The sequence below is a fragment of the Ammospiza caudacuta genome, chromosome 9 (assembly GCF_027887145.1).
Source record: "Ammospiza caudacuta isolate bAmmCau1 chromosome 9, bAmmCau1.pri, whole genome shotgun sequence".
In the NCBI taxonomy this organism is placed as follows: domain Eukaryota; kingdom Metazoa; phylum Chordata; class Aves; order Passeriformes; family Passerellidae; genus Ammospiza; species Ammospiza caudacuta.
In genome coordinates this window covers 20,307,818-20,371,377 of record NC_080601.1, presented here as the reverse complement: position 1 = coordinate 20,371,377, position 63,560 = coordinate 20,307,818, and the positions used below count along the sequence as shown (strand labels likewise).

General features: G+C 45.3%; 3 protein-coding genes across 3 annotated transcripts; 1 reads left to right on the top strand and 2 right to left on the bottom strand.

The window, feature by feature from the left end:
- Nucleotides 1-4,228: 4,228 nt before the first annotated feature.
- Nucleotides 4,229-39,088, bottom strand: SEC31B (SEC31 homolog B, COPII coat complex component). Its single transcript, XM_058810785.1, has 27 exons — nt 39,045-39,088; nt 34,622-34,710; nt 32,507-32,630; nt 31,523-31,718; nt 30,661-30,756; nt 29,437-29,577; nt 28,809-28,951; nt 28,473-28,572; nt 26,395-26,556; nt 24,434-24,586; nt 23,463-23,693; nt 21,966-22,040; nt 21,349-21,429; nt 20,309-20,417; nt 19,746-19,924; nt 18,970-19,096; nt 17,752-17,897; nt 16,185-16,358; nt 15,382-15,564; nt 14,458-14,674; nt 13,765-14,088; nt 12,701-12,739; nt 9,909-9,964; nt 8,535-8,681; nt 7,998-8,114; nt 6,539-6,610; nt 4,229-5,999 (listed from the first exon to the last, which is right to left on the bottom strand). Exons 2-27 carry the CDS (start codon nt 34,698-34,700, stop codon nt 5,820-5,822), a joined length of 3,651 nt encoding a protein of 1,216 aa, XP_058666768.1. The 5' UTR covers nt 34,701-34,710; nt 39,045-39,088; the 3' UTR covers nt 4,229-5,819.
- A 2,042-nt stretch (nt 39,089-41,130) lies between these two features.
- NDUFB8 (NADH:ubiquinone oxidoreductase subunit B8) lies at nt 41,131-43,765 on the bottom strand. The gene is made up of 5 exons (XM_058810734.1): nt 43,654-43,765; nt 43,358-43,484; nt 42,670-42,769; nt 42,054-42,209; nt 41,131-41,355 (listed from the first exon to the last, which is right to left on the bottom strand). Exons 1-5 carry the CDS (start codon nt 43,751-43,753, stop codon nt 41,263-41,265), a joined length of 576 nt encoding a protein of 191 aa, XP_058666717.1. The 5' UTR covers nt 43,754-43,765; the 3' UTR covers nt 41,131-41,262.
- Nucleotides 43,766-43,900: 135 nt separating this feature from the next.
- On the top strand, nt 43,901-56,580 carry HIF1AN (hypoxia inducible factor 1 subunit alpha inhibitor). The gene is made up of 9 exons (XM_058810971.1): nt 43,901-43,969; nt 45,551-46,039; nt 46,986-47,236; nt 48,458-48,606; nt 51,512-51,657; nt 52,143-52,249; nt 52,640-52,703; nt 52,931-53,041; nt 54,179-56,580. Exons 1-9 carry the CDS (start codon nt 43,901-43,903, stop codon nt 54,221-54,223), a joined length of 1,431 nt encoding a protein of 476 aa, XP_058666954.1. The 3' UTR covers nt 54,224-56,580.
- Nucleotides 56,581-63,560: the final 6,980 nt, after the last annotated feature.

Below are 63,560 nucleotides of genomic sequence, written 5' to 3'. Positions count from 1 at the left end.
AAGATCAAAACTGCTGCTTGACCTGCCCATTACAGCTGTCCAAAACAGGGGTCCCATCACTTGATTTTTACATGCTTTCTCTGTGTCTTCCAACTCTCCAGGTCTGGTCTCCCTTTTTAGGCCAGCATTTCTATCAAAGCCCCTGGCTGATGCCATAAAGATGTCCTCACACTTCTCCACTACCTCCTTCCTCCCAAGTTGCTCCCAGAGAGGAGCTGCCAAGCTGAGCCTCCTCCCCATGTCCTGGTGTACTTGCCAAGCACTCTTACCCTGTCAGCTAACTAACTAAATACTTCTTCCTAGTCTGAGAAAATAATGTCAGTTACTATTTAATGGTGGTGTAAATAGGAAAGTGAAGCACTTTGAAGTTTAATTTATTGCACAGTTACTGTGATGTATACATAACAGTTTTTCCTCTACCACTTATTGTATATATTCTATAGGCTAAGCAAGCAGCAGGAAGATTTGGTTGATGCATCTCTGTTCCCTTGCTGAGGCTAGGGGAGGGAGGTAAGAAGCTGCCAGCTGCAGGGCTTGAGGAACCTCACTGCACCATCACAGCAATCTTCCCCTGTGCTGCAATAAGATCATCTACTTTGCTGTTTGAAGTGTCCTTAGACAAGAAGCCAGCAGAGCTGTTACTGGCCATTAGACCCATCTTGTAGCCAATATTTGTAAACCAATAGACAATGCAATAAATCATTAGCCAAGTGCTTGCAAAATGCTGTTGTGTCTAAGTGGCTGGGTGTTCTTTTGTCCCATTTTGCATGTGTATGTAGAAATTTAATTGTCCTAGAGATTAAAACACACTGCTTACCCATCTGAGCCCAGGAAGACCTAACCAGTTCCAGCCAGCACAACCTCAGCCCCTACCACAAGGGGAAAGGAAGTGCTCTCTCCTGAGCTTGCTTGAGGATGCATCCAACTGCAATGCAACTGCCAGGAAGAAATGGAGTGGGAGGGGGGTAGGCAGGGCCCAGTTGCCCACTACACAGCTGATATATACAAGACACTCAGCAGCCTGTATTTGTCTCTCCATTATCAATTATTCCCTTGATTCTAGGACTACCTCACAGGGAGCAGGAATTTGGACCTAGGATCTCATCAGAGCAAGAGCATTCCTGTGAAGCAAGAATCTGGCCTAAGATTGCAAGAAACCTTGGCCCATTCTCAGGGAAAACTGAAACACTTCCCTTCACACACAAACCACCACTGTTTGCACAGAAGTTCTAACTAGCACAGTGACCCTGCCCAAGGTCTCTTGCATCCCCAGCAGCAGTTGCCCTATGTCCCTGGGGTTGGCCAGGAAAGGAAGGAGGAAGCAAGAGCCTCTCGACCACCAGGGAAAGCTCCAGCATAGGCCTCCCTTTTCCTTCTGGCTCCCCCCGTTCCACAGTCAGCTGTAGAAGCTGTAGAAGCTGCTTCCCTCTTCCTCCCACTTGTACTCCATCTTTCCGGCTGACACGGCTGCCCGCGCAGGCCGTGGCACAGCCCCGGCTGTGGCGGCTGCTGGCGCAGGGGACATGCGGGGCACCTCAGCGACAGCCGCACCGCCACACGCTGCTTCCGCCGGGGAAACGGCGACACCGCAGCTGCAGAATGTGCTGACCTCAGCAGCGGGTCCCCCCTCCCGGCGCACGGAGCCCTCAGCGGTAAAGGCCCTGCTGCCATTGTGGGCAGGATTGGATGCTTCCATGTATTCATTTCGATTTAATGAAGGCGCATTCCTCAGAGGAGAAATATTTACATTCAGCTTCCCAGGTGGTCACCTTCGCCCAGATGACACACAAACAGGCAGCCCCCCGCTCCCTTTTCCAATCCCAGCCTCTTTAGAGGGCTCGGGAGGAGGGGAGACAGCGAAGGGGGGGCTGCTGGGCGAGCAGAATAGAGAAGGGAACAAAATGCTAATAAATCAGCCAGCCAGCCCTTTTCCCCTCCCCTCAGTGGAGTCAATGGAAAGTGTCATTTCACATGCTAATCCCCCTCCGATCTCTTTACAACACCTTTTCCGAAAAGTGTTTGGGAAAAGTCCTTGTGGCCCGTTTACAGCTCCCCGCCGCTTCAGATTCCTTCTTGTCTAAGGCCGCGGCCCCGGTGTGGGTCTCTCCCTCCAGCAGGGCTCCTTACAAAAAACATCTCAACAAAGACTTTGGAGTTCATCAGCCTCCCACTGAAATTCACAGCTGCTGAACAAACTAATCCCCTCTCTTGGCCTTTCTTCCTTTCAATGGGTTCTTGGCTTCAAAGACACTTTGGGAAAGGACTTTGTGGGGACTCACACTGCTCCCTCAATAGAAGTTAGTGCAAGCATTATCTTCAGAGCAAGTGGCTTTACAAACAAATACTGCCTAACAATCTCTGCCCCTCCAGCTCCCCCAAACACACACAAGCCTAGCCTGCAGACATGATGTTATCTGCCACAGGATTAGAGCTCTGTTCTCTATGCCCAGGGATCCTTCCCTGCTGCCCCCTTCCCCCCAAATTCTTTGTCAACCCAAAGGCCTTCTCACCCAACTGAAATGCCTTCTCTGGTGCCCGGGTGCTGTGAAGCCATGTGCCCACACTGGAAGGGGCAATGCTCACTGCCTGCAGAGTGGGATATTGCCAGCCAGCAGAGATGGTGCTATAAATGGAGAGCACTTTCCAGCAGGGTTTGAGGGGTAATATACCACACCAGGGCTGCAGAGACAGGGCCTCTGCCACAAGCCTCTCAAGCGAGTCACCTCACTTTCCCCTCTGCTTGCTTTCAAAGCAAAGAGCTTCAGTTATGGTGCTTACAGGGGTAAACATGAAGCAAAACAAGAGCAAGAGAGGGGCAGGTGGGAAGGATGCACATCAAAGGCAGGATAAACGGCCAGTCTTTCCATAAGTAGCAGTAGCTATGCCTGCTCGAGGGACCTAATGTCATATGTATCTGAGAGATATGTGGAAAGTCTGTGCTTATTTCTCAGCAGTAGAAGTGGCCTGAGTTAAAGAGAGCAAAGGGCTGGACCACAAAGAGTACTGTAACTGAATCCAAAAAGGCAGAATCTAAGAAATGCCAGGCTTATTAAGTGATCTCAGAAAGCTGGGACTGCCCTTATACACTCATTAAGCAAATGTATGCCACCTGGGCTACCTGTGTGATAACCCCATTCTGATGCTGCTCCAGTGTTACCTTTGAAAATCAGCTTTGCTTGTCCCTGCTGGGGGACAGCTGTTAGGCCAGGCTGTTTGTTAACTGCTCCAGACCAAAAGCTCTTCAAGACTCCTTCACACTGGCTATTTGCCTCTGCCAGCAGCAGAACTACAAAAGCTTGTTTTCCTTGAATGCATGTGGTGTGTCCTTAACACCCACAACTCTCAGAAACCCCTAGGCCCTTCTCAGCAACAGCCCTTCAAATTTTCACTATTCAAACAATTTTTTCAAGCCTTTGCTTCCTTTGAAGTCCTCCAACCTTGGGCCATGTAATACAGTCCTTCATATTTTAGTGTTGTGACTGGCAGGGTTGTACATACATACTAGCTAACTGAAAGAAAAAAAGAAATCAGAATTTCTTTCTTTTGTAAGAAAGAAGTTTGATTCCTCCACCTTTATCACAATACTATGTTTCAATTCAGAATTGAATTTCTTCTTACCTCCTTAAAAGATTAAATTAAATCAGCCAACAGATTCCTAAGCTATTAACTAATTATAAGAACTGACAATTCAAGGGTATAAATTTCCACACAGGTCCAATCCTTATCCTAGTTCAGGCTGCGTGGCTTCAGTGGTGTAACATTTATTTCCAATGGGAGACAATGCCATCAAGGGCTCTCTGTTTACTTACTCACATACTTCCAACTCTTGATGTCAAGTGCAAAATCTCAAACATTGCTGAGATTCCCCAAGAGAACCTGAGTCTGGGGCCTTCTTGTGTCTGATGCAGATGAACAGTCACAACTGATGCAGCTCATTTGGAGAAGATCTGATCCTGCAGCCTTAGGGACTGCATAAGACCTGAGGTCTCACCACACCAGGATGGATGCCACCCATAGCAGCTGAGCCCGAAATCTGGTTTGCCCCACACAAGTTCTCAACTGCCCCCTCTGTGGGTGGCCATGTAGACTGAGGAAGTCTCATGCAGCCAGAGTAACAAGCCTATGAAAAAAAGCATCACAAAACACAGCTTTTATTTCACTGTTCTGTAATTTCTCAGTGCATCAAACCGCAGCAATAGAAACAACACAGCAGCAACAAGGAGGCACTTTGACCTGGAAAGGAGTGAATGAGACATGTCCTCTTCCTCCCTTCTCTGATTCTCCTCCCTCCTAAGTCTCATGGTAGACTAGGTTGATTCGTGTATGTCACTGAACCGCAGGCCCACGACAGCATTATCACTCAAGCAGCAAGCAGAGCAAATATGGGCTGGCTGCATCCAAATCTTGGGAATAAGCCTTGCTCTCAGCTATGGATCAATGATTATGCTGCCTGGTTAGTAACAAGGATGTTGAGAGAGCAGACAAGGAGGGAGGAAGAGAGGGAAATAAACACACACAAAGATGTGCCCTAAAATCCCATGTACTTTTCCAGATTTCTTCCTTAGAACAGATATGCTTCATTCATCTACTTCCAGAGGAATTGCCACAGTGATGACAAGTCTCAGCACAATCCGTATCCTCAAGTCCTGACAAGTCACCTCCTGCAGCATATTCCTACCACCATAGTGCCAATGGGCCTTTGAGAACCACCTTTGCATCTATCTGTAGGTAGTATGAATGCACCATACCTGTAGCAAGGAGCTGTCTCTCCCAGCTCAAGTCTGGGCTGGTCAGGGTAGCTCAAGGGAGATCTTTATGGGACTTAAACAATCCTTTCTGCTCTTAAAGCCCCTAGGCCATCTGAAAAACCTGAAGTAGGAGGCCTTTAGATATTAGTAGGTGAAAAATCCAGCTGTGCTAAAGTAAAAGAAGTGAAAAAAGCCAGAAGCCAGAAAGGGCAGGTTTTAGCCCCAAGACAGGATTTGACTGGCTCCAGGGAGAAGCACACAGACCATAACCTGCCAACATTCCTGAATGGGAGAGTCACAGGAACTGGAAAGGGAAATTATCCCTGGATCTGAAACTGGGTGGGCTTGAGCCTGCAGATGATGGGGGAAAAAAGATATAAAGGAAGGTGGAGAGAGGGTAAACAGGAGACTTGACTTTTAAAAACAAGAGAGCTGGGTGAAGAAGAGAACCAAAGCTGGCCCAGAGTAGACTAGTAGTTAGTCCCAGCTGTAGCAGGATACGGGTGCAGAGGGGTGAAAGGGTGAGTCAAGGATGAGAATGAAGAGAAAGAAGGAGCCAGGAGAGATTCTTGCTGCAGCCCAACAGAGTGAAGACACACCAGCCTAGGTTCCCAAGGCAGCCCAGCTACCACTCAGGAAGTTTACTCTGCAGCAGGGAATAGAGCTTGAGCCTCTTCTGTGGTGGTGCTGCAGGTACCAGCCCTGTTTGTTTCCTGAAAAATAGAAAGCAATGCCAGCCTAGAAGGGAAAGATTTTCCCCTTTGTGCTGGGGATAGAAGGGAAGAAGAAGGACCTCTGTGCAACCTGGACAGACTGAAACTGAGATCCCTGGCTGAGAAGTGGCCTCAGACTAGTAAGAAAGAAGAGAGAAAAAACAGTCTCCAGGAGCTGCAGGCACCAGTGGGCTGTCTGGATAGTGAATGGGGCCAGGCGTGCAGGCTTAGCACAGTTCCAGGCACTGGCACAGACCTATTTCTCCAGAGTCAGAAGGAGAGTCCACAACCTGCAGCACATCAACAGGTGAGGCAGTCCACCAGCTCCTGGTGTGCACTGTTCCAGCTGCTCCACACTTTACACATTCAGCTTGCCTGCTATGGTCATGAGGACTTTCAGGATGGGCATGAAACCAGACACCTCACTGAAACTGCTGCTGCTCACAACTTGGGTATGAACCAGGAGACCCTGTGGGTAGTTCTTAGCCTCAATGCATCGGGCAATTTCATGGAGGCCCATGAGGATGTTTGGAGAGAGCTGTGGAGAGGGAGAAGAAATGAGTCAGCATGTTCTGCAATATAACACAGGTCTCTCTCCCTCCACACCCTTCATTACTGTTCTCCACTTCATTTTCACCAAACAGCACCTATACAGTCAAGCACTGGCAGGAAGAATAGCTGCTTCTCCCCTTGCTTTCCCAGACTACAACTGCCAGCTGGCATCAGCAACTGGCATCAGCAACTTCAGAGTTTTTTACGCTAGTTACACTATGTTCACACTTAACCACTCCCAATTGCCCCTTCCCATCCAGGATCTATGTGCCAGTATACTTCTCAAAGGGTAAAAGCACCTTTCAGATACTTCCTCAACTTCTCCTTAGACTATGTCTGGGCCAAAGTTAAGAAAGAAGATACAAGGCAGGCTGGATTAATGGTCATTACAAGGTTTGGCACTCCCCTTGTCTTCCCAGAGAATATGTGCCAGTTACACTGGTACAGACACCAAGACCCACAGCCCAGAGCCAAGGTGTGCTCAGGGCCCCAGCAGGACCACAAGGAAAGGTGGCATCTACTCACGGCCTGCTCGCGCAGCTTCTCGTACAAACACTCCAGCCGCTGCAGCGCGTCCTCCAGCTTCCTTCGCGTTTTCTGAAGCAAAACAGGTATTGCTCGTCTGCCAGAGCTCCAAAGGCACCTCTCCAGAGCCAAAGTGCTCTCACTCAGTCCCTCCCTTCCTCTGCCTTTCCATAACACCTTACCATTCAGCTGCATCTCAGCCTCTGACAGCCAGGGTCTGTGACACAAGCCAGCCATGCCATCACTCTGCACACATACATACATGTACATATATACACATTCTCTCCCCAATACAGAAAGATGGACTGCCCCTTTTCCCATCTCCCAGCCTAGGCATTCCTCCCTTCTGCCAGTACTTGCAGACCACAAGATAGACTGATGACTTCCTAAGTGTGAGAAACATCCACTAGTTGACCCATGGCGTGTTCAGACAGCCTCGCCCTGACTGGCCCAAGAGAGAGTTTCTTCCTGGTCTCCTAGGGAAAAAAGGGAATATCCTTCCCACTCTGGGTAACCACCAAGGAAAGTGTGTGAAGTGAGTACTGAAGCTCTGATGAGGCTGACCTCATCAAGCCCATCTTGAGTAATCCACTCACAGCTAACTTATTCCACCAACACAAATGCCTGGCTCTGGGCACTGCTGGAACAGGCCTGGAAGCCACAGGAGTTCACTGCTGTACAGAGCCAGCTATTCAACCACGACCTGAGCTAACTGCTTAAGCCCAAACCAACAGGCCTTTCTGTCCATAGAGGGAATCTTTAGATTATGCTGCAGAAATTGCTATGCTGCACTCACAGAAAGCACAGAGCAAACACACTGAAGATGCTGCTCTAATTGCCTGATTCTGGCATAGCAGTCTGGGCTGAGTGTTCATCATAATACCTATCAAGCAGAGGTATTCTGGAAGGCTTCTTAGTGGCCCCAAGCCCTGGGAAGACTTAGCAACCTAACACAATGTGCAAACACTGCTTTTCTGCTTCCAGACAGTCTGGCCTGACACATTGACCCAATGTGACAGGTGCCAATAGCCTTTCAGGAACCAGGGTGGAGAAATTACATTTACTTGGACACAAAGATTGTTTGGCTTTCTCTTCCACCTGGGATATGTCAGCCTTTCCCTCTAAGGTCTATAGATAGCTGGTAATACCAGCTCTGCAGGAACTGTCTGCAGATCAAACCAGTGAATTAGCTGGGTAAATTCTTCTACTTTCCTTAAAAGAAAGAGCCAGGAGGACAGAATCATTGCTGCAAGAAGGCAATGAGAAGCAGGGGATAAAAGAGAATGCATCTCAGTTCTCAAAGATGAACAAATCTGCAGCCTAAAGGAAGGCGGCAAATGGAAATTAACTTGGTTATAGGGACAAGACCTTTCCTTTCTTTAGCCAAACAAAAGAAGGAAGCACCAGTCAAACATCTCTAAGGGAAAAAAAGTCCAATATCAGAGAAGGGAGGACTTACTGGATCAGTGGCAACAGCCGAGCAGCGTTGTACCAACCCTTCAAACGTAGCCTTCAAAGCCTGGTGCTCAGGGGGCAGCTCCTTCCTCTCAATGCTTTCCCTAGGTAGCTGGTGATACTGACAGAAAAAAAATGCAGCTGAATGAATGCAACAGGAACGTGAAAGGCTGGAGCAGGTAGATTCCCCTCTTCAAACTAGAGAACAGAAAGAATTTCACCCCTTCACAAACCTAGAGAATATCTGGAAGCACAGAGTTAGGTTATCTTCAGACCGTGATACAGTTCCAGGCCTCTCTGGATTCCCAACTCCCAGCAGGCTGACAGCCCTCCCTGGTCTCCCTCGCTCTCTCCCACCCATACCCAGGTGTCATTTTTCCAACCTGGCAATTCCTCTAATGCTCAGCAGAGATGCCTTGTAGGGGCTAGGGAGCAGCATAAGCCCTCTGCAGCTGCCAAGTAGTAAGAACCTCAAAAGCTGAGTTGTTTTTCTACTTGACAAGATGCTGGTGGCTGGGGAATGCCCCACTTTCCCTGGTACCTGTAGGCTGCCTTCCTTGGGTGCTCCTGGGGGTGACTGGCCAGATTCTTGCAACCTGGGTAGCTGAGGATGGATCCCTTGGGGTTCAGCAGGCACGCCCATTACTGGAGCTGTGATGGGGGCCAGAGGAGTAAATTTCTCAGGCAACTGTCAGCAAAGAAAGGAAAGAAAAAAAAATTAAGAAAATCAAGTCCAAGGAAGAAGGGTTGGCTGCTCCTCCACAGAAAAATTCAACATCCTTTCTAATTTGAAGAGTCTCCAGTTCTCAAGATGATGAAAGAACATATCCTTGTTCTTTCAGCCCCCTGACTCAGAGAATAGGGCCCTTCCTCTTCCATCCTAGATGAACAGTCAAAGCAGCAGCAAGAAAACCCCTCTGGAATTGCTCAATCAAACAGATCCGTTACCCCTGAGAGCACTGCTCCTCAGAAAGCCGCTTGGTCTCTGCAACGGCACGAGCCCTGAATGTAGAGATTAGCAGCAGTAAAGTGTCCAACTGAGCAAGTATTGGGGAAAATCCCACAACATGGGGGGAGATTCCTCTTGCAAACACTTCATCATGCCCCTGCTAAGCCAGAGAGTCATGACAGATTCTCTCCAACAGGGCTAGATCAAAAGGAGATGGCTTTAACAAGAGGCTAATCCTGTTGTAGTGAGCACAGCCTGAAGCAGGTTCCCAGCTATGCTGCCAGAAAAAAAGGGCGAGAAGTCTGTTCCAAGCTAAAGAAGAGGGGTGGGGGGTGGGAAGGATGCCAAAGATGCTTCTCATCACACCTGCCAGCAGGCACCAGTGATAGAAACACTGGGTACTGAGAGCATTTGTTGCAGAAGAGCTCAGCTCACAGGCCCTCCAGTGCAATCAAGGCACAGAGCTGCAGGACCAGCACAGCAGGCAGCTGACAGCTACACCTGTCCCAGCTTCTCTCAGCACAAGTGCCTTATCATTTGGTATCAGCATCTGAGGAGAATCACTGTTGTGAGGGAAAATGCTGCCCCTAGCTGTCAGGTGTGAAGAGAATGTGACCTCCTCAGCCGCTATCAAAAAAATTGTGTAGGCAAGGGCATAAGATTAAATCTGTATTTTTAACAACAAATTATTGTAGGCAGCCTGGGAAGTACTGACAGAGGATGCAACATTAGAGCTGATAACCATATTACAAAACAGCCACCCTGCAGAACAGCATGTGACTTTGGATGGCAAAGAGTCAAGATTGCTTGGTCTCCATTCCTAGCCATGAAGGCAGTGCAGATGTAGACAGAGCAACAGGGATAGAGACCTGCGGAGCTTGACAGCGAGCATTTATAGGAATGTATCTGTCACATGGAACTCCCTGGCTAAAAGACAACCAACACATATTGTAGCTGAAAACTTACCTTTTTCTTTTGAAGGCCTCCTCTTCCAGTAGAGGGATCACTCCAAGATTCCTGAGCTGCTAGGACAGAGGACAAGACACAAACCTCAGACTGTGAGAAGCTGGCTGCAGCAACAATGCACAATCTAATGCACAATTTAGAACTTCCTTCAGGAGAAGGTCCTTTGGCTCCAATTCCCTTGTCATTGTACCTTTAGACTGTTTCAGCTGAGGAATTTCAAACCCAGCTCACAGGCCCATGAGATGCTCTTGCTTTCCCTTCTCTTTCTTAGTGTCCTAGTGTGTGCACAGCCTTAATGAGGTGATGTCTGATCAGACTGAACTGGCACATACCCACTCCCACACAGGAAACTTTTTTTCTAACTATCTGAAGCTTTCTGGATTCTGTATAAGCTGCAGAAGTCAGCCTCAGAGTCAGGCCTGAACCTTGGGGGGACCTGCTAAGTGTGCACCTCACATTTCAGGAAGTTCTTGGGGTTCCCCAGAGAATATGGCACTGTGATAGTGCAGCAAGAGCCATGCTACAGGTGAGAGGGCTTGTGACCAGTACTCACAGGAATGCTCATGGTGGCAGTTCAAAGCAATACAGGCTGTTCTGATAAAGGAAGAAAGATTTAGGGGTGGGTTCCCTTCCAAAATCATGTTCAGAACCAAAGCTTAGCAAAATTTGCTGACTGCCAAATAGAAGGGAATAGACTTAACCAGTAAATGCTTTGGGAGCAGAAGGGTGTCTCAGCAGATGCTTCTGTGGTACTCTAACCTCACTCCAGGTAATTTAAAATCCAGCAGACAACATGACATCAAAAGACTTGCATCCACTCTTCATTCTGCAAAGGTCAAATTGCAACTACCTTGTCTGCTACTGTCCTGTAAAGGTACCTGCATCTTTAGACAAAACCCCAGTATTAACAACCTCAAGCCCATGAGAAGGAATAATCTGTGAGAAAACAGAGGAATTCTAAGGGGGCAATATCAGAATTGCTGGAGCTCAGAGCCACACTTAATGAGCTACTGATCCTGAACTGAGCTTTAAAAATCGCAGGGGAAAGATGCAAAGGTGCTTCATTACTTTAATTACCTTTATTATTAAAATCCTGGCAGCCTCTTTTTGCTCTCCCTTTTCCCATGATTTCAAGACTCGCTCTCTGATGAGTTTGGATCAGAAGTTTAATTAAGTTGGCACCTATTTCTAGCTTGGGGATTCTGTGCCCTAGAACTCTGCTGGCCCCCACAGAGTCTGTGGCCCAGCAGTCCTTGGCACTATTCCAACCCAGTGGCACTCTGTATCCTCACTGGAAACAGCTATTTAAATTATACCCTTTAAGCCAGGCATTTAATCATCAGACATGAGAGACAACAGACCCTGGTGCATTTTTCTGGGGTGAAATACTATCTTCCCTATGCTACTTGTGAAATAGGATTTCTCACCATCCCTGAAAGGAGTGCCCCATGGCAGCAGTCTCCAGCAATGCCTGTCCTAGAAAACACAAGACCATCAGAGGCTGGAATCAGGGATTATCCTGGCCAGAAAGGAGATGAGCCAACATGTTGCTGTCCTTCTCCCTGTCCCTGACACTCACAGGAACTTGGGATTTCTGCAAGTGGAGGTGTCTGTTCATTGTGTTAGTAATAATGTTCATGAGCTGTAGATACTATGTTCAGGAATGTCCAGAGCAAACAGTTTTGGCCAGTCAGATTGAGTGATTTTACAGTCCCTTTTCTGATTAGGAGAAATACAAATCAAAACCAGAACAATAATAGCAAGCAAGAAAGCACTCTCAAGGAAGCCAGTTTGCACTGCTGAACCAAGCATGCCATACACTGCCATTAAAACCAGGGGCAAATGCTGCCAAGGAGAAGGGAATTTCTCAGTAGTGAATTCCTGAAGGGCATCTTCAGCCTAAAGAAGTGCTTGAAATCCTTGCTGTGGAATCATCTTCCCTTAACACAGAGAAACTGAGTTGAATTTCCTAAATGAAGCTGTGATGTTTGTGCCTGGTAGACAGATGGTCCTGCCAAAGGGCAGCAATCAGAACAGTGACAGCCCACAGAGACATTACCCCACTGACAATGTAGATTAGAATATGACTACCTTCCAACACCAATGAATATCAAGGAGAGAAATCAGTACAAAGCATCAGTCAGAAAACCCCTTGGGTCCAAATTTTCCCCCACAGTCAAACTAAGTATCAAAGCTAAACCTCACCCTTTAACTAAAGCCAAAAGGGATTTCCAGTTCCCCTTGGAAGAGAGCCCCCAAATTCTGCTTGGGAAGCTCTGCTCCACCACTGCTTCTATTGGGAGTCCACCTCTTCCAAACCACAGGAGGAAAGCACAAACAAAACCATGCACAAGGCTGGGAAAGTAACAGGGAGAGATGAATTACAACCACTGGCCTCTTCCTCACCTAGACAACCAAGACAGGGAAACTGCTTCCCTGTACTGCTGGCCCAGCAACTGCCTGAAAAGACAGAGACTGAAAATGGTCTAATACCTCCAAAACTGGAGGGAAATAGAGAAGGAAGAAGCAGGAGACATTATTTTCTGTATCCAAACTCATGAGTAATAGCACAGTACTTTTATTTCACTTCCAATATCCCCAGCTGTCACTTACTAGTCCTCAGGACAGGTATGTTCCCTACCCCACTTGGACAGCTCCCCAGGCATGCAAGGGAACAACAAACAGCAGTGAGCATGCACACATGCACAAGTGCACACACATCAAAACATGCATTTCACTGGAAGTAGCAACATTGCCTGCCCCACAGGTCTGGAGGTTTCTCTGGGTACTACCTGCATGATCCGTGTGGGGATCTAGCCAAGGGAAGAAACCTGAAAATCAAGGCAGGGCATAATCACCAACAGCTTTAATTCAGTGAGTAATTTCACTGGACTACTATGCCAAAAAGCTTTTCAGGAAGGAATCTGTCCAGCTGTAGCTTAGAGCCTTTGGTGTGTAGTCCCCACAGACTTCACACAGTGGGATTTGCTATCCTTGGATAAACACAGGTCAGCAAAGAATTTCAGGTGGAGGTAAACATCATAGCCTCAGTTCCTTCACTCTCAGCATACATGTGGCTTGGAGAAGCATCTGCTCAAAAATCTATGGATTGTCAGCCTTGTTGTTAGGGATCTCCACAGCCTGGTTAAGCCTGTCCCTTGAGACAGCAAACAGAGAATTAATAAACACCAGATATTCTGGGAAATAGAAGGAATGCCCACGAATGGGGAACTAGGTCCAATAACACTCTTTCTATTCATCATGCTAGCAAGGGCTTCACACGATAGACTGGATTCAAACTATAGACCCAGAGGGGTCTAAAACACTGCAGAGAGGAATCCAGAAGTGATTCCCAGACAAGTCCTTTATGACAACAGAAGGAAAATGGTAGCCCTAGAGCACAGCAGACAGAGGAATTTAGTCCTGAAGCTAACTGAGGAGTATCTCATGGACAGGGAAGCTCTCCCACCATTTCAAATACGCTTCTCATGTAAGTTGCATGAGCAAGGGTGAGATGAGCAAACCTTCCATCAGGCATTCCATGGGAACCACCACCCTTTCCATCACAGCAGATGCCTTTGGAGTAGATGACTACTCAGGGTGCACTGAGGACCTGAAGAGACATCATCTTGCAACCACAACCTGCGAGACAGAACAACTGAGCAGGCTGAAACTGTCAGCACTGTTGTGTTCCACCACCACAGCAAGACTCAGCACTCTCTGCCTGTAAGGTCTGCCTCAACACCACATTCACTCTTTACAGAGACAGACCAGACCTCAGAAGATCCATGTCCATTACACACTGCAAACCCCTCCTGGGCTTGTCCTGGACACACGTCACACAAGCAGTACTTACCTGTGGGAGGAGGAGGAATGGCTGCTGGCAGTGGTTTAGTAGATGGAGCTCCAGGACCTCCCTGAGGATAACCCATGTTCATGGGGCAGTTGAAAGGTGCTGAAGAGAAGTCTAGAGGAGACTGGCTTGCCACAGGGAGAGGACAGGCTGCAGGAAGCTGAGATGATGGGGCTGAGGCTGGAGTGAAGAGGGCAGGTCTGGGTGGTGGAACACCAGGAGATGTCATGGGCATCAACTGTCCTGGCAGAGAGGGCTGACTGGGGAAAGGAGCAGGACCAACAGGTCTGACTCCCATCGGTCCAAATGGCTGAGACTGTGACACAGCTACAGACAACAAAGGGAGTGTATCAGCATCACTTGTTTCATGCGCCAACTACTCATGACACTATCCTTCTTGGTAATAAGCCTTCCCTTCTTCAAGCCATATCCTTTAATATTCCTGCCCCGCTAGCCCAGGCTACATCAGTGAAACTGCCACCAAGCCAGCTGTGGCTTTTCCACCCCTATTAGCACACATGCAGCAACAGTTACTACAACTAGATCTGTCAGAAGCACTGAGAAGCCTCTTAGACAGCTGACTTGTTCTTTGTCAGTACAATAGGCCTGTGAGTAAAAAACTAGAGCGGCCACCCACGTGGAAGGCTTTAGTCTTAGAAAACCTAGAAATAGACACAAGTATCAGACAATGCTTACCTGGTCCTGAGACAGCTGCTGGATTCAAGCCCAAGTTGTACTGTGGGTATGGGTATGTGTCTCTGGAATAGACACTTGTTTGTGGACCTGTGCTGGCCTGGGGAGGGGCAACATGGTGAGGTGTCACAGGCATTGCTGGCACTGGCTGAGGTGTGAAGAGGGAAGGCACTGAAGGCTGAGATGCTGCTGAAGGGGCAAATGATGACGGATAGTTGGGCTGCAATCAAAAACCAAAGAATTTGCAAATGGCCAACAGAGTCATATGCATACACAATACTAGCAGATGCAATTTCTATCTCTGTCACTTCTCAGGCAACAGAAGCTGCTGCTGTGGGTGGTGCCCTGGATGCACTCAATCAAAGGCCTTTCCCACCACGTAACTTGCTCAACATGATGAGCATCACACTCTTTCAGAGTATTCTCCAGCTCTCAAAAGGATTAGTCCTCAGGAGCAAGTTCCCATATAATGACTTCCTGGAAGCACAACCAAGAGGAAATAATGAAGGAACAACAATGGAATAATAGAGATTATTATTTACAAAGCAAAACTTTGTAAACAGTCTTCTTGTGCAAGAGCTGAGATGGAGCTGTGAAGCCATACTACTCTAATTTTACTAAGATATCAGGGTAAAATGAGAATAGCAAAATGGCCCCTTTCACCCTAAGATTTGAGATCTCAGTGGATCACTACACTTGTAACATTCTCCTCCAGGGACTGCATGTAGGACAGGGCTTTGTGAAAAGACTCCAGGCCACTGACTTTTGGTTTACCACACAGCTTGTGTTTGCTCCAGTGAAGGACATCAATGAGGAGTTCCTCAGTATCTGCAGTTTATGTCATCTCATATTACTTCTTGTGCCTTCCACAACCCAGCAGCCTTCCTCCCTCTTCCCAAGCCATGAGCACCTGAGTTTAGGGCCTACCTTCTCTGGATGTCTGGGACCTGCTTTGTGGGCTGCTCCTTCAAGGACGGAACCTGCCTTGGCTGCTGCAGGTTTGATGACCCCTACATTGACACGAGCGTAGGGAAAAGGGGGTGGCTGCTGATCACCCACACTCTCTCCTTGAGCATGAAAGAGCCGGTCTCGGAGCTGTTCAATCAGGAGCTGAAACAAACTCTGCTTTAGAAGAAGCACTTTGAGAGCCCCAGATGGAAAATGCTGGGGAGGCATTTAAAGCAGACCCTGACCTAAAGCGCTATGAATCAAACTGCAAAACTAACCATGTCCCCAACAGCCACCAGGAAAAAAAATCTCAGCAAATGGTAAATGACAATCTGGGACATCACCTGCCATACTATCAGGCAGAGGAAGTCTCCCTAATCCCCCAGTCTTTATAGTATTCCCTCCCCAGCCCCTATCCACATTTAGGCACCAGATGGATTTATTTCAAACTGCCAGGTGACCTCCTCATTCCCTTCCTCTACAAGCTAGTTTCAAGAAGAGAGGCAGCTTCCCTGGCAAGCTGCTTCCCAATGTTGTTCTGCATCAACCATTTTACAGTTCTATAACTCTTTCCTTTTCCTTGAATCAAAGGCACTACAAAGAAAATGCAAATGAAGACAAAACCCATATCCTGGAATACTTTCCCCTCTCACCCTCTATTCTCAAGTTAGCATAACTAAGGTGAAACTTTAAGTCCTGATGCATGACAAAACCCCAGCTCTCTCTCATGCAGTCTTCCCCCCCATACTACTCTTTCCCACAACAGCTTGCTGCTCACTCACCTCTCTAGAGCTGCTGGGTAGGTAATTCATTGCAGCTGCCAAGCATCCTTGTGATGCCAGGAGATTGGCATACTGGGTGATTCGTTCTGCCAAGACAGGGCCTGGTGCTGGTGCTGCAGTGCCTCGGAGCATCTCCATGGACCTGCTCAGCACCATCACCTTCTCTATAAGATCCTGAATAATACGGGGAGAAGGAAGAAATCAGACTACTCAGAATCTGACTGGTTTTACTGGTCCATCTCATGCTGAGACAATACCAGATAGCTCTCCCCACTTTCAGTTGACATCAGGGCCAATGTGGACGGAAGTTACTCCCCTCTGCACCAAATAGTGTCACTGATAACCATTTCCTCAGATGCACTTGGAGAAAAAGAGGAACCAGGAAGCAAATCCTGACATTGCTACTTTAATGGTAAGGGAAAAAAAGAAAATCAGAAGCCACAAGATTGCTCCAATCAAGTGTGATAATTTTACTAGTAGGCTTCTGTTGTTACAGGTGATCAACTTGGAAGAAGAAGGCTTAAAACCATATCAAGAGAAATTCACTAGAAAAAAACTACTACTGCTGGCAAAAGGACCAGAAGGGTTTTAGTTACTCAAAACTCCTTCAACTCCTAGGAATGAAAGCAGTGGTTACAGCTGGAGAATGATACATGCTGATATCTGGCAACCGGGAGGGGACCAGTTTCAGAAATAACCAGGAGTGCTGAAGATGCCTTTTTTTGCTTCTACTCAGTAGTGGGATTACAAAACCAGGGAACTCTGTAGCAGAGGGCATTATCTGCAGATATCCAAGTGGAAGACTTGTCTAGCTCATTCTAGCAAGTGACAGACACAACAGGGCTTAGTCACTTAGCCAGGACTGGTTTATGGGTAACAGATTACTGAGATTAACTCCATTGGTCAGAGCATGGTGCTGGTAATACCAAGGTTGTGGGTTCAATCCCCATATGAGCCATTCACTTAAGAGTTGGACTGCATCATGTGGGTCCCTTCCAACTGGGATTATTCTGTGAAATAATCAACAGGAATGAAGAGAGGTAGGTAACAACATTGACTTAGAAGTCCTGATTTATCTGCAAGGTGTGACTTCCCATTTGTGATCATTCAACTTGCAGTGGGAATATCACGATCCAGACTCCATTTTATTTTGCTAAGGCCGTTCTGATGGTACAGCCAGATAACTGCAGCATTAAGTTATACATGACAAGCACAGCAGCAAATGTATCCCAGGCTACTACCAGTAAAAAAAAGGGTATAGCTCAAACTTCCCTGACCAAAAGGAAGCTCAGAAATTACATCAGTACATAAGAGAGGCAAGTAGGCTGTAACTCCTGTCTATGGCTGGATTTACATGCAGTGTAAACACACAAACCCTGACTGATTCAGAGTGCAAGCCTCCTTTCAAAGTAGGCTCATAACCCAGGCTAGAAGGAGATACCTGGGTGAGTACAAACAGGTCTCCACTGTCTGCTGGAAGCCAGATACCCTGATGGGAAAATGCAGACAGTTCAGGGCTACCAGACCGCCTTAAAGAGGAGTCAAACCAACATCATAGCACCTGTACCTGTAGGGCAAGTGGTGATGAAGTCTCATGGTTTTTTACCCAACATTCCACCAGCCTCTCCACATTGCCTGATGAGATATAGCAGAGGCAGGCATCATTGGACAGGGCTGCATCTCCCTCTGACTCCAGGCGGGCACCCAGCATGTCTAGAGAGAAGAGATGCAGCCAACATTTAACATACGACCCTTTGGAAGAGCTCATTAATCCCAGTGCTTTGAATCTGCACCTAATTAGAATCATAGAATAATTTAGATCAGGAAAGAACATTAAGATTGAGTCTAACTATAAACCTAGCACTGCCAAGTCCCACTAAACCAAGATTTTAAGTGCCACATATACTTATTTTATAAATAACTCCAGGGATGGTGACTCCACCAGTTCCCTGGGCAGCCTGTCCCAATGCTTGACAACCCGTTGAGTGTAGGTGGCTTTCCTAATGCCCAATTTAAACTTCCCCTGGTGCAACTTGAGGCTGTTTCTTCTTCTCCTGTCACTTGCTATTTTGGAGAAGTACAACCTCCTTTTGGGTGGTTGTAGAGAGCAGTAAGGCCACTCCAATCCTCCTTTTCTCCATGCTAAACAACCCCAGTTCTCTCAGCTGCTCCTCATAAGACTTGGTATCTAGACCCTTCACCAGCTCCATTGCGTAACTGTTGGATAACAGAGAAATGGGAAGGAAACCCAAAGACAACCGGTTTAAAAAACCCTACTTCTGTACATCTGCCAATTTTTATGTCTGCCCAAACACATAAAAGAAAGAAATGACAGATGAATTCAGTGAAAAAAATCCAACACTTTTTTTTTTCAATTTCCAAAAGAGGTGTGGGAATTTCCAGGCAATAGTAGGGTGCTGAAACCTGTTTTAGGTGGAATGAAGCCCCACTGGACCTTTTATTGTAAATGAAAAACCCTTCTCTATGGAATAAAAATCACCCTCTTCATGTCTCAGCCAAGGGATAGCAGCTATCTTGGTTTTTTTTCCATACTGCTTCTAGAGGTCACAGGAAATACCCACATACACAACTTTACCCCATGATTCTCAGCTACAGTGTGCCCCTATCGTTCTCCTAACTCAACACCCCACACTTATGTAAGTTCCAGGTAGCTGTAATGAGTAAGAAGTGCTTCCTTTTCTTAACTCTACCCACTTCTTTCTGTAAGCAGTCCAGAGGTACCCTCTGCAAGGGAAACTGTATCAAAACATAGTACACTGCTTACCACAGAGCTGAGTGCAGTCTTCCTGCTTTGAGTATGTTAACAAGATGGCCAGTGCCTCCTTCCAGCTCTGTAGATCACAAGTGCAAACAATATCTTGCCACTTCTGCTGCACAATGCAGGAAAGCAGCTGTAAGGGAAGCAGAAGACCTGTCACTCACTGAAGAAAAAGATAAGCTGACAGTCTAAGTAACAGCTCACTTTCAAACACGCTTTCCACCAAGTAGAGACTACTACACTCACTGTATATTAAGGTCCAACAATCTCAGCATCCCTACCTTAACAGTAATTGGAACCTGATGCCTCTAAGAAAAGTAAAAAAGCCCAACAAAACACTTTAAAGAATATGGAAGCAGCCACACTAGACAAGATTAAAGATCTAACACGTATCTTGTTTCAGAGCAGCTGGTAGCAATGACAGGGAGCACAGTGGTAAGATATCCCAAACTCTGTTACACTTCCCCATTTGTAAATTAATAAGCCAGGAACTTCCTAGTTGAGCTGTTAAGGGGCAGAATGCACCACAGGTTACAAGCATCAGAAGCTGAGACAGAAACCATTATCAAAAAAAAAAAGGAATAGAGAACACAGACATACTATGTAAAATTGCCATAAAACTCCCAAGATATTAGAGTAAATGCAATAGGAGAGGAACAGATTCTGCTGACATTCTACTTCCTTCATTGAAGAGAAAGCATTTCCACATATATTCAGAGAAACATTTGGCAAGCCAGTGCACACCTTCCCCTGCTCAGTGTGTACACAAAGCCATCACTCACCACAGAGAGATTTGTTTTCCGCTTGGCAAAGTAGCGCTTCTGGGTTTCCCTCAGGAGGTTATCCCCACCAGCTATGGCCAAGATGATGGCATCAGCAAAGCGCTCTGCTCGCATGCACAGCTCCACTGCACCCTCAAAATTCCCCAACAAAAGGGCTTGGCTGATGAGTCCATCTGTGTCTACAGAGGTGAGAAGCAGAGTCAACCCAAAGAGTCATCACTCAGATGCACTGATGGTGCTTGTCTTAAAGAGCAGGCAGTAAAAAGCAGTAACAGCTAAAAGCCCACCTAAAAGAAAATTTGGAAACTCAAAAAAACCCACTGAATTGACTCTAGGTCTTCCATCATCTAGAACAATCTTCTAAATTTTTAATGGGTCTCTCATCTGGAAGAAGTATTTCTATACTCAATGTGATATGCTGCGTAACACTTGAAGGGGTCATATGTTTTAAAAGTATCTGTTTGCTGCTGTGAACTAGATTCTTCCTGGTCTCTCTGAATTTTCTGGTTTTCCCTCCTCTCCCCTTTTCCTAAGAGGGCAGAAACACTCTTTATGTAACATACCTTCTGTGACAGGAATCTCCAATGTGCTCATATTCTGTGGGATGAGGTTATCAAAAAAGGCTGAAGAGGAAGAAACAGCAGCTACATCATCGCTGGAATTCATCAAAAGCTGTGCAAAAAGTGCAAGAGCTTATTTAATTCACTGCACACACATATTCTACCCAAAACAGTTTAGTGGATTACAGGGTGGGATAGGGCTGCTCTCCACTTGGCTGTGCATGCTCATATAAATCTAATTTCAATTTGGAAACTCCTGTGTCACTGTGCAATCAATCTGCACAGTTTCACAAGGGAAGCAGCGAGAGCAGTGCTGCAATTGGCAAAGCTTAGGAGATTGATGGTGCAAGACATGCAATGCCAACAGCACTGCTGGGCAGCATTCATCAACTCAAGTGTCAACCCTTGAGCAAGCTGAACTATTTTGGATGGAACAGAGACAAGAACAACAAGTAAAATCTGTAAATAACAGGTTGGATCACAGCCATATGTGGTGCTTTACTGAAATGCAGGACACAATTGCTACTCCTAGAATATCTCAGCCAGTGTTTGAGGCTTGTGAAGGTGATTACTAATCAGAGGATATAAGTTTTAGATACCTCAGAGGAGAAAAGATTACAGTGAACCAGGCCTTGGAAGGCATCTGAAGATGGACATCCCAAAATTATGTGAAAATACATTTCAGAGGATAGAGGTGAAAAAGAAAGAAATACCACAGCAGAAGCTCCACAGAGGAAATCCAGAACAGTAGCCTCAAGTTAAGCTGGGGTGAGGCTAATTCTACCACTGAAGAAATCAACACAGGTGAAGCAAACCTTCTTGCAAGAATAATAGCCAGGAGTCCTTCATTGTTCACTGGTTAGTTTTAAAGCCAGAAGGGAAAATTATTATCATTTAGTCTGACCCTGTGAGGGTTTGATAGGCCTGTGAACTGCCCTCTGCAATGCCAGCACTGAGCCCAACAAGCTGTGGTTGGAATTAGGCCTTCCAGTTCATTCTGCCCTCCTCTGCTCTCCCAAGCTGGCAAGATGTACAGGACATACCTGATCTGGTGCAGAATTTGTATCACCTGCCTCAGGAAGGGGCTGTTTATCTGGGATCCCATTACTCAAACATGAGGCAATCTAGAAAAGTAACAGACACAGAGTAAAGCAAAGTAAGGACCTGGACAACAAAACTACCAAGAGACTGGCAAGCCCCAGACACAATTCCCCCAACTCTTTCACCTGTTTGAAAACTTCCACCTCACCCTATTCCTGGCTGGCTGCCTATCAGTGACTATTTATCCTTTTCAGAGCATTATCCATCAGTACTATGCCAGACTGTCTCCACCTGTCACCTTCTTCCTGGCTGAAGAATCCCCTGAGACGCAGAGAGCTGAATGCTAAAAGAAGCTCTCACAACTGCACAGTTGTTGAACACTCCCCAGTGCACCAACAACTGAAACCAAGATAACTGGGCTCAAGATCCCTTTGGCTGCACAAGTGCTAAGTTTGCTTTTTAGTGGGGTATACTTCATGTGACTTCCAGCAGAAATTTCACACACTTTGGTCATTTGTGCGTTGTGAGATCACTTGCTCAGTTCCAGCAGGACCCCACAACCCTCCTGCAGCAGCTTTAGTCCTGTAAAGGTTTCTATCTATTGGAAATTACCCCTTACCTTTTTTTGCAGATCCTCTTTACTGTAGCCCAGCAGCTTGAGAAGTTTAGTCCTGGACTCTTGCTCCAAATTCACCTGAGTCCCAATGGATATTAAAAAGACAAAAAAAAAAGTAATATCATAGACATCTACACACTGATAATAGTTAGCTGCTTCTGGCAGCAGCAAAGTTCAAAGCTCACTTTATAGATAAAGAATTGAACTATGAAAAGTCCACCTAATAACTATTGTGTAAAGATGTATGGAATTTAAGTTATAACCATGACAAAAGGGCAAAACTCAAGTTTGCCACAGTTACAACTGAGGTACAACTGTGTATCAAGATCACAACTGTATACATACCTAGTATACTTGGTCATTAATTTTCTGGATAATCTAGGAATTGCCAAGCTAATCTCTTCACAAAGAAAACTGATTTGAATCTGGATGAAACTGAAACAAGGTTGTTGCCTGAACTGCTAGCTGGCTGAGTTGCTAGCTAACTCATAAGAATTAGTTAACTGTTACAGAAGCTCCCTGGCTGAGGATTTCAGACACTCCCAAAAATTCCCACAGGCTGCACACAGCCTAATTGACAGGCACTATTTATATGCTTTAATGCATGGTTTACATTCTGCAATGAGAATCTGTCTGTCTCAGTTAACTCCCATGCTGCTTCTTCTACACAAATGATCAGACTGTACATGTGTATGATACTTGTAAACAGTCCATTTCAGAAACTGTTCCTGCAGAAGCAGGAATGGTGCTGCAGGACACTTTTGTACAGAAGCCTAGTTTGTAGTTTAAGACAATCAATTGTAATATATCCTTTATGTGCTGGAGTGGTCTCTCAGGACCACACACCAGATGGATTATAAAAAGGGACTCAAAATGACAGTTTGATGCATCTCATTTAATGCAACCAAAGACATTGTTGCAATGGAGAACACTTTCACCACCTAGATTAACAGCTGGCCATCCTGTTCAAGATTCCCCACTCAAATATAATACTGGGGCAAATATCTCAATATTTTGCCCTCCACACAGTCTGCTACAAGTGTCTGTAAACAAATGCCAAGACTAAGCCCTGCCTCTTCAGAAGGATGACCTTTCCTTATTACCAAACTCTCATCCTACCAAATTGTCTACAAAGGCTAGTGAGTCCTTATGCCACCACAGCTCTCCCCTTTCTTCTGGGTATCTAATTGTCCATTTGGACTTCACCTTGAAAATTAACAATGTACAGCTCCACAGGTTGCAGGCAGATATAGCTTGGCAGTGTGTCGAGTTGAAAAGATCCTGTTTCAGGAAGGCCAAACAAGTCCACTGAAAAGACCATTCCTAATGAAAACCAAGACAACCTCCAAGACCTCAATTTTCTTTAGAAAAATAAGAAGTATATTCATTCAATTCCATTTTATATTTTAAAGAACAGGAATATAAAGGGCTAGAGAGGACCATATTCCACCCCAGGACCACAGAAGAACTGACCTCTGTATTTCACCACAGCCATCCTACCTTCAAGAAGTTCCAAAGGTTCTCATCAAATGGCAGCTTGGCTGTCTGGATCTTGCCCTGGCAGTAATCAAGGAGGTTTCCTGACTGCAAGGCCATCTGCAGTTCTTTGGATCGGAGTAGGAATTCAGTTTCAGTAGTGACTTGACTGATGAATACCTGGTGTGGGTAAGTCTGCTGCATTTGCTGTCCAGGAGCTTTGGTTAGACCAAAGGTAATCAGTTTTCCTCCAAACTGAGAATGACAGAGGGAGATACAGTAAGTATTATTATAAACAAAGGTAAAAGCTACTCAGTTCTTCATTTACCAAGACAGACCCAAGCTCCAGCAGTGATCACAAGGAACCCAAGAGTTTAGTGTGCATGGATGGTGTGAGCACTGAGGGAACTCCCATTACTAGCCCTTCAGCTGAACAGAACACTGATAAACTTGACACTTGTACATATCTGGTCAGGCCTAGCCAACTGCAAGTGCCAAAGAGGCACAGAGGAAAAAGTACCCTTGGACAGAACTCTTAGCTCTTTTGTTACATGGAGAGGCAGACTGCCATGATAAAACCTATCAGGTGAAGAGCAGGCACTAGACAGACAAAGAACAAATCAAACAATAGGCTAAAAGAACAATTCAGCCATCCAATTTAGGAGCAAAGATGCAAGGAAAATTAAATGCCTGGATAGGAAAGAGACAGAGGAGAATGGGAATGCATGCCAGCCTGCAAGGACAGCTTATACAAATTTTTCTTAGATTATATTGACTTCTACTTATAATCTCCCATTCTCTGCTACAGGACTCTTTCTTGTTGAAAATATATCTGAATATTGAGAGTAAACAAACTTCACTTCATGGGACACTACAATGCACCTTAAACAGGCATTAAAACAACTAGCAACAGGTTTCTCCAGTCAAAGCAAAGGATTGTGTCACAAGACAACACATCTATTGCATTTTCAGCTAAGGATGCTCCATTCACTTACTGCAAATGAAACCCCCACAGGTCTGCGAATCCACTTGGGTGGTTTTTTTAATGGTGGAATCAAGGTGGTCTGAGTTACTTGCTCTGGCACCTGCAGAGGAGGAAGGCTCTGTCCTGTGCCAAAGGGATCCAGGTTGTTGAAGGAGGAAGATATCTAGAATCAGATGGAAATGGCAAGAAAATATAATTCAATTCCTCTCTGTATGGAGTAGGCAGGAAAAATGAGGCAAGTACAGCACCTCTTTCTGGAATACCACCGAGTCCCTATGCAAGAGAAATGGCATTCCAAAACAGTTCCAGCAATCGTTTCTCAAGGAAGTTTTACCCTGAGATTTTCAAGTAGTTTTTCCTTAGCAAGATGCAAATTTCCTAAAAAAGCACTGCTAGGCCTAGCACCCAGCTCAAACAGAGGAGTTGCAAAATTACTTGTTTTATGCAAGACAATGACAACATATGGTCAAAAGTTGTCCAACTTATTTCTTGTTTTTCCCACAGAGGAATTCTGACTCCCTTTTTGTTGCTGGAGTCTTTCAATTGGGTTAGTTTCAAGGACTGTCTCAAGCTTTTTTGGCTTCGATGAGACTGATGAAATAAAACTTTTTTGTCTAGACAAGAGAGTGACAAAAGTGGCCCCTGAGCCAGATTTCTTACATTTAGGGAGTCAGTGAACATACATACAATGCTGTTCACAAGCACTTTTCATTTTTAACATTTTATTGTTTGCTAAAGATAATCCTGTTCAAATTTGACTGGACCGTAGGGAATAGCTCTATAATTCAGCTAACCAGCATGCCCAAAAGGAAGCAACCTCAGGCTGATCAAGCTAAGGCTGCCAAATCTTAGAATCACAAGCAATATTTTGTCTTTCTTCAGAGGAAACCAATTCCAAAGAAAGAATAGTTCTTGAGGAGCAGCTTATATCCAACAGATTAAACACCCTAAATCTTAAAGAAATAAATATACATAACCAGGTCTGCAACAGACTTTCTGTCCTGAGACTACTGAATTCATAAGAGAAAGACCTCTTGGTCACAAACTCCCTGTCACCATAACTGTCATTATCTCCTGCTTGTGCTCTTACTTGTCATTCAATTTACTCAGGAATTATTCAACACTACTGTTCCCCAATTTTGAACAGTGGAAGTGTGATACATACACATGAAGAATGCAGAGAAAGAAAATTCTCCATGGGTTAAATAAATCCTTAATCTCCTGCAGCTGTTGCTTGATAAAGTATTTTCTGTCTCTTGCAAATCCTATGAAACTGAACTCAGTCAGCTGTAAATGACTATATAAATAACACTTAAGCCAGTTCATATGTATTCTCTTAAAACCTGTATTGTAAGGTATTTGTTGGCTGGGACAGAGGGAGGGAATTAAAAGACTAGACACCAGATTAAAACTAAAATTTTAGACAGTAGTGACATTTAATCTGTTCAGAATTTGCTCATCTATTCAATGGCTAAGTAATGGGTTTCAGTATCAAAAATATTAACATGCTCAAAGTTGTAGTCAAAAGACTTAAGGAAAATTGATAATAGTGGTTTACAAGCCACTTTATAAAATTACCTTCTAAACTAATGAAGAATAACATATCCTATTAATTAGTATCAATGTATTTAATGCTAACCTAATAACAAGAAAAGCTTGTGTACTGCTTTATTTTTAGGCTAATAGTAATAAAAATAAAATGTGTCTTAACATCACAACTGTGCTTGCTCTTGGTTTTCTTTACACACCTTGTCAGAGGCAATGTGGTCTCTCTTTGGGATCTGGTGGGATCATTAAACCCTCACACAGGCAGCTTCTGGATCCCACACCATACAGCCATAGGTCCAGGTGTGTGGGAAAGACTGTATTGCTTAAAAGTGACCCTGTTACACACGTGTGCTTCCAGCACTCTGAGCAGTCACGAGAGAAACTGCCAGTCTGTCAAGGTCTAACACGGTCACAGGACTTTACCTTGTCAGCCTGTGTCTTCTGCTGAGCTTCTAAGTTCCCACCCATAACAGAATAAATGTTGATCCACCCATCAAAAGTGGCAGCAGAGAAGACTGAAGGATTCCTAGGACACCACTGGACATCAAAGCACCACTGACTCCGAATGGGCAACTCATACACCACCTATGACAGAAAGAGAGAAGATGGAAGCACAACACAAATAGCCTCATGCTTTCCCCAAATTACTTGCCCACAGCAAACCTGTCACTTTATATACATGTCATCATTGCATACAAATCTCTTATTTTTGCTTCTCAAAGGATGCATTTGCAACCAAATTATAGCACTTCGAGTCCAAACAGCTGAAAGTCACAGAAAACTCACGTTAAACTGGATTCTGACTGTAGACCAAAATTCAAAAGTGAGAAGTCACTTTTGCTCTGCTTCCTGAGTACTACTGTATCAGAGTATTATAGCATTGTCACATTTGCTGTTAACCGAGGGAGAGACACCAGAAAACAACACAATAAAACCAGAAGTCAAGAGGCAAGAATGTGTCATGAGCAAGAACACAAACAGAAAGAATAGTGTGAAGTAACAAATGTGACAAGGAAAATAAAGAGCCTAAAGAAAAAAAAAATAGAACAAGAAGAGAGGAATGTGATAGCTGCACATGAACTATGAAGGGCATTGCAGCCAACAAGTTTACGGTTCAGCATTCAAAAAGCCAAAGTTCAATTCACAGACTTCCTGCCTGATGTTGGGCAACTCACTAACACAGCCTTGACTTTAAACCTCCCATTTGTAAAATGAACATATTTCCTTTATGGTGTACAGAAACAAAGCATAGACAATCACAGCTTCATCTTCTGTGGGAACATGATTTGTGTTTTCTGTTTGATATAGAAGCAAATTAATAATTTGCTTATATTAAAATCTAGATTGTCAAACAGAAAAACTAAGAAACAAATCCCAAGAAACCAAACATCCCCCAAATCCAAAGAAACCAATAATTCCATCAAACTTACAAGATCAGCATTCTGTATAACTGTATTAATTCTTAATACTGCAAAACTTCCCAACTTTTTCACTTGAAAATTTGCTGTTCATTGGTACCAAGTCAAAAAGAGCCCCCTAACAGTAGTTTATACACAGAAGTCTAATTTGAACTTGGACTCTGCACATCTATAGCAGCACGCATGCCAGCCACAGTAATTTTGTTTTAAGTTTTCCACTAGAAGACAATTAAAATATTTTTGTAAAAATTAGACACCAGGAACATTTCAGAGTCTGAATCTCTTCTAACCACTAGAGATCTAGACGAAGTGAGCATCAAATCCCGTGAAACTACAAAAACATCATTGCATGCATTTTAGGAAAACACATTCATTTTTTTCCTTGTCTCCAAGGCAAAAGTGGCCAGTGAGTGATACTGTCCCATGAAATTAATCTAGCCTGGGGCTCCCATCTGGACTTTGCTCAGTGTTGTTAGAGCACTTTCCCCATGCTATCATCAAGATCAATGTTCAAAGTTCAGTTATATCCAGGATCTCCTCATTGAATGAATGGGTGTGCATAAAAAAATTTAAACAGCTCCACTTTAATTTAGGTGATACTTAAATATACCAAGTATGGTAATTCTGAGATACGTGACTAGATAAGCACATACATGTGAAACCATTTTGCTATAAATAAAGTTTACTTGCATTGTTTAACTACACTGTTCCCTTCTCAGTGACCCTCTCTAACATATCCTCCTTGGTCTCCTTCAAATTTCCTCCCAAATAAACTTACTACTCTAGGAGAAGGAAAAAGAAACACATGGAAAGAGAGAACATTAAAGTGTTAGCATAGCAAGAGTAATCATAAATAGTTGAAACTAAATTTTAAGTTAAAGTTTTCTTCCCTCTCTGATCTCTGGACAAAGATGTATCTATTTCAATCTGGATACGGACCACACTCATTCACTTCAGAAAGAGTGCATAAGACATGCTTGAGGGAATTACATTGGCACTCCACAAGGATAAAGGGAAGGACACACGCAGAGCAAAGCACACAGTATAAAGCAGACCTGTGTACTGATAGCTGTGGTTACATACCTCCCCCATACTTGGGTTCCAGCACAAGATTCGGTTGTCTTTGGCACTACTCAACAGCAGTTCAGGGTCAGCCTGGCACCAAGAAACAGAGAGAACTCCCCTAAAACAGATCAGAAAGAAATCAGTCATATTTCCTGTACAGTTTGTTCTGCCATCCAGTAACTAAGAAAGCACCATGCACCAGCACCTTGGCTCAGAAATGCAAGTTCTCATCTCTACCTTCAACCAGATTCATCTGGGAAAGAAAGCAGGCCCAGGAGAAAATCATAGTTCCCCTAAGTCCAGTCTCCCAGTTGTCTGCCTTGAAAAGATGCAACACACCATGCAAGTCCTCACCTGGTGTGCCCTTCCAGCTGGCTAAGAGGAGAGGTAGCAAAGCGTAAGTCCCATATTTGGATCACTGGCAAACGGTCATCCTCAGAGGAAAGGACTAGCTGGGTTGCAACTTCTGGATGCCAGGCCATTCCTGAGCAATGCATCTAGGGACAAAAATAGCACAGGCTGAAAATTCAGCAATGCAAGCTGGCAACAGCACAAATGGGCCAAAGCCACGCCATTCTGTACTGAACTCACCTAGAATGCTTGACATAAACCAAGTCTAGTAATGTCTTGCTCCAGGCAGCAAGCATTTCTACCATCTCTTCACAGCAAAAACAACCCCACTAACCACACAGAAGTCAAAGCCCAAAGCTGACCTAGGAAGAAAGCTGAGGCTTCTCATAAATGAGGTGTGAACACAGAAACTGAATGCAAGAGTGCATGAATTTTAAGAACAGCAGAGGCCTTGTTTCCCCATTTACTCAGGAAAGAAGAAAAAGAGGTGCTTTGATGCTACATTTCCAAGAGAACTAGTTCCAACAGCTCCTAGAAGAAAACCACTGGTACCAAGAGTCTGTGCCACTGCTTTGTAGTCCCATGTGGCACGTTGTAAGTTAGTTAGAAATGCAGCCTTTTCTCCACTCACTCTGTTGCTGTGGTCACTGACTTTGATGATGGGCTCATTCTTCCTGAGGTCCCAGACCACAGCCTTGCCACTGGGGTGAGCGGAGGACAGGATATGCTGCACCTGCCGATTCCAGGACACCACACTGATGTCTTCATGCGGCTGCCAAGAGAGGAAAGGCCACACATCCATTATTCCCAAGCTGAGGGAACACTCACAGGAGTCTGTCAATAGTTTAACTGAAGGATTAGGGACTTGATCATACATAGATTCCTCTCTTTAACTGCTGATCAGTTAACTGGAAATACCAGCAGCACTAGTCAGAAAGACTAGGGAAAGTCCTTTACTCAGAGTACAGTGGACACTAAAATTCTATAGGGGAATGTCATCTGGAAAAGTACCTCTGTATTTGATGAACAGGCACTGGATTCTACATTGGCCAAATGTGTTATAAATCACTCCAGAGAGAACTGCAGCAAAGCACACATATATGTTTCTACCCCAACTTCTCCGATGGACTTAAATGGAAAGATGACCTTGTGCAACATTTCAGGAGTGCAGTGAGATGGAAAACAATGAAGTATTCATGACTAATTGCTGTTATTGTAGCTACTGCAATGCAGGAGATAGGCAAGGAAACAAACAGGAGACTTACTGGAGGAAAAACCTGGACTGCTTTTACTGAAGTTGACTATGATTTTTCTACTTTCAGGAGTTGATTGCCCTGAATAATATAATAAGCATCAGAAGATCAGAAACTTCTTCCTCTTCAAACTCGAGAAATATTATCTGGGAGCAATAGCCAAGATGCATTTAATGGCTCACTGGCTCTGCTAGGGATATGACTTTCATGAGATATGAAAAGCCTCAGCTGAAGCCTGAAATAAATTCATTCCTCAGAGAAGGTCCAATAAACCTTCTTAATCCATCACACATGCCCCAGCTGGATCACAAGATAAACTGGTCAGTTACTTGATTCAAATCCACAAAGAGCTTACCCATCCATGCAAAGTGCATCCTTCCAGAGCTTGCCAGTCTACCTCCCCTCCCTTTACAACACTTCTTCCACCCCCAAGAATGAAATCAATCAGTCTCTTCTGATTAATCTCTCTCCTGACAGACTTCAAAGTCATTCCCCTTTCACAGACTGACTGACTAGGCTAGGATGTCTCCACACACATCTTTTTGTCTTGCCTACTGAGATACAAAACTGCACAACTATTGCCCAGAGGAAAACTCATTTACGTGTGATTTAGTCCCCGGAGTCATAGGCACACTGAAATTATTCAAGTCCCAGATGAAAATTTCAGAATCATTGGCTCCAGAAGCCAAGAGATTATTCTGTAGAAAAAAAAAAAAAAAAGAAATGCTCAGTTGAGATTCCTGCTCACAGATTTCTTAAAAATAAATGGAAGCAAAAACCCCAAAATCTTCCATAGTGAGATGAGAGCTGTATTTCACAGCCACTGGCATGCACAAAGATACTAACTGGATTATAAACCAAGCACACTCCTGGCCTCTGTGCCATCCACTGTGGCATAGTACAGACACTTTTAAAATTTGTCTGTTGTGTGCAGATGGCTGCTGTTAATCACGATGCAATTCTGCCACAGGCCTTGAAGCCACCATCTCTGGCCAGCTGAGCCTTTGTCTGGCATCAAGGACATTTTTTCTGAGAATATGCAAGTTTCTCAGAACCGACTGCAGATAACTTTCCATTTGCCTTTGTGCTACCACAAGAAACATGTTCTGTTTACTCCTCATTTGTTGCAGTCCTTTCAAATGTGATCAGAGCCCCACTGAATTAAACACCAACTGAACAAATAACAAAATAGAAGTTTTAATTTTCAAAGAATAATGGTTTGACATGTAACAATATTACAAGACATGTTTTGATAGAGAGGTGTGTGATTTGAACAAGGTCATAGGAGAATTCATAGGCAAAGCTGTGAAAAGAACCCAAATCTGAGTATCAAACCAGCCTTGTATGACAACTACTGTGACTCTTAAGTTAAAACTTGTCCCTTCACTTTATTAATCCATACACAAAGGAACACATTTTCTAACATGGAGATTAACTTTCCTTTGTTATCTTTGTGTTACACACCTGGAAAGGGTTGAAGTCAAGGGCTCGAACCGGCCCTGAGTGCTTCTCTGCCTGCGCAATGACGGGGTCACCCTTGGAGGCCAGGACGCGCTGCACGCTGTACATGGTCAGCACTCCGTTATCCCCCCCGCCAACGAGCACTCCAGAGGACTCTGCAGAACCATTGCCAAAGTTCCCCCAGATCAGCTTATGAAACCTAACAAAAGAAGAAAATAAAGCTGGCATAGGCCATGATGTTTGGTGGAAATCAAGACACCCTCTTCATTACCAAAACTCACATCCCTGTTTCAACCTATCAAATATATCCATCAGTCTGCACTTGAAACAATCATCTCCCTTTTAAGAGGACTGTGGCTCTTGCATGCAACAAAAGAAATAAGCTTCCTTCCAAAGATTTTTCAAGGGAATTTAAAAAGAAAGAGCTTGTCTCTATATTTTCAGCCGTTTTGTTGTTTATTTAAAATTTTTAGGACCTCACATGAGATTTGGTGGGTGCAATCCTCTAGCCTACACTTTACTGAAAATTAGTAAAGAGATCTATGTGCCTTCATTTCCAGAGCTGTTATCTGAAAAATATGCTTACACCCCTTAAAATCTGCTAGTTAGAAATCCAGGCTGTGTTTTACACTTGGGGCAGACATCACCTACACTGATAAGCCTAAGAAATCATCTTGCTTTAAAGAGCTTCACTCTCTCTATATCGTCTTCAGGGCAAATTGTTAGCCCCAGCAAATTCACACTTTACCTAATGTCTCTCCTGACTGACTACCATACAAGTAATTTCAGATTTCTCTAATAGTCTACCTGCTTTACTTTTATACCCAATATGATCTCTATCCAAAAAAATGTTCCATTTTTGAAGACATATCAATTGATTCAAAAGATTACTTTATATGCTGTAAACATTCTCCTGCTCTCCTTTCTCACACCAGAAAACCCTTTTCATTTTCATTGATTGATACACCAGTAATAAGCCTCTAGTACCTGTTTGAGGCAGGAAGTGCTCCTTTCTGCTTCATATCCAGGGAGGGATCCCTGAAGTCAGCTTCAAATATTTCCAAGGTGGCATTTGTGCTGAAGGACGCATCCAGTTGTTGGGCAGATGTGCCTAGTACAAGAAATACAAGAGCAATGTAAGTGGACATTTTTATCAAAAGCACAAGATACAAAAAGAGTAAGGCACTGAAAACCTATCCTTCATAGTCAACACAACCTTGCTGTTGTAACAGTTCAAAAGAGGACATGTCTGAACACCTCAGAAAAAAGAATCAACAATTATGACAAACTTTGAAAGAAATTAAAAGTTCTTCAGGAACTTGATCACCAAAGTTACTGTTACACAGATAACTTTCTTTCTTGCATAGGTGCAACTCACACACTCTCCTCCAAGTAACTATGGCTTTTGATATTAAGTTCTTTAAATTACAAAGGACCGACATAATGAAATCCAGCTACAGTTATGATCCCAAGTACTTCTGCATAATGTTCCTCAATCATGACATGTCTAAATCAGACCTTGTAAAGCTACTCTACAGACTAAGTTCTTCAAATGTAACCTACTAAACATGCCTCAACAACCCACAGACACCAGCAGTCACAAACTGGTGGGCTCCTTCTTTCTCCTTATTCTTATGGAAAAAAATCTGCAGGTTGATTTAACATTGCCTAGTGGGACACTGCCAGGCAAACTGTCCCCCAGTTACCACAGGGATGCTTACAGCATGGAAAGTGCCCAAAGGACTATTAAAAAGCAGTGCAATTTATGAAACCACACAGCTTCTGATCTAAAGCAAACTGAAGCCAAGACCTTTGGTTCAATCAAAATCCTGGCCTTGTTGTCTGCAAACTTCCCCAATGCAAATCCTTCCCAGAGGCTGCAGCTCTTCACAAACTGATCCACTGTGGGTCCCCTCCATGGGGTGGTCTTTCAGAACAGATTGTTCCAACCTCAGTCCCCCATAGGGTCATGAGTCCTGCCAGCAAACCCGTTCCAGTATGGACTCCTCTCTCCATGGGGCCACAGGCCCTACCAAGACCCTGCTCCAGCATGGGCTTTCCACAGGGCCACAGCATCATTTGGCATCCACCTGCTCCAGCATGGTGGATTGTAGCTGGGTGTCTGTTCCACCACAGACCTCCATGGACTGTGGAGGTGAGAGCCTGCCCCACTAAGGTCTTCACCAGGGGCTGCAGGGGAATCTCTGCTCTGGCACCTGACACACCTCCAGCCCATCTTTTTGCACGGACCTCGGTGACTGCAGCCTTGTTTCTCTCCCATATTCTCACTCCTCTCTTGTGCTTCAGTTCCACATGGCATTTTTTTCTCCCTCTAGTTAACAATGTTACCCCAGAGGCACTCCCACTGCCAAGCTCACCCTGGGACAGCAGTGGGTCCATCTGGAAAGGGGCTGGCACCAGTGCCAGCAGGCACAGAAGGAGCTCCTGGCAGCTTCTTACAGGAGCCACCCCAGCTACCAAAGCCTTACCATGCAAACCCAACAAAACCACCAGAGCTGTCAGTTCCACAGACAAACTTGCCTGCTGGCAACTCAGTGAATAGGCTCACTTTCTGTTTCAGGAAATAAAATTACTATAAGAAAAATGATTAATCAATAAAATCAAGAAAATGAAATTTAAGGTTTTGCAAAAGTACGAAAAATTGAATGTTAACCAAAACAGGCAACTTTACAGATAAGAGGTTTACAGTATTTGATTGTCAAGCTACGTGATTATGACTGAAGACAGAGAAGTACAAGTGGCCTTAAACAAACATTACTTGAATTAACTTTTTTCCCCACAGGCACAGGACATGTGTAATGCAGAACATCAAGCAGTGTTGGAGTCTTAATTAGAAATCAAAAAAAATCATGTATTCAACCTTTGAAAAATCACTCACATTTAAAATGTCAAAGTTGGTCACAGACGTAATTCTTTACCAGTTACTCTACACATAAAAGCTGTAATGTTTTTGGTACATTGGTTGTAAGTTTTCCAGGGACTATCAAGGTGGAAACTGCTGAAAGCTAAAACCCATACAACTCTACATAATTTTTTTCTGTGATTCATACTCTAATATTCACAAATTGTGAAGAACTTTACCTGTTGCTAGGTAAATAGGGTGGTTGTTTGCCGGACTCCATGCCTGCACAGCTGTTCGCTCAATTTCTTTTAGCTTCATTTTCCAAACTCTGAAAGAAATTTCACACAGAGTTTAGATCAGAGAGACACAGTTGATGTGAAAATATTCACATCAGAAACATGATGAGAACACCCTGCTCTCAAAAGAGTGAAGTTAATTGCTACTTCCTGAGGCAGTGAATACTGGAATAAACCAGGATATTTGAGAATTCATTAAACCTGCCCCAACCCCCCTCAAAATCCCACTGTCTGACCCCAGATTTTCTTTCATATATAAGTCTCTTTTTGATATGTCCCAATTACAGGAGAGTTTCAGAAAAAAAGAAGGGGGTCTAAATTAACATACTCAAGTCTTCGCTGCAGGCTGGTTTAAATCAGCTGCAGAAATTAATTTAAACAAATGTATTTTAATCTAGCACTAGTTGCTCTCTCCAAACAAGCTAATGTCAGTATATACATAAGCAAAAAGGGAGCAGAAGCAATCTCAGGGCAGGCTAAATTCCAAGCAGAAAAGTGACGTGGCAACAGAAAACAAAGTGCAATGCTATCGTGTGCCAATTCAGTTAATGTACTTTGTTCTTGCTCCTCCGAAAAGCAAAAGGAAAAAATATCATTTGACTTTCTCTTTGAGCTAGAAAATGGCAGAAGGTGAGAAGAAGTAATCCACAAGTAACTACTGGGTTTCAATCTCAGCACTGACAGCAACTCTTTATTTACTCAGGAGAGATTGAGCGACACCTGTAAAACGGGAACCAAATCTCCCCATGTCTCTGGTGAGAGATTAGTTGGGCAACAATGTAGCAGGTTAATTGAAAATCAAACATCAACAGCAGGCACGTAGGAGGCTGCAAAACTGAATATAAAGACAACTGAATACAATACAAATAATTATTGTTCTGAGTAGGATCCCATTCTTACCAAGGAGAAAGCACCCTGCACTCCATTCCTGACCACAAACAGGCCTTCTAAGTATCACAAATGATGTGTGCACATTCACAGGCTAGTGGGGTCACTCTCATGAGCACTGCCTAAACTTTTCAAGCTCGGCTGCACTGCAGTCTTTTAACTTCAGCTAAACAGAAGTGTATGCTTAGATGATATCATGCTGAATAAAGTAAAACTGTCAGCAGGCAGCACAGCAAAACCCTCTGCATCTTGTCAGTTTGCTGTGATTAACCTCTCCTGGTTACTGGTTACTTGACACTGTTTGTGTAAACCACAACCTGCATCACATGGCCCTCTGTTCAGATGCAGGGCTTATGAGAAACTGTGGTCTCCCGGGGCCCACACAAGGGGGAAGTTTGGTCAGCATTACTTCTTGGGCTTGGACCTCCCAGCTAATAATTCTACACCTCTTTTTAGGGTTTCTTCTGCTTCAGGAGTCAGAAGTTAAGGACATCCTCTCCCTCTCTCTCTGTCTCTCCCATGCACTATTAGGATATGCTGACTGACTAGAATCTATTTAATGCTTTTTAGCATTAGTCTGCAGCAGTATCTCCCAAAGCTCACACTGCCAACTGCTATTTGCACATTAAGCTTATCCCAACTTAGTTGAGGCTCAAGAGAATCTGAACAGAACTCTTGTACAATTTTAAAAAGTGCAACTATTTCTTCATGCTGCCTATGAATAGAGGTGGAAAGGTCATCTCCTCATTACCATAACAAATCTCTAAAGCTTACTTTCCAATCTTCCAGTACACACTTTGTGGGGTACTTGTACCACACTCTCTCTGTGGTGCATCTCTCAAGATGTTCCAGTACCTACTCATGCCTCCCACAATACTGCAGAAACCCTGCCCAGGTCTTCTCCCTTCACTGGCACAGGCCAGTGAAAATACCCACAGTACTTAGGTGAATCTTCTAGAAACAGTCAATTGCACAGTGCTCTAGCTGACACCACCACTATGGGGGACAGGACAGCTGGTGTGCTCCTTACAAGCCCCTTTCTTGCCTCTTCCTCCTCCAGTTACAATCTATCAGTTGTAGCAGCTGGCTGTACACTCAGGCCTCACTGCTTCTTGGCTTTTGAGAAGGCAACTTCCCTGTGAACATTACCAGACAATGTTGGAGAGACTTCCTCCCTATAGGAAATTAACTGGTAAGGAATCAGTGAAGAATATAACTATCACAAACTTAGTTGGGTAAATGGTACAAGCTCCACCTCCTTACCTCTGTGCTGGACCAACTGCACGGCTGAAATAATTTACATTTAATGTGCAAATAAAGATAAGCTGCAAAAATTGTGCAGAACAGTATTGATCAATTGTTCGGCTTTGCTTGTCAATAGAGCGTTTTACATAATAAAGTCAATTACTGCATCATTAGTGTTCTCTTTTCACAAACTTAAGTCAGGACAGAATGTGAAGATAAAGTGTCTTGGTCATGGTAACCCACGCAAACGGAGGAAAGCAAACAACACTCCATTTAGAGTGGCTCAATGTCAATAGAACAACTGCAGAAGTGCTGGATCATAGGTACTGAAGAGGTTCACTGTGTCCCTGGCCCTAAAGGCAAACCAGCAGAGGTTCCAACAGACTTGAGAAGGCCCCCAGAAGATGCATAAGAAGCTAAAAGATCACAGTATCACACTGTCTCTTAGGAACGTCTGAGCAGTTCGGCTCCACTGCAGCTGAGGATCTGCAGAGATACAGCAGCACCCCCTCCTTAAGTCAGTGAGCTCTGAGTTTCAAAGGGGAAAAAGAAACCTGATTAAGCGATCCTTCTATACACTAGGCATATCTGTACCCAGGAGAGGACTCATGATTCTTAAAGAAGGAAAAAACTCTTCTTTAGCAAACTCTTCTGGCTGCCTGAGAAAAATTTGCAAGTATTGAACCCTTCCACAGTAGAACTTTTAGGGAGAGGTTGCCACCTGCTGTCATCTCTCAAAATAACATCTAAGACTTCCAAGAAAGCTCATGCTTTTCTCAGGACTTCTAATTAATTAATCATGACAATTCCTCACCCTTCCTCTACAGACATCCATCTGATTACAGATCTAATATATTAATGAATCTCAGCCCCAAAGGGAGTGGACAGAAGCAGCAATTCCTCACAGCTTTCCTCAGACATGGCTTCTTGCACAGACCTTAAAGGGTAACAAAGCAAAACCTGACAGGTCAGAGCACACCTCACCACTGAGAAATAGAGAGCATGCAGCTAAACAGTGAAAATTCCCAAATTACTTTAGACCATGGAAACAGTGCTGTCAGAGGCAAAAATTTCTCACCTTTGCTAACCTGAAATACTTATGGCTTTACAGTACACTATAATAAGACCAAGGTTGTTATTGTATGTACTAATTGACCCTCAAAGCTGTCATAATAATTATCCCTGATAGCACCCTAGTGAGGCGTTCTCTCTCCTGCACCACCCAAATACTGTCAATCAGAAATCCCCTCCCACTGACTTTCCCAGTCCTCCTCCTGCCACTGGACACCCAACCATTCCCCTCTGTTCCTACTGATATTGGACTTCCAGCACTGCACACAAAGGACCTGATAGGCTGATCTCCCCACACTTAGCTAAAAAAGTGAAACTTGGGCAGAACAAGATTTGTCCCAGGTCACCCGGGTGACAAGTAGACACCCTAAGACCTGAAAAACATCCCCCAGCCATGACACAATGGTTAAGACACAAACTGTCCCTAGAGTTTCCACATCCCAGCATTGATTTAAAATCTCTGTACTGCCCCTTCCCTTAGCACTGTCCTGATATGACACGCTCCTTCTGCAGCTCCCCAGCTCCCCACAGCCAGGCTGTTCTCGTACGTGCTTATTATAAACCCCGATTACAGAAGGCAGAGACACACTCAGCTAATCTCAGCTAATCACTGGTGTGTGCAAGGTGGGGTTGTTGCAGGGCAGGGCTCAGCACATTCCTCCATGACAGCTCCAATGGTATATAAAGAAACTTCTTGTGCTCTGCGCAGTTTCAGAAGCTGTTGCCCATTGCACGGCGCTGCACACACGTCCCAGGTGTGCTGGTCTGCACAACAGCATTACCCCGTGGGATGGTGAAAAAGAGCAGGGCTCTAGGAGGAAAGCATTGACCTCGGACACCGGGTGTCACACACAGGCTTCGGGCTACGCCAGAGGCCTCTCCGCGGCCCAGGTCACACAGCTGAGATCCCCGGCCGCTCCCCGCCCGCCGGCCGGCGGAGGAGAAACGGGAGAGGGGAGCCGAGGCTCCCGGGGCAAGGACGGGGCCCCGGGACCGGAGTCTCGACAGAGACGGGAGGGCAGCACAGCAGCCCTGGGCTGGGGGGACAGGGGCGCGGCGGGGCAGGGCCAGCCCCAGCTCGGTGTCCGAGGGGCGCGGCCTGGCCGGGCCGGGCCGGGCCGGGTCGGGGGGCGGGCGGCCCTTACCGGCTGGCTGCCCTTACCGGCTGGCTGCCGTGCCTCCCGCGCCGCTCGCTCCCGCAGCCCGGCGCTCCGACGGTGGCCGCGGGGAGCCCAGAGCGCCGCCCGCCCCGCCCCGCCGCGCCTGCGCGGGGCCGGCCCCGGAACACGGCACGGCGCGGCCCGGCGCCCCGCAGCAGCAGCGGCCGGGCCCGACACCCCCGGGCTCCTTCCCCCTCGGTAGGGTACCGGAATCGGCTCCGTCCGTCGGTACCGGATGGTGCAGCCGGGGGCCAAGGACACACTGCTGGAGCCGGGCTCTGCTGCGGCTGCCATACCCCCTCAGCCTTAGCTATACATGTAACGCATCTTGAGGGTGTGCAGAAAGGAAAGTATTTTTCTAAAAGTATTTTAATTGCCAGGAAACTATGCAGAAGGACCCAGGCCTTCTTCCCGTACATCTGTCCTGCTTTAAGAAAAAAATTACCTCCATTACAAACTCCATTTTTTAGGATTTCTGAGCCATATCTGCCCAACCCATTATGCCGTCCCCATGGATGAAAACCATAATGAAGCTACTGTTTAGAACAAACTGGGACTGGAAGTCCCCAAAGCGGGCAGCAGCAAACAGTGCTGGAACTCTGCACAATGAGCTGGATGGGCCTAGCCCTGCCTCAATGCAAGTGCTACACTATCACACACACCAAAGCTCCTATTACTGCTCTGATCACCTTCATTTCACTTGAGACTCTTACAGATCTCATAACATTTTATACAGCGCTGCATGGAAGTGCTGTGGAATGGTAATTCTTGACTCAAGTATCCCTAAGGAGTGTTTTGCCCTGCAAAACAGAATTCAGTTTTAAGGTCCCATAGCTCATAAAAAACACTTGAAATCCCTTCTGAGATAAAACATAACTGATTATAATTTAAAAGCAAGCATTTCTGTAATGAGAAGGTGACAGCTGACAAAAGCTATGAGGAATGTTGATTGTTCAGCACCTCCAAAGGAGTTATAAATATTCAGGTGCAAATAAAACTATGTCCTAGCATTCAATCCTGTAATTTCCTTAAACATATATCCTTATAAAAAAAACCCACACAAAAACCAAGCTAACAGTCTCTTTAGAATTTGGAGTTTAAAATCTGTACAGATGGAAAAACTGTGCATCACTGTCCTTATATACCTGCTTATCTTACAGCACAAAACTACAAGTTGTGACAGGATGCTGAGAGCAGAGCACAGTTTATAGGAAGCACATCTAGAGTGGCCCAAGCCTTCAGCCTTCTGTGATCACCCACTCCTGCAACTAAACAGTGGGGTTAAGGCATAGCACAGCACAGCTGAGAGAAGATTCACTGTAAATTAGTACTAAAGGTACTGTCTCCTCTAGCAACAAGAGGAAAAAAAAACCTTACATTAGAGTGTAGCTGAAGAAATTTAGGAGCTTAATATAACTGTATGTATAACTTTCCCAAGCAAACTGTTGCTGAAGCTATAGGAGGTCCAAGACCAGTGGTTTGCAGTAAAACAGGCAGATGTCATGGGTCAGATGTAACTCCAAGCCAGGTGGATGAACTCAAGCCATAAAGGAACATTTATGGGCACCTGTGCACTTGTATCAAAGCAGATCTGGCCAGAGCTGAACTTGCTCATTAGCCTTTCCATACTGCTGCTGTCCACACAGCTCTGCTGTCAGCTTCAAGCTACACACTGCAAGGCTCTGTGCCTCACAAGTGCTTCCTAGTGGTTATGCAAACTTCACTTGAGAGGGCATCTAGACCTGGAAGAGATCAAAGTCAACTCCCAGTAAGGGCAGACACAGTACACAACTCCCAAGGACTGGCACTCGCCAATCTGTTTCTGCCTGTCATTTTACAGTAGACAGTGACACTCCAACTCCCAGCAGCACCTGCATTAAATGCCTTGGTTACAGACAGTACTGCCTACATAAACAGGCACAGGTGAGGAATGTTTGTGCACAGGACACATAAATGACCAGCAGTCCTAGGTCTGCACTCATAATTTTGCCCTATAGATGCTACAGCATTTAGAAAAATGGCAAAGGTCACTCCATTTGATTAGCTATAATTCAGCCTTCTCAAAGCAACAGAAGACAACTAGCACAGTAGGTGTCATTGATATATTTCACTGCAGTTAGCAGCTGAGCATTGAAGAACAAGTGTTAACATATGCCAGTGAACACTAGACAAGATTTCTTCCCCAGTAGAACTGACGGAAATGTAGCACTTGAACAACTTTCAAATTTCATAGTGTATCACTGCTGGTGGCTCTTTATTGGGGTCTCCTCCTCTCTCCAGATACAGGTCATTGAAGGGATATTGCTTCGGTCCCTGCAAGGAGAGACAAACAGTGGCAAAATCACCAAGCAGATTAAGAGGTAAGAGCAAAATGTCTCATCCCATCCCACCCCTACCCAAATGAAGGCTTGTAATCTATGACCTAAATTTCTATTTCTTAAGTGCTTCAGCTAGAATATTAGAGTATGAGGAAAGTAAATTCAGAAATATAGGGTTCCTTGCATAAATTATTTTTTTTAACAGAAACATCAAGGCGGTCTTGCTTTTAATCTTAATCAACATTTTATCTCACAGCATGAGGATAACATATCGCAAAAGCTGCTTGTGTATTCAGACACATTTTTCAAGACTACATTTCCCAAATGATACAGCTCATGAGATATAATTAAAAACACAGGGCAAGAGAAGAGTTAAAGCATCTCACTTGAGTAGATGCACACAGGGAAGGAGAATACCTAGACCAAAGATGGGATACTGTAAGAATCATAGCTCAAATTAGTTCCCTGTGAACAGGAACTGCACTCTATGAAGCAGCATCTGTGAGGTGAGCCAGGCCAGCCAAGAGAACTCAGGCTAGATGAGGCCACAGGACATCCCTTGGCCCATCCACTGCCAGCAGCAGTTTTGCATTCACGCCCATCACTCATCTTCAGCAAAACCACTCTTATGGGCATTGGCAATAACCAGAAATACAGCTTCTTTTTCTCCCTTTATCCTCAGGTTTCACTCACCACAGGCCTGTAGGATGGGTAGATTTCTCCAAGACCAAACATGATCAGCATTGTGCCCAAAAAGAGAAGGAAGTGTTTGCTCATGGTGTGCCAGGGAACGACAGTGGGGGATGTATCAGCCCGGTTCCGAATGTACATGTCAAAATCCCAGTGCATCTAAAGAACAAAGGAAAACAATTGCACATTTACCAACAGTGGTCAGGCTGCTTCTCTCAAGGGAAGCAGCACATTACAGCATTCACAAAACTGCAAGAAGCTGCACTAAAAGGACATTATTCAAATGGTGGCTTCTTTGCTAAACAATTCTGAACCAGACTCTCATACTGAGTCCTATCAGGCAAATAAAATTACTCCTGCAGGGAAAGTTACGTTTGTTAAGTCTCCCTTCTCAAATGTAGTATGTTAACTGTCTTAAGTACTTTTACAGTATTTTCAGATGGCCAAAGCCTAACTTTGCCTTGAACTGACTGTCTCTGCTAGCACAGGCAACACACACCAGCACTGGTGATGAAATCACACGAAGGATTCACCAGATAGCTCTAACAAGAGGTGCAGGTTAGAATTTAGTAACAGTAGCATTGGTGAGCAACTTGAGAAGTGGAACTGATGCTCCTACCGGCTCTCCCCAGTTGTATCTCATGTCTGGCTGGTCCCACTGGTACCAGGGGTCCCTCTCATATTGAGACTTATTAGGGAGCATGGGATAGTCACCATACCTATGAGAAACAAACAAAAGACCAAACATAAAGAAATCTGTACTAATTTAGATATAATTTGTAAGAGATAGTATAAGACAGGCCTAAGGAAATAGAATTAAATACTACTTTGTTTTTATAGATTTTTGAAATTCATTAAAACAATTAGCACAATAATTACCTTGACACCAGTCACCACAACAAATGGCATTCCCCAAACTGGCCTTATTGGGCTCTACTAGATGAAAGAAAATGCAAGCTTAACCAAAATACGGAAACCTAGTTATTTTGGCACATGTCAAAGCATTCCTCAACATTTAAACATCTCCTGAAACCTTTATTCTAGACATGGCTTTCAGTTCCTCCCACTTAGCCTTGCAGTACAACAGCATATGAAGTCTCCCAAGTTTCTCTCATGAAGTCTTTCGTGTTTTATTCACACAGCCTCTAACTCATTCCATTCGTTCCTATTTTAAAACACTGAAGGGTTTTCAAAGCTGTAAGCTCACAGTAGAGCAAAGGCAGGCATTCACCAGGAGGTACGAGCACATCCCCACAAATCCAGGAGCTACTGGCCCCGGCTGCGGAACAACGGCACCACCAGCTCACCCCATGCCATCGTCGGGGTAGGGCTGATAGTCCTCCACCCGCATGTTGTACTTCTTCGCAGCGGCCGCCCGCTCCTCCGGAGTCCGCGGATACGGCCCAGGCATCGTGTCCTTGGACATCTCCGAGGCTGCGGGACAGGAACGCGGCACAGTGGGCGCGGGCCCCGCCGGCAGCCGCAGCCGGCCCGGGGAGGTCAAGCCGCCCTCCCGCCCCGACCCCGCAACCACCGGCCCGTCGCCCCAGACACCGCGACCCCGCCGCCGGCCCCTCGCTCCAGCCTTCGCCTTCCCGCTCACCCGCCCTCGCCCCCGAAGGCGCCGCCAAGGCGGCCCGGGCCGCCCTGAGCCCGGCGGCCGCCCGGGGCCAGAGGACACCGCGGAGAGCGCCCGCCGCCATCACCCCCAGCGCGCAGGCGCGGCCGCGGGAGGCAGAGGGCGGGGCTCGGGGCGGGGCCAGCCCTCAGGGGCTCGGGGCCGGTGCCGGTACCGGCCCCCACCGGGGCAGGAATTGACCGGCCGCGGGTGCAGTACTGACACGGGGGCAATGGACGAAAAAGGCAGCGTTACGATATTTCGCTTTGTCTGTCACCGTCTGAAGCGGGGCAACGGGAATGTATGGCAGGAACTGCCCTCCAGACACGGGGAGCCTCCTGCGGATCGATGCTTCATCGGATCGATGCTGTGCCCGGCGGCGTTATGGAAATCGCCTTCTTTGTAACAGTATATTATTAAATTCAATACCCAAATGTAATCGTCTTATCTCCATGGAGCCAGAAGAAGGTGGACAGCAGAAATGGCATGTTAATTTAGCAATGTGATTCTTCAAATATAAGCAATGTATTATTGTAAATAAAATCAATATGAGCATTCAAGGATTTTGCAGTTTACTTCATTATGTAAACTCTGTGGTAGTTGAACTCATTTTCCTTCAGTTATTCACATCAGCCATAATGGGTAATGTCTCTATAACGATTTACATTATAAAGTTTGCAGCTCAAAAACTATCACAGACAGTTTGTCATTAAAGCCATTCCTTCTAATAACAACATTAATTTTAAACCTAGTAATTGAATGAAGATAGTGATGAACCATAAAACTATGTCTGAGATACAGCATGCCTGAGATGGGGGCTTTGTTGCAGATAAAGGACAGGATCTTTTCACTTATCCCAAAGAAAGGCCTACTGATGTCATTTTAGGGATGGTATCTTAATTCAGCCAACTCCCTTACAAATGGGTATGCAGTGAAGTTATTCAGTTATCTAATAAAGTTATTAACTCAGAGTCCAACGTGCCAGGGCAGATGCTGCTGCTGTTTTCCATGGAGCAGCGTTTGGAGCCTGTCCCACCTCCGCAGCCCAGCGAGCTGTGGGGACAGCAGTGTGGGGATAGCACTGGCAGTGCTATCCATTGACTTGGGCTCAGGCTTGGATTGTGGTCAGCCGTTTCTAACATCAGCTCTTCACCACTGGGTATTTATTTTCTGAATTATGTTTGAGTTTTCCACAACTGCGTTTCAAGTTTCTTAAGCACCCATATATATTTGCAAATACACTGTAAAAAATGTTGTTAAGCTGTACAGCAGAAAAGGATTTAAAACGTAAGAGAACATTCATTTTCCCAGAAACTAAGTATATTAATAAATTTTGGCAGGACAAAGGGAAATTGTATTATTCTCATGAAGGCAAAGTTCTGTGCAGGCAGAACAAATCCCAGCTAGTGTAAGATGAAAACCACTGTATGCCAGACACCAAAATCTTCTCCAGAGCTGATGCCTAATGTGGCGTGCGTTCTTGGGAAATAGTGATCGTCATTCTTGCTGTTTGCAGATTAAAAGCGAAATGTAGACTTTGTCTCACTTAATAAACATACAAGAAGATAATTGAACGGCTCCAGCTTCAGTCACACAGTTCATGAAATCCTGCTAAAATGATGCAGCCGCCACCACAGGCTGGATGTTAGTTGCACCAGGCAGTGCTACATTGTTTTTTGTAGCCAGTGTTAATTACGGATCTCGTTTTCAGGCGCAGAGCTCCGCAGCGCATTTCCCGGGCAGAGTCAGCGGGCGCTGCTGTTTCCGTGGGCAATGGAAATGACCGAGGGCAGCGCTGGCGCCCGCTCCGCCGCCTTTCAGGGGAAGGAGCGGCCGGGGCCCGGCCAGGAGGCTGCAGAGCCGATCCTGCTGTTTCCTGCAGCGGGTCCGGCCCCGCTGCGCTCCCAGCGCCCGGCGGGGCCCGGGAGCCTCGGAAGGGACCGAGGCCCGGGGCAGCGGATCCCCTGCAGCCTCCGCCCGCCCGGGGGCGCTGCCGCCGCCGCCCCGCTCTCCTCCCTCTCCATGTCCTCTGCCCTCCGCCTCTGCCCTCCGCTTCCGGCGTTGCCATGGGTGCGCAGCTTCCGCTTCCGCCTTCCTTGGGACGGGCTCTCCGGTGGAGGCGGCGATGGCGGCGGCCTCGTCCTCCTCCTCCTCCTCCTCCTCTTCCTCCTCTTCCTCTTCTTCTTCCTCCTCCTCCTCCTCTTCCTCCTGCTCCTCCTCGGCGGCCGCCGCGGGTTGCCGGGAGGGCCCGGCGGTGGCGGCAGGGCCCGGCTGGAGCGACTCCCAGTTCCGCCGCTACTCGTTCGAGACGCGGCCCATCCCGCGGCTCAGCCACAGCGACCCCCGCGCCGAGGAGCTCATCGAGAACGAGGTGAGGGGTCCCGGGCGCAGGCACCGCCTCATCCCGGCCCTGTCCGCCCCGGGCACCGCGCGGGCTCTGCTGTAGCCGCTGTCCCGTTCCTCTCTGCTCTGTGGACATTTTTCTTCGGTGCTACAGTTGAGTTGTGAAATTGGCAGGAAACGTTTGTTTTAAGCCCTTTGTTGTCGGGATGGAAGTTGTGGGAACGTGGTAGAAACCCCTGGGCACGTATTGATTGTGTTCTAAGTGCCAGCGACCACAGATGTAAAGGGTCCTTTGCAGTGGTGGCTCTCGTACTGGCTCTGTACCAGCTCAGTCTCCTTTTGGTAGGTTCGGTAGTTGGGTGTTTTAAGGAAAGTCTGCAAGAAGTTGTGTGTGCACAGCTTGGGAACACAGTGCTGCCTTGGTTAGGTTGCTTACTACTGTTGTATGAGATAGGCGATGTACTTGGTCTTCCTTTTGTAGAGCTTCTTTTTTTGCTGTAGAAGAGATGGTCGGTTTTTTTGATGGTGGTTATTTGCAGTCCTCTGAGAAAAGAGATGAGTTCTGTTTCTGGATTCAGAGGGATCTTTTTGCTGGCACTTTCCCCTTCACAGCTGGGGCTGGAAGTGACCAGCCAGAATCTACTGTGTCTCCTGGCTACGTGGCAGGACCAAGCAGGCCCAGAAGTGTTGCCAGCTAGTGTTTGTCTAACCTTGCTGATAGAGACTGGCTAAGTAGATAGTGCAATCTGTCATCCCATTGCTACCAGGAGCTTACTGTAGCCCCAGGCCACCACTTTCTTAGAATTTCCTATCATGTCTTGCTTGGTTTTCTCCCCAGAACAAATATATGATTACTTCAAATGCCTTTTCCAATTCCCCATTTTGAAGGGGAGTTTTTGTGGGTGCAATAATGAATGTGTTTGTTCTTAAGTTCAAGAGGTCTTTAAATCAATAAACTTCCTGTTTCTCTCCAGGAGCCAGTGGTGCTAACAGATACAAATCTGGTTTATCCTGCTCTGAAATGGGACCTGGACTACCTCCAGGAAAACGTTGGCAATGGGGACTTCTCAGTGTATAGTGCCAGCACACACAAGTTTTTGTACTATGATGAGAAAAAAATGGCCAATTTTAAGAACTTCAAACCCAAGTCAAGTAGGGAAGAAATGAAGTTTGCCGAGTTTGTGGACAGACTCAAAGAAATACAACAAAAAGGGAGTGCTGAGAGGTAAGTGATAAGTGGAGTGTGGAGGTTTCTCTATTTCTTCAGACCTAAGTAGGAGCTAAGTTTCTCTTCAGTGGGTGTTGATGATTAAAGTGTCATGAACTTTTTGGAATTTTTATTTGTTTCTTGTTAATAATCCTGCTTTTCCTGCAGGGCTTCTAGTTGACAGCAGCCTTGTTACCTTATTAGAAAAGTAAAACCAAACAAACTGTTCACACTGGTTGTGGGAATTTATTTATTTTTTCCTCCTCTGTGTGAGCCAGGGTTTGTATAGAGAAAGAATTAAGCTTCACTTTTTTTTTTGGCAGGTAGTGGTATTGGTAGAGAAGCATGTTGTCTGATGTAAAGGTATAGGCTGTGGCATTCAGAATCCCAAGGCAGCTGGAGCTAACCCTCTTTGGGAATATAGGCCAGGTTGTGCACGTGCTGTGGATTGTGGGTGATGGCCTGTGCCACAAACAGAGCTGTGGGTCACTGAGAGGAGCTTCAGCTGGACATGGAATATAACTGTCAGCAGCTTAACCCTCAGTGTTTTCAGTCACAGCCCTCTAAAAGGAATTACAGATGTTTAATTGTGTCTTAATTGGAAGCAATCCTGCCCACTTGTCATCTGTGCCTTTCTCTTCTTTCTCAGCTTTAGGTATGCTTTTTCCAAGAGAGAAGTCAGTCCTTGCTCTTGGAAATGGGTTTTCTTCCAGCATTGCAGACAGCAGTCTGCAATACTGTGATTTGGTACAGATGTTAGATTCCTCTGATCCTCTATGTCTAAATGTAAACATGGCTTTAAGTAACTTGATACTGACATGTGCAGGCTCTCCTGAGCCCTCTTTTTCCCTCATGTAGTTCTGCTAGAAGAGATAACTGATATTGCAGGTGAGTTAGAGGGGTGGCATTCTTCTAGGGATTTATTTGATAATGGCCAGTCTGTTTAGAGTTTCCTCCTCCTGCTCTGTGAGAGGATTGTTCTTCCTTAAAATTATGTTTTTCCCTTGTAATTGTTCAAGTTGAACTAAGATCTGTTCTCTTGTGTACTGGGAAACCTTACAGCAAAGTTTGCAGACTTTTTGAAACTGTTTTCTTCCATGGGTGTTGAAGCTGTCTAGTGATAGAACAGAATCTCTAGGAAGTACTTCTCTGTTTTGAAATCTTTCTGAAGAGACAGTATGTCTGTGCTCATGACAAAGTTTAATATTTGATTCCTGCTTTCTCTCTTTGACAATTCAGGTTATATCTACAGCAAACATTGAATGACACAGTTGGAAGGAAGATTGTAGTGGATTTCCTTGGCTTCAACTGGAACTGGATTAACAAACAGCAAGGGAAACGTGGCTGGGGTCAACTGACTTCTAACTTGCTTCTTATTGGCATGGAAGGTAAATACCTTCTTCAGACTGAAGGAAAAAGGGAGAAGATTGCATCAGCAGTTCTGTATTTCAGTTCCAGAAGGTGTTTCAAATGGATTTTCCCCTATATCTGTGTGTTCCTTCAGAGGAGGTAGAGTAAAGCTTTGTGCTGGGAGGAGACTGTTGTCACACCTTAACTTGAGAAACAAGGAAAGGAATAGTCTGTATTTTGCCAGGGATGTACTCTGAATGCCTGAATGTCATGGAAAGGCTCTGTGTGATGCTGGTGGCACTGTGTTTCTAGTAACTGCTAATCATATCCTGGGATCTGTTTACTGTTTGCATGCTTCAGGCACTGTAGATTTAAAAAGCTCAAAGCCTGCAGATTCAAAGTGCAGAAAGGTTTGCAACTTGAACAGTGTTAGACTTCTGGGCTTTTCTGAGTATGTCCAATGTCTGCCCAGAAGGAAATCTGACTATTTCGTGAAACCTTTTTTCTTATTTGAGCTAGTACACTGTGAGGAGGAATTCTCTTTTGATTAAGACCTGATTTTTTTTCTTGAAAGCCTATAGGACAGTGGGAAACTTGAAGATGGGTAAATTCTAAAAGTATTTGGATAGAATAGAATTCCAAATTCATGTGGAGCCTGACTAAGAGGCAAGTGCCTTAGAAGGCAGAGGAACCACTCGGCTGTTGACAAGGAGAACATCCTTTTAGAAAGTAATCTCAATAACTGGGGAAGAAATGTACACTGTTCTGTGAAGTGGGAGAGCCTATAATCAATGTGGCCAGCTGTCATGGTTTGACCCGGAAACAGGATTTCTGGGATGCTGTAGATAGGGCCAATGAGTGCTCAGATTTGAATATTGCCATCTGGCCCAACCACTGGGCATCGGATCCACCTCTGAGAACACAGGGTAAAAGCAGGGCTCTCCCCCTGGCAGGCCTCTTTGGATTTCCGGCGGGAAGGAGTTGGGTCTCTCCCCCGGCCCAGTTGCTGCCTGGGCGGGGGGAGGGGAAAAGCCATGCGGCCCGGCCCGGGAGAGGTAGAGCCTGGCCCCCCCAAGGGTGGAAGGAAGAAGTAAAGAAATGCCGGGAAGCAATGGGCAGCCTGTTCCCCCCCCTTGGAGACAGACAGAGAGAGAGAGTGCAGCCTGTGTTTGCGGCCCTTACCTTGAAATTTAGTAAACATGTGCTGGCAGCAGGCAGCCCGGCTGAGGAGATGGTGGGGGGGGGGGGGGGTTGCAGCCAGGAGTCCAGCCGCTTGGAGGAGTTTTTAACCCTTCTTGGACAATGAAAACTTCACAGAACATTAGCCCTTCCTAGACGAGTGATGAAGGTCTGGACCAGAGAGAGAGAGTGTGAGAGATGTTGAGATGTTGGAAGAATGGAGAAGATGGAGTGGCATTTTATGCTGGACTCTTTTGTGTAGCCATGGACAGAGCCATGCTTCCGTGTGATACAGAGACTGAGTCGAGGGGGAGAAATGTCCCAGAGCCAAAGAAGATTCAGTGTGGGTACCCCTCGGCCCCAGGGGGTATATAAAATATGGGGGGGGACAGATGTCCCAAAGGTGAGATACTGTGCTTTTCTGGAATTGGACAAAGCATCCTTAAAAAGACAACCCTGGAAGCAGTCCTGATCCCTGTTCGGTGGTGAGAGCACCGGAACAAGGATGGAAAAGGCCACCTCGACACATGGAAGGACTCCCTCTCCTCTTGAGGAACTGAAAGTTTGAGCAATCTAAAGGGGTGGTGCTGGACCCAGAATTGGTGATTTTGGAAGAAGTATTGTATTGGGAATTTAGGGGGGAGGAGGAGGAGAGTGTTTTTGTGAGGTTTTCATTTTCCTTGTGTTTTCTTTTCTTTTGTTTGTAGTTTAGTAATTGTTTTTGTAGTTTAGTTAATAATTTTTTTTTTTTCAAGTGGGAGCCTGCTTTGTTTATTCCTGGTCAAAATCTCACAGCAGACACCAGAGAAAATGTATTTTCGTGGGGGCATTTGGCCTTGTGCCAGTGTCAAAACTTTGACACCAGCATATCCAATTATAATTGTTCAATTACACAACCTGAATGGTTTTTTCCCCTTTACACCAAGTCATACTTAACCTACAGTAGTTTGTCTTTGCCACTTGTTTTACTAGCTGAGAACATAACATAAAATCAGTGGACCAACACTTCCTTACAGGCCATATAGTCACTAAAATTCTATTAACAGGTTAGCACAAGAACCAAGGAATTGTCTTGAACCAGCATGTGCTAGAAAAAGGAATGTCTTTAGAGCAGCATATATGCTGCTCTATTTAATGAAGTTATGGTGTTAACTGTTATCTTAATTCTTGCAGGCCAAGAGAGTAATATCTGAATTGGCAAACAGCCTGAAAAACAGTTTTTTGTGAGGAGTACAGTGTGAGGAGTAGAAAACAGCCCATTGTATTTAAAGATTTGATTAAATTTAAGATCCAGTGGCAACAGTCAAGCACTGTTAATCAGACTTGAGCGGTTGCTATTGGGAGCTCCATTGACAGAGATTGTTTACTTGTTTTCTTGAAAAACTTCTGGGACTTTTTTTCAAATCTTACCACTTTTCTCTAGACTAATAATCTTTGACAGTCTGTTCCACAACTTGTCATTTAAACGAAGTGTTTTATGAAAAAGCTCCCTATCAACATTCAGCATCTGATGTTCATTGGAACAAGCTGGAAATTCTAATCCTGTAGAGCATAAGTTGCTGAGTATGGATTTAGAATGGAAATTAAGTGGAGTAGCAGTTCCTCAATAAAGGCTGATGATAGGGTGTTTGTAACATTCCTATTGTCATTTTCCTTGTTTAGTTTCTGAATATGTGGGAGTATATTTTCTGTCTTCAGCAAGGAATATAACTTGCATCTCTTTCATACCTGAGAGTGTCTTGACTTTCTTTTCTCTCTGTGTAGGGAATGTGACACCAGCTCATTATGACGAGCAACAGAACTTCTTTGCTCAGATTAAGGGTTACAAGAGGTGTATCCTGTTTCCTCCTGATCAGTTTGAATGCCTCTACCCTTATCCTGTGCACCACCCATGTGACAGACAGAGCCAGGTGAGAGTAGCAGATCTGTTCTCTGCTCCACACCAAAATGGGCATTTGTAAAGATGCTTGGTGGGAGGAAGCTGCACTGGAGTTAAAGCTGCAAAATACTTGCTGAGCTTTTGCAAAACCTCTGCTCAGTTTTCAACAGCATTGGGGAATGCATTGGTGGTTTTCTGTTTGTGTCTGGTTCCAACTCACAAGTGCTAGAGCCATAAAAACCTTCTTACTGGTACACAATGGGTCTGCAGTTGCTACCTCCTCTGTTCTGCTTCATTGATCACTGATCAAACACAGATTTGTTGACAGACAAATTTCAGGATTCCTAACTACATGGTACTTGGAGGGTACTGCAGGACCTCACAATAAAGCTAAGATACAAATGGAAACGTAAAAGCCATGTAAGGAAGACCAGGATGATTTGACACTGAGAGCCAATAATGAGGATTGTCATTGCAGGAAATTCTTCTGAGTTTCTTCATGTTTTCTCCTATCAGGTCGACTTTGACAATCCTGACTATGAGAAGTTTCCAAACTTCCGGAATGTGGTTGGCTATGAGACGGTGGTGGGTCCTGGGGATGTGCTGTACATACCTATGTACTGGTAAGAGGGATAGCTGGACTGTGATAAAAAACAGAGGCTTAAAATGTATTCTGCTTAGTGTTGGGTTGGCTCCTAAGAGTATTTTGTTTTTACTTCTCCAGCAACTGTGATATTTTCTGTGATATCTTGGGCCAGTATGCTTCTAACTCCTCTATCTGTTGGATGGGAATAGTAATTCCCCCTGACACCACTTTAATTGTACATGTACTCACTAACATGTGAGAAAAGGATCTATATTTAAGTAAGGAGAGCTTTCCAGAAGTTTTGAGGTCTTGATGCAGGAGGTATAGGGCCAGGCTTGTCTAGTGCTGTCTGAACTCATCATCCAAGGTATTCACTATAAGCTACAGCAATAGTTTCTTTTCTTTTTTTTATGTGATTTCCATGCAGGTGGCACCACATTGAGTCTCTCCTGAATGGGGGGATTACCATCACTGTGAACTTCTGGTACAAGGTGAGTACAAGCACAGCTTGGATAGCTGCATCTCAGATGATTTTTTCAGGTAGAGATGTATTGGCACACATTGTTGATATGAGAACTTCATGGCACCAAGTCCTTTGCTTCTGGAAGCTACTTTTTCCTCTTCAGAGTTGTGTGTGTGAAGAACTGAGTGACTGGGGTACAGTGGAATAAGCTGCCAATACAGGAAGCATGCAAATGAGCTCTTTTTGATATTTCAGGGTGCCCCAACCCCAAAGAGAATTGAGTATCCCTTAAAGGCTCATCAGAAAGTGGCAATAATGAGGAACATTGAGAAGATGCTGGGAGAAGCCTTAGGAAATCCACAAGAGGTATGGAAAGAACCATGTGGTCACTGCTGTTGAAATCATTAAGGCATAATGCAGAGCTTGAGATGACAGCTGCTTGGCTCTGTAGGTGCCAGAGTGAGGGTGGGAAAGCAAGATTGCTCTTTGCTGATTCTTCCTGCAGTCTTCAGAAGGTCATTTCCTTACAAAAATGCAAGCTCTTAAAATTACAGTTATGGAAAGGACCCCTACAAACAATGAAGCAGTTGTTCTTGTATGTGGGAAAAAAGTGTACTTTGACTTTGGGCACTTCCAGGAAAGTGTTGTTCCCAAAAACTCCTTAGTCTTCTGTGCAGCAATGATACCCATTATATACAAAAAAAAAAAATTGAAACTGTTTCACCTGTTGAACCCAAGTCTCTTAAATAACAGAAATCTCCTCTATTAAGTCATGTGCTTCATCTTTAACATGTCTCTTGCTTATCTCTGAATTCTTTGCAGTCTTAACTATCTGGTATATCAAAAAAAAACACAAACTCCTGAGGTACTAAGTCTAAAAAGACTGAGGTACTAGGAGTATGCCTTTGAAGATCTGATCATCTGAAAGTGGAAATGCAGGTCAAGGATAGAAATGCTTTCATGGTCTGTAATCCTTACCACTGTGCAGAAACTTGTCTTTAGCCTCTCCTCTGAGATTATTTTAATGCCATAGCATTCTGAACTTCCCTCGATGGTTAGGAAGTCCTGAGATGTGAGAGTGGTCTTGACTGAAAAAAAAAAACCTGTAGCCCCCCCTCTTAGTGACCCCAGGGACCAGAGAGGATTCAATGAATGAGAATGTTCCTTCTCTCCCTGAAAAGAGCAACCCATGATGACTATTGATTCCCTTCAATAGCATCTACTTAGAAATCACAAAGGTTAGGTGGGAAGTGAAAATGTTTCGGGCATGTTTCCACTCTGATGGAATGTTTTGGTGTCACCTGAAGTCAGGTGTTGACAGAGAACTCTGCAGTTTTGGTAGGGTATTTTGAGAATGTGTTCATGTGTGCCCCAGTGTTTTTCTAGAAAATACTTTGAAAGTGATTAGGTGTATCTTGGGCTCTGTGATGCAGAGGGAGCAGGCTCTGTGCTGCCATTTGTGTGTAACTGTCCTGGCTAATGACCTGTTTTTGCTTTGAACAGGTGGGTCCCTTGTTGAATATGATGATTAAGGGTCGCTATGACTAATGCCTGGTGCCCCTGGCTGATGTTGGAGCTGCTTTGTTCACAAGCAATGGAAGATACTGAGCGCTAGTATTGCACGCAGCACTTAACAGACTGATGGGTTTCCTGGCCTGTCCTGGCCCCACTACAATAAAGGGGCTACTGGAACTGCAAAACCATTAGTACCCTATTCATCCTCCACTCTCATCTAACTGAACCTCCCAAGAAAGAGTCTGCACTTACTGGAAGCTGGATTCATGCTCACTAACTTGTTTATTTTCATCCCTCTGCCCTGTTTACCACAAAAAGGAGCATGGCTTCTGGCACTTGGATGTGTTACTTCAGGATTTTCAGGCATATGAAGAAGAGCTTGGAGGATAACCAGGAGCAATATTGTTTCCTCAGCCTCATGGGGTTTGGACCTCTTGGCTGGGTTTGTGTGTTGGTGGCAGCAGTGGATATAAGGCGGGAAATGTTAGGTTTCACAGTCCTCTGTTGTTAGAGGACCTGTCCCTGCTCAACTCTGGCACCTTTTTGTATTCATGGAAATGAACATATGAGATGGCCTGTGTGCATTGAGCAACTGGACAAATGATTCAGTTCCTTTAACCTAAGACATCTATGCTTTGGATGTAGTACAGGGTAGAGATCAGAATGAATTTATCTAGTGTGTGAGCACCAAATCCTATGCTGTCCAAATAACATCTGTCTTGTATGAGTCTAGATAAATCTCCTTCCTGACAGCTTTTTCTGGGGAGTGAAGGCTTCTCTCCTGCTCTTTTGAAGCTGCAGTATGGTTAAAAGGGGATGTAGCATTATGAAGGGAGATGCATAAATGCCAGGGCACTCTCCAAGTCATGAATGATTAAGCCACATTTTTAAATTAAATTTCCAAGGGATGCTGAGCTCAACTGTCACAACACAGTGTCAGATAGGTACAGAGCCTCACTTCTCCCCAGCAGGGTGCTGGCTCCTGAGACTAGCACAGGAAAGTGCCCTTTTTACTGAAACTGCAAGAACTCAAGTGTGTGTGGCTGCGTACAGGTGCGCGCGTTTGTGTGATTTTGTGTGGCTCCTGTCCATCAGTTAAATCCATGCCAGTGTGTGGTTCTCTTCCTTGTACAGTCATGTGAAAGAGTTCAGGGCTTTGCGTTTAAATGTGATTAAGTTTATCTTGATCCTTTTTGTGTTCCGGGACTTGACATGGCAGACTGGGAAATGACAAGACCAGAGCACAGGAACCAGATAAGCCTCTGTTTGAGTCCTCAGTAATCACTCTGAAAAATAACTTTGCTTACCTCCTCCTCCTCCTCTTCCATGCAGAAGCCTTAGGCTCATGTGGAAGCTGGCTTTTTATTCCCTGAGGCGTGCTGCACTGCTGTCCCTGGTTTGGGGGGTGGTGCAAAGATCTTGTACTTGTGATGCGATTGTAATGGGTTCCAAAAGCTAGAGGTGGGAGAAGCTGTTTCATAGCCCATGTATCTCATCCCAGAAAGCGTAGAATTTGTTTTGTTGAGGCTTTCCAGTGTTTCCCCTGTTGTGCTGGGCTTGTTCTGATGTGGGTTCTGATAAAAGTGTAACGTGTTACTTGAGAAGTGCTCCATCTTTGGTCTCAGGTCCCATCTTTTGCTGGGATAGTGCATGCACCACTTGCATTGGGCTTGTCTTTCACAAAAGAGAAAGGCTGCTCAAGCAGGAGGAAACAGGAGGTCCTGAGGCAAGTTTTCTGGCTGCTTTATTGGTCAGAATAAATGAAGTTTAATTGGCAGCTACAGGGTCCTTGTTCAAGAAAAGTGTGTCACTGAGTAGTCTGACTGCCATGTTGCAGGCTCTCCAGAGCTGTGGTTAGATCCAGACTAAGGTCACTCAGCTGGATGCTTATCAATGCTCAGCCTTGGGACAACTGGGGAAGAACCTTCTGACTGGCCAAAAGCAAGGCCTTCCCAGGAATCTTGGGCACATGCCCTTTGTTGAAAGATGGTCAAATTAAATCCCATTTCTGTGCTATTTATTCAGCACTTGGTAGTCTTCAGTACTGCTTGTTAGACACCATCAACTCTTGAAGCTCAGGGTGGGAGTTCATATCCCGTGTGGAGAGAGAATGGTACTTACAGAACTTTTAGGATCCTTTTTTTTCTTTTATTTGCCAAAGGTCTAACTTTTAAAGTGTCTGAACAGGTTTTGCTGCACTTGACTTTGTGAAAGCTCATTTACAATGCACTGATGGACTGACTCCCTCCCTCTTCCCTTTTCACCTTGTGCTTTCAATGCCCCTTGCCATGGTATTGGGAAGCTGTGTGTTGTGTGCAGGGGGTGGGGTGTGACAAACACATGGTACCTTCTGAAGTGTAGTTCTTAAATACAACCAATGTTGAACAACAGAATGGTGTGGCTTTTATTTTGTGACTGGCTGTGTAGAAGAGCTCTATAAGGACGTGTGTCTAAATCTACCTTTCAGTCTGACAACTCCACTTGTGTTCTTCACTGGTTAAGGCTGTTGGTCTCCAGAACTGCCTTCAAAACAGCAATACCAATTGCATTATTATGTGTCTTCACATCTTTCACCATAGTACTTCTAGAAGCCTGAAAGGAAAGCTGGGAATAAGATGGTGTGCTTGTATCCTGTCAACAAGAAGTGTTGGTGGGCAGGGAAAAATTCCCTTCCCTGCTGACCTGCATGGTGTCACCATACTCTGGATGATGGAGCAAACTACACAAGCAGGCCTGATGAACTCAATTAATTGTCCTTGAGATTTTGGGGGGAAGCTTCCTGTGTGTAGCTGTGCTGTATGTTAACAGCCTTGGGAGATGAAGCCCTCTCTACCTAGTAAACGAAAGTTATTTTAAGTAATATTAACTCCACAGCAATCTTGAAATGTAACCATTGGTGAAACGCTGACTAATTCTGAACTAATGGCTAAGATGTAGTAAAATAGGGAAGAGTTGAATAGTAGGTAAAGGATGTTGGCATTGTGGGAGAGAGAGATGCCTCAGCCTGGGCCACTTCAAATGGCACTCTCCTCACACCCTTGGGGGACAGGGTGAATGTGAAGGGAGTAGGAAAGCCAAGTGCAGAAAGTCTGGCTCTGGGTGCTCACCCTTCCCTGCTGTGCCTGCTGGGATCATCATCTCTGAACACCCTTGCTTGTGTTCCACTGAACTTTGTGATCTGCTGTGTCTGATCCTTTCAGCTCTGCATTGCCTCTTGGATAACGTACAGGTGGCATCTGAGCTTTAGCTCAGAAATGTTTTGGTTGTACAAAGAGCACAGGAAACTGAGAGATGAGAACTGTGTCATTTGAAAACTAGGTCAGAGGCCAAGATTTTTCTCATTTGTACTTACAGTCTTTTTCTAATTTTATTTTATTAACTTAGATTCCTTAATACCTTTCTTCTCCCTGTTCCTTGAAAAGAGGTATTCTTCTGAGGAGAAGTCTTAATCCTTGTAAATCATAGCTGCAGAATCTTTCCTGTGTAAGGAGAAGCACATGGATTTTTTAGCTGATCCACTTGTTCACCGCCTTATTGATCAGGGTCATGCTCAGCTTAGGGATATTTGGAGTGATAAATCAGGCCTAAGGTGAAGCCACGAGGTGAGGATCAGGCCTGGGCTGAGGAGGTATCAGACACAGCTGCAGTGCAGTCTGACTCAGCTGGGGGCAAGGGGTCACCCTTGGCATCAAAGCAGCTCTTGAGAGAGAGAGGGGCAGGCCTGGGCAGAGACTTCTTTTGTTTGCAACGGCTCTTATCAATGGCCAAGCTGACCTTGAACACAGCCAACTGTCCTTTAAAGCCGTAGAATGGGGGTAGTGCTCTCAGGGTCTCAGCAATCTCCTGGCAGGCCTTTGTTAATGCATGGTCTCAGCCCTGGAAGCAGAGCAGCAATTGCAGCAGAGGTATTGCCTTTGCTCATGTGTTTCTACACTTAGAGAAATGCATTTCTGCCTCGTGTGTGTGAGAAGCTTCCTTGCACTCTTGCTTCTGGTCTTCATCTTCTGTTCCTGTTTCGGAACAGAAAGCAATCTCCCATCAATGTCCTCGGAAGCTCTGAAGCCACCATCTTCCCTGGGCACTTCTCTGCATTGCTGCTGCCTAGACAGAAAGGGAAAGATGCTGTACTGTGACAAACACATGCAAAGTAAGTTCTAATTACTGCCTCGAAAAGTCAAATATTTGTTGCAAGCAGAGGACTAATTGTGGGGGGAGGGAGCGGAAGTCGAGGCTCTTGGAGTGTAAGTGGAACAGATGCCCGGACGCCTTGGGGAAACGCAGCTTTCCTCTACAAATCAGAGCTTTAAATTACAAGGCTTTTACCAACGAGAACAGTTGTGGGAAGTCGTCTGCTCTCATTTGCGTAATGGCTTCTGTCACTGGTGATTAGACACAGGATGAAGGAAAAGAAATTTGACAATTAGGAATGAGCGATCATTAATCAGAATCTTTGTTAGAAGGAGGGAAGGGGGGGATAATATCCCACAAACAATGGAGGCTGCCACTAGACCCACTGTGAAGTCCACAAGATGCATAACTAAGTGCTCCTGTTGCTCCACAGAGCCATCTCTGCCTAGGTACAGAGCAGCAAAGAGGGTTTGTGTGGCTTGAAAAGCTTGGGGAGGAAGGCAGTGAGGCAAAATCCTTCCAGTCCTACTTAGTAAGGGAGAGAGCATATCTGGCAGACCAGTCCTTCCCCCACTGACACCTTGCACTTCCATCTCGATGCCTGGCCACAAACTGACAGCAAAAACCACAGAAACAAGGTCTTAAATTTTCTGTCTCCTTTCTCCACATTTTGCATGCAGTTTGTGGTGTGGAAGAGAGCAGGCAGGGGCCTTGACTGGCATGCAGCAAGCTTAGGATAGGCAACATGAAAGCAGTTTCAGGCTCTTTTCCTGATAATGTCATTTTCTACAAGAGCAATGAAGAACCTGATGGACTGCATGACAGGTAAAGAAAAGGAGGCAGTGGTGACTTCTCTGTGTCTGTCATTTGCTGTCTTGCCTCATCATCCACTCATGCACAATCCACTATATGCTTTTGTTTGGGATTTGACGGCTTTGATCGAATTATCGTACCTATGGGATCTATGTTACCTGGTTTTCCTACAGCTGTCATTCATGGTCTTGCAGGTTAAACACTTTGGTGTAGTTTGCATGAAGAGGCATTGCCTCTGATTAATCAGCAGCTCTAACAGGGGAGGGGACAGGACAGACCATTTGTGAGCATACAGTGTTGGTTCATCTGAACACTTAAGCTTACTGGATCCATTGATTTCAGTGGCAGTTGCTGTCTTTGCAAGGCTGGGTCCTTTACTTGAGGTGAAGGTCTCCATCAGGGTGATTATTCTTTCTGTAACTGGAAATCAAAGCAGATACAAAGGTAAAACAGTGGGAGCTCACACTGTGGCCCAGCGCGCCCAGGACGCTGCATTCTGCTGCATTCCAGCAGGGAGGGACTGATAACAGACTGAGTGAGCTGAGCTGCAACCCACAAAGAGGACCTTCTGAATTTGTCATCTCTTCAGAGCAGCAAGAAGTTTTGTTATTTAGTATTGTTCATTTTTGTGCTGGTGAATGCTTTGCCGGCTAAATAAACAGTTTTTTTCCACTTTTCTCCAAGGAACTATTTTCCCAGACCAGTTGGGGGAGGGGCTTGCTCAAATCTGTTTTCTAGAGGAACCCCTTTAGAGGTTTTCTCCCAAATTTGCCCTAAACCAGAACAAAAGGGGAGAGCTGAAGCCATGTTGTCTCATTCTCTGCTGGCTCTGAGCTCAGACAAATGAGAGCAGCTTAGATTTTCAGCCTCTTCCCATGGCTAGTGTTCACCACAGGAACTCAAATGAAAGAGAGAACAGTAGATCTCAGGACAGGATCTAACAGGGTTTTCCATCCAGAGCTCATCACGACAGCAGTTAGGAGAATCACTGGTCACATTGCTTAGGATGGGAAGGTATGTCAGGTAGTGACTTTTATTCCCTCTTGAACACAAGAGGAAGGCTGCTCCTCATTTACAGCAACACTTTAAATGTGTGCTTACATTTGGAGTGCACCTTGTGCTCTTTGTAGAGGGGGAAGGTAGATTGTGCTGTAGTAGGTAGCAGGGTCAGAATTCACTTAACAAACTTGCAGCAAACCCTGAGCAATCCCAGACCTTGACACGGCAGGGCATTGCCCTTTCTGTAAGAAATGTCGCTCTACTAGATGGCAGGAGCACAAGTGTGACTTTTGTCCCAGTGTCAGCTGTGGTTTTTTTTTTTTCCTGAATAGTCAGGATTTGCCATTGAATGCCTTGATGGGGAGGACCTTTGGGTGTGACTTAACCTCTTGGGAAGCCAGGAAGGGAGGCTGTCCTGTGTGCAGGTAATCTGTGTTACCAAATCTGCTGCATGCTCTGTGCCCCTTGAGCTGCTTAAGCAGTACTGGCCTCATGCAGTGAGCTGTGTGAGGGCTCGAGCTGAGCTGAAAGCAGCTAAAGGGGTGAGGTCAAACCATTTGCTTCTATAAAAGGACATTCTCCATGTCCACAGAGAGGGCACATGGGGTGATAATAGCATCCAAGGGGATAGTTTCTGTAGAAGAGATTAGTAGCACAGGCAATGGGCCGATTCTGCTGCAAGTTCCCTTGCCAGGACCTCTGATATTCTGAAGCTGCTCCCAACCATCTGTGTTTCATTGGGTTAAAATCCTTCTGGCAGCAAAGAATTACTGATGCTGGTGGGTACTTGGGTCAAATGCCAGTCAATACAGGCTGTGGAGCTGGAGGCAAGGCCTTGCTTGGTATTTGAGGTAATAAGCTTCTGGTCTGTCAGCTCACGGGAACTGCAGAGTTTTGTAGAACTGAGGTGTCACAGGACCATGTTACTTGGGCTGTCAGGTCTGACACTGCTCTGGTGGAGCAGGCCTTAGTGCTCTTTGAGCCTGTGTTTAGGAGTGGTGCACACCTGAGGAAGAAATCTCCAAGTGGAATTGGGGGCTGTGAAGGACCCATTCATCTGCCACCAGTTCACTCCAAGCACAGCCTGGGGCCTCTTGCTTCCAATTCCTCCCCAGCACAGAACAATCCTGTGTCTCCTGCTTTTGCTATTTGTTTATAGCTCTCCGCATCCCATCTGTCTTTCTCTTCTCCTTCCTCCCGTTCTTTTTCCCTCCCTCCTCCCCCTCATTCTCTGTAAGCGATTAATCATTTTGACAGGCTCAGCGATGGCCTTTATTTCCTTGAGGCAGCCAAGAAATGTCTGTGAGCACCTTCTCTGCCACCCCTCGTGTTCCCTGGCCAATCAGATCAGCCACTTCGCTTGGAGTGACACCGTCAGGAACATGGAGAGGGGAGCACGGGGGAAGCTCCAGCAGGGTCAGGTGGGAAATGGGCAGCGGGGCAGCATCCAGTTGGGTTGCCATGTGGGCCCCCATTAGCTGTAATGAATATGTCATTTCACTATAGCTTGAATGTGTCATACTTTGCTCCCTCTCCCTCTCCTGAGGCTCCCCTTCAAATCTTGGTTTCAGTGCAAAGGCAGTTGAGAAGAAATTTGGCTTCTCAGGAACATATCAGCCTCCAACAGAGTGGCTGAAAAGCTGTCAGAAGAGAAAGAAGAGCAGGCTGAGATCATCAAGAGAAAAAGAATGAGGATGATTTTGCAGATGGATGTGGAAGTCTTCCTGGGAAACTCCCTTTTGTCATGTGCAGAAAGGAAGTTGCTTCTGAGTCTCTCTCATGGTTCACCTGGACTTGTCATGTTGTCATGAGGATGCTTTCCATTCACCTGCAGCCTGAGAATCTCCTGGGCCACAGTACCTGCTCTTGCAAATGCCCTGTCACCTAACTAGGATGAAAATGGGGTACATCAGATGTGTGATAGTTCCAAAAGGATTTTATCATCTGCTGTTATCAAGCTTTACAGTACCCACTGTCCCATCAGCATGGAATCGAGGAATGCTATACATATAGAATTCTCTTCCCTCTCATGGATGAAAGCTGATATCCTTCACAGTGGGAATGAGAGGTAATAATAACCATTCTCCTTAGGGGTTCTGGGGATCTCTAGGGACCCTCTGTGCAGGGCACTGGATTGTAACTAACATTTACAGAAGAGATTGTGAAGGAGAGAAAGAAGATGTAGGTGTTGTGCTAGAGGTCAGATAGAATGTGATGTAAAGATCTGGGATAAGGTGGTCAAGTATCATAAGGTGGGAGACTGAATACAGAGACTCAAGGGATCCTCTCTGGCCTCATGCATTAAACCAGTAAATAAGCCCTGAGTTGAGCCTAGAAGAGAGTTAATAGTCTTATCCCAGATAAATGGCTCTAGCATGAGACTGTTCCAACTCTATTGCACCAAGGAGCGTGGTGGATAGAATGAGCTGTGCTTTGAAGTCGCCACATCTTGCAGTGGCAGGGAGGCAACAACACAGGGCCAAACCCCAAAGCTCAATGCAGCTTCTCCTCTGTGAGATGCAGCCAGGCAGGTGACAGCTCCCAACTGAGTTTTGGAAGCTCAGACCCTCTTACTTTGCCATGTGAGCTTGAGTTCTAGCAGCAGGCTGAATGGGCTCAGTGAAGCAGCCAAGGAAAAAAACACCTCTTGTTGTTTGTTTCCTCCTCAAAAAAGTTGCCTTTTAGGTACAGACCTAAAAACTGATACAACCTGAGTCCCAAGGGAGGGCAATGAACTCATCTGGAATAAACACCTGTGCCTCTTGAGGGCTGACTGCATCAGAAGTCTGGAAGGTAGAAAGTCTCAAACAAAAGAAGAGTTAACAGGCACTTTCCAGCAGGCAGTGTGTGCTCCCTCTGACAGACATGCTGCCCCATGTCTTGGGAGTGGCCTCTGCCAGGGTCACTGCTGGGTTTCTCTCAACCAGCATTTCTCTTAAGTAAATATTGATTTTGTGCTGGTGGTGCTAATCAGTGTTGTTGAAAGAGAGGCTGTAAATGCCTGGCAGAGCAGTGGTGGCCCTTCTTGGCAGCCAGACTCGCTCATTTGCCTTGTTTTCTGCACACTTGTGCTCATGGGTCCAGGGTGAGGACCACTGGCTTTGGACTGCCTCACTAGTGGCCACTAACAGCTTTAGTGCCTCTTCTCCTGTGTAGGGTGGTTATGTTTGCTCCCATGAGTTCAGTCAAGGATGTTCATTAGCAGCAGACATGCAAACTGGCCTGTCCCTGGACAGTTTGCGTCCAGTAAGAGGTAGTAACATTTCTTTTTTGGGCATAACACAAGAAACAGTCTGAAGGCAAGGCAGAGGTTATCCCAGATAACCCAGGATGTAAGGGAAGTATCAGGTGATTCTATTTCTCTATGTAAAATCTTTTGTGGATGTTGTAGGCTATGTTCTTCGGTCTCCAGAGTCATGAAGAGCTTCCT

What these genes read in the sequence shown, in the direction of transcription:
- SEC31B (XM_058810785.1), bottom strand. Translation starts at nt 34,700, where the DNA reads ATGAAGCTAAAAGAAATTGAGCGAACAGCTGTGCAGGCATGGAGTCCG. An exon ending in ACCTTTGGAACTTCTTGAAG is followed by an intron (nt 22,041 to 23,462) that starts GTAGGATGGCTG and finishes ATTGGGACTCAG; the next exon opens with GTGAATTTGGAGCAAGAGTC. An exon ending in GGAGATTCCTGTCACAGAAG is followed by an intron (nt 19,925 to 20,308) that starts GTATGTTACATA and finishes TCACCTCTGTAG; the next exon opens with ACACAGATGGACTCATCAGC.
- NDUFB8 (XM_058810734.1), bottom strand. Translation starts at nt 43,753, where the DNA reads ATGGCGGCGGGCGCTCTCCGCGGTGTCCTCTGGCCCCGGGCGGCCGCC. An exon ending in GCCTTCGGGGGCGAGGGCGG is followed by an intron (nt 43,485 to 43,653) that starts GTGAGCGGGAAG and finishes CCTGTCCCGCAG; the next exon opens with CCTCGGAGATGTCCAAGGAC. An exon ending in ACCCATCCTACAGGCCTGTG is followed by an intron (nt 41,356 to 42,053) that starts GTGAGTGAAACC and finishes CTCTCCTTGCAG; the next exon opens with GGACCGAAGCAATATCCCTT.
- HIF1AN (XM_058810971.1), top strand. Translation starts at nt 43,901, where the DNA reads ATGGACGAAAAAGGCAGCGTTACGATATTTCGCTTTGTCTGTCACCGT. An exon ending in AGGAGCTCATCGAGAACGAG is followed by an intron (nt 46,040 to 46,985) that starts GTGAGGGGTCCC and finishes GTTTCTCTCCAG; the next exon opens with GAGCCAGTGGTGCTAACAGA. An exon ending in CTGTGAACTTCTGGTACAAG is followed by an intron (nt 52,704 to 52,930) that starts GTGAGTACAAGC and finishes TTGATATTTCAG; the next exon opens with GGTGCCCCAACCCCAAAGAG.